At 32.3% G+C, this 72,089-nt stretch overlaps 1 protein-coding gene across 2 annotated transcripts; it reads left to right on the top strand.

Annotated features, from left to right (window-relative positions):
• The first annotated feature begins 19,183 nt into the window (after positions 1–19,183).
• LOC142318038 (uncharacterized) lies at positions 19,184–53,535 on the top strand. 2 transcript variants are annotated; one of them, XM_075354569.1, is made up of 2 exons: positions 19,184–19,428; positions 49,908–53,535. In XM_075354569.1, exons 1-2 carry the CDS (start codon positions 19,324–19,326, stop codon positions 52,158–52,160), a joined length of 2,358 nt encoding a protein of 785 aa, XP_075210684.1. In that variant the 5' UTR covers positions 19,184–19,323; the 3' UTR covers positions 52,161–53,535. The 2 variants fall into 2 exon arrangements, with proteins under 2 accessions (XP_075210684.1, XP_075210690.1); XM_075354575.1 differs by lacking the exon at positions 19,184–19,428 and adding an exon at positions 33,868–34,572.
• The last annotated feature ends 18,554 nt before the right edge of the window (positions 53,536–72,089 follow it).

Genomic DNA, 72,089 nt, shown 5'->3' with positions numbered 1-72,089 from the left:
AATTTAATTATGTGTGTTTTTATTTTAAAGATTTGTTAATCATTCTTAATCTGAAATTAAGCTTCTTTGTTTTAGTCTCTTTTGCCTGCAACTATTTTTAGTGAGAAACCATTAAATCTATGTGAAATAATGTTGGATGAAATAAAATTAAATCTTACCCAAAAAACTTCTGGTACAATTAATCAAAAGAAAAAGCTAACTAAGATCTGCACTCATTTACAGAAATTATTCCCTAATCATGATGACATTTATGGTAAAAATTTAAAAGGTAGAATATTATCGAAATCCAAACAATTATTGATGAAATATAAACAAAAAAAAGGAAAAGAACTTTATGAGAAATTAATGAATATGGATAACACTTATAATTATAAGTGTAGAGAAAGTTCAGATATAGGTGAAAAAGACTGGTCTTATAAAAGTAAATCATTTGACAAATCTGTAAGTAGTTCGAGTAGCAATTATGATTATGGCAGCAATAAAGTGTAAAAAGAGTTCATTTATAAAAGATATAAAATAAATATGGAATTGTATTTTTTGGTTTATTAGATAAGCAGCATCTTCTCCAGCTTAACATCTTTGAAGGGTACTATTTAAAAAGCTGGAGATTGATAGTTGATGTTTCTGTTCAGCTTTTAAGAAATCATATTAATTTTTGGTAATATTTTTCAGCCACACAGTATGTATCAGTATTATTTACTTCTACTTAATTTCAACTATTAATGCTATCTTATTTGTCCAATATAATTGACTTAATGATTACAGACTACTGAATTAATTATTAAGGATTATGAAAGAATCCATAACGAGGCATGCCATAGCAGATGCGTAATACATAGATAACCATAACTTACTTATTCATTATTTATAAATTAATGTCATTTTGTAAATCTTTATTGTTTAAAACTTCTTTATTATGGTATAACTGCTTGTACACAGATTGATGCACATCACTACTAACTTACTCTAAATGTGATTTTTCATTCAACTTTGATGCAATGTACAGAGTGTGGTTGTTAGTCTCCATTTTAAAGTGATTAGGTAGCCTCTTTTATATAATGTAAATTAAATATTTTATTGATGTTGAGTTTGAATAATTTTTTTTTTTAATTTAATGTATAAATTTCTTATTAAGTATATGAGTCATGACTTTTGTTAAATTGTCTGTATTAGTTATCATAAACCAGAGTATACAAATAACAAAACACAAACATAATTTGACATGTGTTTTGTCTTTATTACTTGAAGGAAAAAAAATTATTATTAAGAAGCAAACAGTTTTTTAACAAAAATCCTAAGAAAATTTTCAAGTTATATTTCTTTACATATCAACTTAAGCTCTGTAACAGACTAGAACTCTGCTGATAGTGTCAATACTTCCCATTTTGTTTCAAAAGGCATCTTTCAGTTCCTCTCAATTCTCTCTATCTGTAATTAGCACTATATTTTATCAAAAATATTAAAAAAAGCCAAGGTAGAAATAAATGTTATTCCTAGGTACATGTATGCCTGGACGTACTCTGTTTATTTCTGCCCATAAAACCAGTTCTAATTTTTTTAAAGTCTACCAACTTTACAGATTACAATAATGTTGAACTTCTCCATAATTATAGCAAGATTCCAATGATCACAATAATCTTAAAAATTATTTATCGTAACCTGCAACATTAACACACATTCAGCTTCAACTTAATTATCTAATACCCTATAAAAAATATATAAACAAAGAAAACAATTCTGAAGACATTAGATATATTTTTTTTTTTACTACTATTAATAGTGAATGAGACAACCTCCTTTTTTCTTTACACAGCTGAATGGTTATTCCTATGCCATTCACTAGATTAATTTTTTTTTAAGATCCCTAACTCATAAAAGTTAAAGAACAATGTCTCTCCATTTACATTATTAAATACAGCTTTATATGTTTTCGTAGTTCTGACAAGAATACATATTATTATGTTATCTGTATACGAATACGAATATTATCAACAACCAAATACCCTTTTAAAAAACAAGCTTGATTTTTATTAAATATATTATTATTATTATTATTGTGATACTCAGCTGTTAAACAAAAGCTAAGCTGTTAAACAAAATGGACAGAGAAATCCTTTCAAAGGAATCCATGAAAGATGTAGTTCTATAATTACTTACATCACCAAAACATATCCTTTCTTGTACAGGGAAAGATAATAGAAAAAGAAAAGTGGGTGGACCATTTCTTTTTCCATAATATTATTAAAAATTTCTAATAAGATTTTAGCACTCAGTTGATGCTTTTCTGTGAAATTTGACCGATTTTCAATTTTCCCCAGCTAGCTTAATTAGTTTGCTTTTCTTAGGGCATATTCAGTTTCTATCATGAGCACAGAATCACACAAAATTTAATTTTAATTAAAATAGCCTAGTCTTGTCAACGTTTCCTGCTGAACCATGAAAAAACACTTAAGTAATCAATCCAATCATCTTTCATTCTAATTAATCGCGTAATTATAAAATCTTTCTTTCTAAAATTTCTGACCATTTCCCAAAATTTAATCTGCTTAAACTACATCTAAGGCTATATTTTAGTGCTGAAATATATTCTTTTTTTTCAATGCAAAATTTCTACTCCTTCTTGTAATATGTAATCATTTTTAAAATATAATCAACCAGTTTTAACAAAATAAACAAATGCACTCTTAACTTACTACAGTTTCTGTCAAACCTCTCACCATGTTTAAAATTCTTCTTTCCCTCTATTAAATCAGTACTATTATAAGCTGATATGTATCCAGTCACGATCACTATCATCAGACAAATCCTCCAAATCTGAGCTTACCTTGGGATACATTCTACTTTCCTCCTACAGCCCCAGAATAACTGTGGCAGAAGTGGAAGTACATCAAACTCCTGTTAACCTGTTGTACGGAGTATAACTACTGATGACATATGCTATAAAAATTATTCTGTTTAGACATAAAAGAATTTAATAAACTTTAGATATTGAAATCTTGTGAAACTTTGAAATTCAATTCAATAAAAAACACTAACTAATGCTCCTTTCTCTCTAGTAAATGAAAATTCCTCAATTCATTATTCCTAAATTCACCATTCAAAATAAACAAATTTAATTTGTTTTATTACATAAATATTGATTTATTACATAAATCAATAACATTCTACTCTTTGCATTTGCCAGTTTATGCTTCAATTCATTATTTAATAAACCAGCTTCGCGGAATATTTTATTCATGATTTGTTCCTTTCCCACACATACATTTCAGTTACCTGGAATATAGTTTTCATTATTTTTAATTCCTTTAAATTTTTTTTTCTATTTTAATCAAAATTCCACTCTACATCAGCTGCTCCACTTATGGAATAATAAAAATATTGTGATCCCTAATCCAGTTATTCCTTAATTAAACACACCTTGTACTACTTCCTACAACCCATTAATTTATCTTTTATCACCATCTCACAGATTGAATTTCAAACCACAAAATTCCAATGTAAACAATATTCTTTGAAGGCTATTGCACAATTTCTCTCATCTCTTTTTTTTAATATTTTGTAGATAATATTAAGAATAATTATAAACAGTTTATCAAAAATAAATACATCAAACAGCTTTTCATAATTAAAAAATAAATTACTAACCACTCTCTGTTTAAAATTGTGTTTGACCCTGTAACATTACTAACTAATAATTTCAGTTCTCTAACCTCAACACGATGGCTAATAATTATAGTATTATCTACTGTATCCCCCTTTAAACCCCCAACTTTTATCTTTTCCAACCTTTGCCCCAATTTCTAGCAAAATTTCTCAATAAACTATAAAAAAATTGTTACTATCTTGATCCTGGTCTCAATCCAATTTCTTCTTCTTATTCATGTTGGCACCTCACACAGTTAGACATTCATTAATCGCATAAACCTTCTCACACAGTTTCACTCACAGAATTTCCTTCTTGACATTAAATAAAATTTAATATTGGAACAAGATATGTTTAAGATAAAAATTCCTCTGAACGACAAATTTTATCCCCTTCAAACTGTTTACTTTATAATATGAACTGTGTCATCATTAACTGGTATGTGGCAAATGATTGTAGTATCAATACCTAAGCAGAACTAACAGATGTGCTCTAATAACCCAACTGTCAGGCCAGATATTAATAAACAAAACTCTAATTATTTCTTAACAAATTTATTCAAGAAACAGTCTAATTTTCAAAAAATCTGATTTCTTCTTCTATTTCTGTTCTCAAATTCAATGTTTTGTTTCCTAATGGAAGCATTCACCATCTCTAAATATTGCATTCTATTTTTCAACTCTTTATTTTTTACTACTAAAGCATTAACTATATCTGTTAACCCTTTGATATCATCATTTGTAGCCAATTTCTCTAGCTTACTATCTATTTTCCCTTTTTTTTTTAAATCTTCCAATAATATTTTCAGTTCAGTATCCATGTCCCTTCATCCCTTCTGATTTCCTTTTTGCTGCTTGACCAAGTGACTGGTAAACTGAGAGGCCTTGCACATGTACTAATCATTGAAAAAAGGAAGACATTTTTGTGGTATTTTATGCATTTAATCATTAATCATTAGGATTTAGCAAAAAAAAATTAAACATCATATTTGTACTTGTGTTCCAACTACTCATATAAACTTCCTACACAAGTTACCATCAGGTGTATATAAATTTAGAAAATAAGAATAATTTCAATGATATGTTATTGAGCTTAAATAACTTAATATTTATAGGGCTATATAAATTGAGTATTACAGTAACAATTAACAATTATTATCCATTGCAACAACTTATCATGACTACTAGAATGATAAGGTTTAGAGTTAAGCTTAATCTCATTGATAATTAACTTCATAAATCTTGATCATAAATTCAGTAGATCTTCCTCTTACCAAGTTTGATAACTAATAAGCATTATAACAATTATAAAGAAATTCAATTAATTTTATTTAAATTATATTTTCTTTCCCTTCATTTGCTGAGGATACTTTAATTTCCAAACATAGATGGATATGTTGCTTATTTCCAATATAATCTCTACAAACATATCTGTCAGATGAATTATAACACCAATTTAAATTACAAAATTTACCAATGAAAACTTAAGAAAATTGAAAAATTGTTCCACATACTATATTTACTCATGTAATCAATACTCCCAATCTTCCTACCAAAAGAATAACATAGTTTAATTCCTGTGTTTGAGCTTATTCCATTAAGTCATAATATTCTCTTGAAGTGTTGCTATAGAAATGATAGAATCTTCTGAAAATCTAATTTATTCAACTAGTAAATTGTAAAATCAAATCAATTTATAAGGTGAATTGAAGAATAACATATAATATATGGTATTAAAATCTGTGATAAAATTTTTAATGTAATACAATAAATATTTTTTATTAGTAAAATTTCATGAACTTAAGTTCTTGATATAACAGAATATCAAACAATTTATATCTAATTGACAAAAAGTAGAACTACAGTAATACGAAAATAAAATAAAAATTTTTGTACGCTATAACAATTTTTTGTAAATAAAAAACTATTCAAGTATAATTATTATGAATTTTTTTTTTTTTTTTGTTACAACATTGCATATATGCTAAGAAAAATAAATAGATACAACACGGAGATTAATACTTATACGCTGAAAATATTCGTAGTATTACCGCAGAGAAGGAAATACAGTTGGCGAAAGGTAATGAATAGCTGTTTCTCTAGCTATCCATAGTATTTGACAATAACTCATGCCGGAATGTAGCGCTGCCCAGCAGAAATAGCAGTATGATTTGCAATGAGTAGGTACATAATGGTGGAGAAGAAACATCTCATTTATCGGCCGGTATCACTTGAACTAGGCACAGCTCACTCAATATGTATGAAACAATTATAAATATTTGAGCACGCAGAAATTGTATAATTTCATCAAATAGAAAACAACTATTACCGCATTATTCTCACTTCATTGATAAATTTCTTTGTTTCACAAAATAAAGAAAACTTGCTGTAATTCCAAACGTGTTCACTAGTTACGAAAATTAAAATAAATAAATTATTATTTAATTATATATATATATATATATATATATATATATGCATATCAATATCAAATAAACATTCTATAAATAAACATTTAATACTGATAAATTTGAATTTAAATGAAAATTTATACTGATAAATAATACATTTATACAAATAAACATTTAATTCTGTAAATAAACATTTAATGCCTTCCTTGACATATTCCCAAATAAAGAACCCGACTAGGATTATAAGAAAATGATACATTTTATTAAATTTTAATTGCAACAATTGGAATTGCGAATTAATACTAAAATTAACAAGTAAAATATATAAAAAACAAAAAATTTCAAGAATCAGAACACTTTAACTTAGAACATCAAATTACGATTAATTAATCAGAAAATAAAAATATTTTCAGTAGAAAACATTTATAATAAATTGATATTATATAAAAAAAATAGCATTTTAAAAAATATTCCACAAAACATTTGATTGGTAATTATAAGATATTTCACGCAAGCTCTTTTCTGTCATAATCAATACTACGTTTATATATTTGTCAGCATTTCTTTATTAAACAATCAAACAATCTTCAAACAATTTCAAACAATCAAACAATCTTTGCTGAAATCTAGTATTTTATATTTGATATGTTAGGAAAAATCACCGACTGTTTCAAATATTTATAGGCTGAAGTTGATCTTAAGAATAATCAGATAGCAAATTCCATTGTTTATTGCCTTTTTTTTATATATAAAAAAAACTTGGCGACAATTTGGGTAATCAAAGATTTTTTTAAAAATAATTTAATCTATTAATATTCTTTCTATCGAGCAGTTGTCTTTTCAATCAAAGAAATTTCCATGCGTTTACGAGCTAGCTTCTTTGTCCGGTTCTGAACTTTCAGCAACGCTCTACCGCTTCTGGGAGATCAAAACCACAATCTATTTGCGATGAAGTTTATGACGAATTGGTATTGTTGAATTTTCGATCCAAAATATAAAGTGTCTGATTTTGATGAAGTTTCCTAATGAATGGGCTACAGTCCGTAAAATGAAAAATCTCCTGAATATCTTTTTGAAACCGATTAACTCTTGGAATGGGTGATGAGTTCTTGTTCTCTTGGAGGTTTAAATGTGTGATGTTCAGTGAATGAGACGTCTTACCTCATTATTTAGTAGTCTGTAACTAATAGGTATAGCACTAGAAACATCCGTTTGGGAGAGTGTCTTCTGAACGAAAATGATTTGTACAAATCATTTTGTTGGAGTGCATTTTTTTGGGGGACATCCCAGTTTAATCCTGCTCTTCCTGAAAAATGTAATCACATTTGGAAATTTTCTGATATATAGAAATGGGTCGTTTTTTTTTATAGCGCTGTCTCTTATCGATCACTTTAGACATTACGTTAAACTAATAATTTCACTTTAAATTACTTTAATTATTAATTCTATTAATTAATTGATTTCAATTTTACTTGAAGTATCAATCATGCAAATCGAAATCGCTTTCATTTAACTCGTAACTTATATATACATACAACCATTACCAATAAAATCAAGTATCTTAATAACTACGTTCGCTTACGTCAGTAAAAAATGTTGAAAGAAATATTCAAAATAATTTGATTTTATGTAACCATTTTTTTAGGCTATAAGAAAATATTCTTAAAAATGGGTAGTACAAATTGATATTCAGAGAAAAGGGAGATAGAAAAAGCGTGAAGAAAAGCAGAGAAAGAAAGGCAATGAACGAAGAATGATAACAGAAGATTTATTGTTTACAGACAGAAAACAACATCGAACGTTTTTGTAGGGACATAGGTTAATTCGAACGCGGTACCGCGATTAATACAAGAGTACAAGAACGAATCATCGAAATGATTGAAGAAGTTCTGAACAAAGAAAACGACGCTCATAGACTAGCTAAGAGGATATATACTCAGAACCTAAAATAAAAATATTGGGTTCTTGTAAACGATTTTTTATTTTATTTTATGTAGTAATAACTCCTAATTAACTCATTTGTAAGTTAATTTAATACTTAGAATTATATAGTAATTAATATGCAACTCCTTTGGCATCTCCCACTAATAGTCCCCAGTGCATCGCTCCGGGGACTGCATCGCTTTCCTCCCTCCTCATCCTAATTTCATTCCTGACTTCCGGGCATAAATTACAAAAACTTTTATGAGTTTTGAACAGAAAAGTATGTTGTTGCACTTTATAGTAAAAGTTTCCTAAAGATTATAAGAGCAATAGACTCATTGTTGAGGGTTGAGAAGTTTGATGAAGTGAAATTTTGTTAGCACAGTAAAATATTTGAACACAATAAGTTAACACATCGTATTAAGCATATTTTCTTCTCAATCCTATATTTTATAATAATTACTATTATGATAAAAAATCTAGTAGAAAATACTACATAAAAGCGACACTAAAATGATTCAACCACAATTAAAGCACGAAGTTTCATTATAGTCATCCAATTTAATAGAAATGCCATTACTTTTGAGAACGATCGATGGTTTAACAAAGGAAGGTTTTGATGTTCTTCGAGAATAGTGGATTCGATACGCTGGCGTAAAGAACGACTTCTTTTTTCGCATTATTCAATTGGATATCTGTAAGTCCTTCTCTGTGATAATTATTTTAGCAACATCTTGAAGGCACTGCCGTACGAACAAAGTAATATAGAAATAGCACCACCAGCATTCCTACCGTCGTGCAGTGAACAGCTGCAGCCGAATGAAGAAAAGATTCTTCTAATACAATGGATTTTACCATATAGGCTACTAGTGGATTGCTTCTGGCAAAATATATTGCTTTTCTGTACGATAAAATCTTGCAATCGGAATATGAGAAAATTCTGCTATCTTCCTTTATAGTTATTTGTTATCCGTTAAGTACAATTATCGAGGTTAATAATCGTATGCTAAATTAGTTTTAGAAATGACAGAATAACGAATCTGATAGCTTGTTATCGTGTAAAATGTTCGGTCATTGTTTGTGAATCATCAAAAAGGAACTGGTTCCAACTTCTTTTTCACTTCCATTATAGAAAAGTTAAAAAGAAATAAAATAAAACTAATTTTAGAAATGAAACGACTATATATATTATACGGTGTTTTCATTTACGGTGCAACTATTTCAATAAAAATTAGTGTGAGAATTCTCTTATCTGCAGTTTATAAATCTATATAAGTTATAATAATTGCTCATAATACTGAGATAAACAATTGAAATCAATCTTTGAATTAGAACTATTCTAATTTGTTATAGATAAATATATGTAATAAATGAGCCTTATGTTTTAAATAACATACAATAAAATAGTACTGTGTATATTATTTATCATATACTACTTTTTCTCAATCGTTCAATACTTTATTCTTTTCCTGCATCAATTTTTTTAGTAATTTTCATCCGAGCTTCAATTCTTATATATTTTTTTTATATTTTTCATTACTGGTGTCATACAGTTTGAGAATTTTTTATTTCTATGATTACGTGTCCAGTGCCCAACTCCATTTAGTTACAAAAATAAATAATAAAACTGATAAACATAATTTTTGTTTCCTAACATGCGATACGTGGTTTTAATCTGTTTTTTTTTTTTTTTTGGTGTTGAAAACGAATATGAACTCAAAATCTTTCTATCACCCACCATTTTTGAAAAATTATTAAATTTTAATTAAAGACTTTTTTTAATTTTTCTACGTATAGTTAGCATTTTAAGCTTCTACATTGTAGCTTGTTAGCTCGTTTTTTATTGTTTAACTTTATTAACATAATTTGTAAGCTATAAATAAACAATACTAGACAAAGAATTTAATCATATACTTACAATACAGCTGTAACACAGCTGTCTTGTTAGTATTAAGCAATGGAGTTAGGAATGAATTAATTTTTTTCAGTCTTATTGCTATCTTAAGTTTGATAAGTGCAGTGTCATAATGCCTCGAAATTATGTAAATGATGTGAATGCCTTTTGTTAAGTATGTGGTGAGTTTACCTTAAAATCAAATAGAAAAAACATTACACCTTTAATTAAAAAAGTATATCATTTGTACTTTCAGTGTAAAATTGGTGATCAGGATAAGGACTTGGGCTCCTCATATAGTATGCACTAATTGTGCTGTACATTTAAGAGGATGGCTGAAACGTACACGGAAGGCTTGGCCATTTGATGTACCTACGGTTTGGCGTGAACCAAAGAATCAAGTAACCGATTGTTACTTTTGTTTAACAAGTGTATCTTCTGGAATTTCTAAAAAATCTAAACATACTGTAAAATATCCTTCATTGCAATCTGCAATCAGGCCTGAACCTCACAGTGAAATTATCCCAGTTCCTGAGCCACCTATGAATGTGTTTTGAAAGCAGCGATGAAGAATCAGGCAGTATTGAAGAAGACAACAATGATTTTGATTTTGAATTGTCTTCCAGTAAGCCACATCTTATATCACAAGGTGAATTAAATGACTTGGTTAAGGATTTAAATTTATCAAAAAACCAAGCTGAACTGTTAGGACCAAGACTGCAAGGTTGGAATTTACTTCAAAAAAATGCAAAAATGTCGAGCTTTCGAAGCCGACAAAAAGAACTTTCTCAGTACTTTATTGATGAAAATAATTTGGTTTATTGCACAAATATTGATGGACTTATGTTGCACTTAGGACAAGTTCATAAACCTGAGGACTGCCTTTCCATAGATTCGTTCAAGTATAGTTTAAAAGGGGTTCTACTACACAAACGGTAACAAATATCCTTCGATACCAATCACTTATGGGGTATTAATTTGAAAGAGACATACGATGTGATGAAAGACGTTCATGAAAAAATAAATTATAAAAAACATACCTGGAACATATGTGGTGATTTGAAAGTTATAGCAATTTTGTTAGGCATGCGGTTAGGCTATACTAAGTACATGTGTTTTCTTTGCGACTGGGACAGCCGATTAGGGATAAACATTATGTTACCAAAGAGTGGAAGAAACAAGACAACTTAACTATTCTTTATCAACTTCTTACTTCATACAGGGCTATGGGATATAATATGTCATTGAAAATACATTTTCTCCACACACATCTGGATTTTTTCCCGGACAACCTCGGAGACGTAAGTAACGAACACTGTGAACGTTTCCACCAAGACATTTCGATGATGGAAAGCCGCTGTAAAGGGAAATTAAACACTAACTTGCTAGTCGATTACTGTTGGATATTAATTCGGGATGTACCTGCGGCTATTTATAGAAGAAAAGCATCGGCGAAATCATTCTAACACAGGAATAGCCATGCAAAATTATAAATTTTACAGATTTTAATTATATTTTCCTTTAATTTTTTTTTTAACCGTATTTATTTAATACGTGATAGAAAAATTGTGTTTACAGATCTGTAATGTACGCAAAAAAGCAATTCAAGAAATGGTATCACACTTAGAGAAACATTAAATTTTTTTTTTTGTCTATCAGTGTAATTGATTAACCGTATTACAACACTAAATACTCAATATTAATTAAAAATATTATTAATCATGATTTTAATTATTATTAAAATCATTTATTATTATTATTATTATTATTATTATTATTATTCATTTTTTATTCATCATTTTTTAATTATTTTTCTGATTTTAATTAAAACTAATCAAATTTTACCATAAAATTATGTCTTTTTTAAAAATCAGAATACGAATCCGTAGTGATCTATAATTCTAAAAGTGAGATAAGCAACTGTAATTCTATATATTGTGATAAGCCTTACTAACTCAAATACAACCCATAGTAAACAATGCTTAAGACCACAATAACAGATGTTTGAAATTAATGTAGATAGTACGAAAAAAGAAACGAAGCTGTTTCCAAAATGGAGAACTTCATTTTTAACAATATTAATTTGCATTTTTTGAGTGAATTTCACTTTTTTAAATTATTAATATTCAGGTATTTATATTAAAAAAAAAAAATGTAAACCAGTTTAATTAGTTGAAATTAATTTTTTAGTTTTTTCATTCGAATAAAAAAGAATCCTAGGTGTGTTTTCTCTCAACTATAGTACTGTACATATACTAAATCTGTTAGAACTTTAAATTGTTTCTATCAAACAATGCATACATGTATTATATTTACAAATATTTTTACTTCCTTGTACGAAGTAAAGGAAGTCTATTGTGATAGTGAAAAATTTTGGTTTTCAGATTTCAACGGAAATATCCATTTTGACTAGTTTCGGCGTGACGTCTGTACTTACGTATGTATATATGTACGTATCTCGCATTAACTCAAAAACGATTAGTCTGTAGTATGTTCAAATTTTGGATTTAGGACTGTTGTAACAACCAGTTGTGCACCTCCCTTTTTGATTGCAATCGACTGAACCAAAAGTGTCCAAAAAGCCCAAAATCCAAAAATTTGGATTTTAGACTTTTTCTTAACTGTAGTATTAAAAACCCCGTTGAGAGCTTTTCAACTATATATCATAAGTGGTACTTATTTTCATTGGTTTCAGAGTTATAGTCAAATAAAATTGTAATTAATGAGAAACATTTGCATCTTACACAGGGAAAGCACATCGGTTCGAATCCAACTTCATTTCCATTCTATTTTTTAACTTTTTTTTAATTTAAATATATTGATTTATTAATATTTATTAATCTGATTGTAAGTTTTACAATAAATAATAATTCAATAATAACAATAAAAAGAAAGAAGAAATATGAAAAAAAATTAAAAGTTATCAGTGAAATAAAATTTTATGAACTTTTCCTTTTTTTAAAAATGTGTATTAGTAATTTAATAGGCGTAAAAGGAAGTCATGTGGTGTCCACATCAGATTTTTTTTAAATTTTTATATAGAAATTTCAAGTTTTTTTTCATATCTCCATTTTTTTTTTTTTTATTCTAAAAGCATTATTATTAAATTATTCTGTATTTTATGACATCATTACACTGTTCAATGAAATCATGAAGGTTACCTTGGTTACCAAATAGAAAATCACAGCGTAAATAGGTACACAGTGTAGTGAAGCAGCTAGACTATCACTGTTAAAGAAAAATTCAATTTTCTCATATTTTATTAAAGGTTTTATATGGAAGGATTTTTTATTGACATCAAATTTACACTAGCATATTGAATTCTGTTGACGTAAAACAACAGCAATGTCACTGGATTTGTTATAAAATATATTGTTAATATAGTTTAGAGCTACATGATTTCAATCATATAATTTCATGATTACATATTTTATAAACATTAATTTGTTGTAAATGTTTTAATATCACTGAATAACTTTTTTGTCTTAATGTATTAAAATGCAAATAACGCACTATTTGTTAAAATGCTGTTGCTAAATTTAGAATAAACAAATAAATCAAGTAGAAGCAATATTAAAGTTTAAAATAAATATTACAGTATAAAAACATACTGTTGTTTGTAATATAATAATTATTCGTATTTTTGCTTAGGAATTTAGTCAGATTTATGCAATTGTTATTATAAATAACAATCTCATAACAATAACAATCATTCATGATAATTTAACAGAACTACTGTACATTGGCAAATGGTAATAAATAAACCGCCATCATTTTTAAATTATCAAATCAAATTTCTTACATCAATAAATTTTTCTTATTGGGATGATTAAGATGATGTATATATAACTCATGTATATTACCCATTTAAAATAAGAGTATCCCTCCATTTTTTAACAGTATAAAATATGTTCCCCATGAAGCATAATTATTCTGCTATGATGAAATCTTGAAAATCCACAACCATAAAACTTGAAGAAATTAGTAAAACTTTTTCCTTGTAAATAAAGCCGGTTTATAACTCTGCTTAGAAATAATTAAGAAACTCAACAACTGACATCTTGGTTTATTACTGAGCAATGCCCAACGAGAACCCACAGGGCAACTGACCTAACACCAAAAGAACAGAATACAACACATAATTCCAAAGCATACTGCACAGTGACTTTCAGAACATTTTGAGTGTTTATCTCTGACTATTTCAGGTGAACAGAGTTTGACCAGTTGCTTGAAAATGAACCTGTTTGAAGTGAATTTATTCTAGCTCTTTAATCATTACTATTATTATTTGCTCTTTATTATTTTGATAATAAAGAGCAAATTTACCAAGCTTTACCAATAGTCCCTAATTAATTAAGTCTCTAATTTGGCTTTTATCTGACCCCTTATTGGAAAAATGTCTCTAAATAATATCCCAGTCACTAGTCTTCTGAGTCTTCTAAGCCAAATAAAGAAATAGTAACCCTACTGCTTAGTAACAGGGTGTCGAAGCTAGAGTGGTTGATGTAGATTCCTATGATTTCTCTTAAGAAAAAGTGGATGAAGGACATTAAATAAGGAAGAATATATCATCCTAGGTCTTAGGTAGATTCTAAATGCTAGTAATTCCTAATTACTTACTTACATTTTGAAATCAAATTTTATATTACCATGATACATGATCTAGTAATGTGATTTTCATGCCAATATGATCAGTGATATTGTCAGATAATATGAAATAAAAGACAACTTTGATAAAAGTTTTATTTTCAATAAAATAAAAGGTAATATTTACTATCTGTGTGCCCAAACTCAAGCATAATAAAAAAAATAGTTCTTTTGATCAGCATACTTTTAAAAATCCTAGGTGGAATGTTTCAAAGTTTGTTTTTTGTGATTTTTAGTACCTAAAGATCTTGCAATTGATGGTGCATTTTATACAAAATGATAAATTAACATTTTTGAAATTTTTTTATATTTCTGCATATTTAAATTTTCCATTTAACAGTTAAGATGAAATTAAAAATTGTGTGTGTGTGTGTGTGTGTGTGTGTGTGTGTGTGTGTGTGTGTGTGTGTGTGTGTGTGTGTGTGTGTGTGTGTGTGTGTGTGTGTGCATGCGTGTTATGAAGTATTTTAAATAATTAAGTATTTATAAATTAAAACTTAATTATTTCTATAATTAAGTAAGTATTTCTATAATATTCGAATTTACTTTCATTTATTAAAACATTTTGAATTTTACAATGAAAAAATTCGGGCTTCTAAAAATTCTCCAAATAATTTATTTTTTTAAATTTGTGGAAAAATTCACCACAAAAAGTCAATGAAAACCAGTATCAAATTTGCTGAAAACTGCTTACAAACACCATTTTGATTGTCCCTTGAGAGACCAAAATAAATCCTGGGCTCCACATGTAGCATGCATAAAGTGCTACATTAAGCTAACCTAGTGATTAAAAAGAAAAAAGAGCATTTGCCTTTTGGCATACCTATGATTTGGTGAGAACCTACTATGATAGCAGTCATTATGATGACTGCTATTTTTGTTTAATAAATGTTACTGGTTTCACTTCAAAGAATAAAAACAGTATTGCATACCTAAATGTTCATTTAGCTATGAGAGCCTACTTCATGTTTTATGGTATTGATTTACCGATTCTGATTGCTCTAACTTCTTGAAAAGAAATTTTTAATTTCCCAGAAGGCTGAACCGATGAATCCTCAACTTTAATAGATATTAATTACATTCTGGAAGAATCAAATACTGAACCTCACCTCATCACACTAGCAGAACTGAGTGACCTAATTCATAACTTGTATTTGTCAAAACAACATGCAAAACTCCTAGGTTCATGTCTTAAAGAATGAAATTTATTAAACAAGGAAACTAAAATTTCAGTAAATTGAAATGAAAATTTACTGAAATACTTTAGAAGAGATAGTTTAATTTGCTCCTGCCATGATGTTAGGAGGTTAATGTCTGAATCGAACATTGAATGTTATTCATGATTGAAGTCTATTTTAGACTCATTCAAAACAAGGTTAAAAGCAGTATTGTTGCGTAACTTGAATAAGTTTTCTTCTTATACAGCATGTGCTACTGCACATGCTGTAGGAATGAAAGAAACATATGAAAGTATGTCAAAAATTTTAAAAGCTATTAAGTACAATGACCACTCATGGCAAATCATTGCTGACCTGAAAGTGATAGGGCTTCTTCTCGGTCTCCAGAGTGGCTTTACAAAAAATATGTGTTTCTTGTGTTTGTGGGTACAGATAAACACTAATCAGTTAAAGACTGGCCAAATAAAAATCAGTTTACCCCAAGAAGGGAAAATGTCAATATTCTCTTGTTGAAGCAGATTATTTTACCTCCTCTACACATAAAACTAGGCCTGATGAAGAATTTTGTAAAAGCATTAGATAAAGGTGGAGACAACTCTAAATATTTAGCTGAGGTTTTTTCACAATAAGTGAAGCCAAATTAAAAGATGGAAATATTTACTGGTCTGTAAATAAGAAAATTAATTTGTGAAAATATATTTGACAGCAAACTAAATTCTAAAGAACTAGCAGCAAGGAAGTCATTCAAAGATGTAGTTACTGGTTTTCTTGGAAACAAAAAACCTGAAAACCATGATCAGCTTATAAATGAATTTAGTGAACTACAAAAATTTAGGCTGCAGAATGTCCAACTTATGATCAGCTTATAAATGAATTTAGTGAACTACAAAAATGTAGGCTGCAGAATGTCATTGAAAATAATTTTTTACATTCTCATTTGGATTTTTTCCCTTTAAACTAAGTGATATCAGTGATGAACAAGGAGAAGGTTCCACAAAATAAAGATATATTACAATATATAATGCACTAAAAATATACTGCAGATGGAACAACGTTATCAAGACAGATGGGATGAATTGATGATGAGTGACTACTACTGGATGATAAAAAGAGAAGATTTCACTGAACACAAAAGGAAAGTAAGAAAAAGGAAAATAAGAAAAAAGAAATTAAGATAAACGTAAATGTGTACAAAATAAAGGTAGGAATTTTAATTGTAATTATTATTATTATTTTTGTATTTTATTATTTAAGAAATTTCTCAATATTTTAAAGGATCATAACTAAAAATCTGAGGGTGATGAAGAAAAACTGATTTTATTTTAAGATTTAGTATAAAAAATACATTCTAATTCACCTACTTTTATCTCAGTTAAGTTTTATTTTATTAATTGTTCTGCTTTTGTTTACTTTAAAATTAAATTTCTCAGAAGAAGATGAATCCATACTATCCATTTCTTCTTCTAAATAATTCTGCTTCAAATTTTTCGTTTAATTCATTTATTGTTATCATTCTGTACTCTACCTCATCTGTTTTTTACTCTTACAAAAGTTTTTCAAATGTTTTATAGATATTTTACTATAAATTCTCCTTTACATGTGAATTCTTTATACATATTATTTTATGCGGCATCCTACTCCATTTTAAATTAACTGATACATTTTAAGACGTATGTATGCTATGTAGGTGCTTTATTTTTCTTTAACCTTGTTTCTAAACTTAACCTACAAGGTTTGCCTGTTTTGTTCGCAACCTTTACTTGAAATTGAATAAGTATTACTTTAGTACCACTTTTACCTCTTGTTTTATTCTTCTATAAATTATTCAAGTAAATAAATTGAATCATGAAATTTATCTGATACTGCTTTCTTTTTTTAAATTTTACAGTGGATCTCATATCATACTAATGTGTATAACACATTCTCTTGTTCATACTAACATGTACAAATTAATAATTTACTTCTACAAACATATTGATTCCACACTAATTCAGTTGGTGATGTAAAATCAATTATTATAGCCTTATTCTTAATTATTTTAAAGCTCTGATAAAGTTATGTTAAATACTCCTCTGAAATCACTATCAACATATTCCTTCCATCTCCTGCTTTGCATCACTATATCTGCTATTTTCAGTCCATGTATACAATTATACATTAGCTCCACTACACATTAGCTACCTATTTCTATCTAATATGAGTTTTCAATCCAAACTTCTACATTATTATATTTGCCTTAATTTTTCCAGAAATTTTCTTATACTTCTGTGGATTATATGTGTTTTTCCCATAATTATTCTTTTCTTTTCTACATGCCTTCTACATCTCTCCTTGAACAAAACCAGTATTTTTTAATAACAAAAGAGGATAACAGTCCTTTTTTATTAGTTAAAGAAACCTATTTGTGGTTGGTTGCAGTTAGATAATAAGCTACTTCAATTGCACTAGATAATAACAAAAGCTTTAGTAAAAAGAATTCAGATGTACATTGGGCACAAGCAGATCTCTTGGAGGTATATATTTAAAAGTTGTCCAGTAGGAGAGAAACGTGCTTAATTGGATTTTTAAATTTAGTATTAAAAATAGCTTAGAAAAATTTAAAAGACCTTTTTAAATTATTTTATTAAATAAAACCTTAAAAATAAAATTATTATAAGATCTTATCTATTATTTATGTTTATTATCTTATGTATTTTAAACATGAGAAAAATGAATCAATATCTTAACCAACCTAATAGCACAGTCGTCATACTAGTTGGTCGTTGCAGTAATGAATGAATAAAGAACAACTGGATACTTTGTGATAGAAAGGGTGTAATTTAATCCCAAGTATATCAATCAAACAAACATGCACATTTATAGTATATATGAGAGGATGTGCAAGTCCACATTTGTGTGTAAAAAAATATTTTTTTCATATTTTTCCTACAAATATCCTAATTTTTTCCCCTGTGGTTTGCTGAGAGAGCTGTATTTCATGCTATTAAACATAAGTAATATTAATACAAAATAAATACAATAAATGTTCCTTTAATGTGAAATTTTTGTTAAGTAATTTTTGTAAAGTTTTTAGTAGATTAGAAAATTACAAATATGGGTTAGTGACTGTTCATATTGCTTCATAAAGAAGAGTGGGTGCTTTATTTTCCATAACACAATTATCTAACAGTATATTCATTATGAAGTCCTCTTGTATAGTAGTTTTAATTTCTTTCTTTTTATTTTATCATACTTAAGTTGATGGAGCTATAAATATTGTATGAAATTAATATTTTATGCAGATTATTTGTAATATTGCACACATGTATAACATATCTATAATATGATTTAATCTCACTATTTCTCTCATTTTCCTCAGTAAGTTCAGACTCATTAAGATTTGTTGATATTAAATAATTTTATCAATAATTATTAATATTACTGCATATTATGCAACAGCCAAACTAAAAGTAGAATAAATTTTATTGCATTAAACTGGCATTCTACAATAGTATATTGTAAAACATCTTTAGTTAGATGTTTACTTCGTTAAAAACAATAGAATGTTTTTTTATCTATTTATTTTATTAATTATATTTTATTTAAGTGTGACCAATATTTAGAAATGAAATAAACATTTTTTTGTTAAATGTTTCATTTGAAAATCATTAGTTTTGTCAGTTTTATTTGGATTCATGCTGTTTTAACTTTATTACCATGCAGAAAGACTTTTTGTACATCAAACAATGAACATGTGAGTATGTTTTAATGATATTTATTTTTACATTTTACACATTCATCTCTGAGAAGTGAGACCTGCAGTATGTAATTTAATATCTATAAAAAAATTTAACTTTATGTTTATTTACTAATATACTTTATTTCATCTACAACATTTTGAGTAAAAATCAGTTTTCACTGGCATGTAATATAATTGAAACTTATTTGCTTTTATTAATCAACAGCTGTTATTCAAAGATAATTCCAGTATTATATTACATCCAATATACCTACTCTAATTTTACCACTTTCAAATGATTTTTGTGTCATCATTAACTAAATTATATATTTGATGGAAGTTAATTTTTATTTTTTTGGGGAAAATGGTTATACTGTAAAACAGATTAATAAAAAAATAAGTTTGTGCGCCTACTATTTAAATACCTTGATAAATCCTTTGAGATATATTATGTTGAATATCTTTCACTAGTACATTCTATCTCATTCTTTTTTTTTCTTTGTAAATATGTTTGTCACATTTCCAAATATTAGTAACAAAACTAGAGGTTACAATATTAATTAGAGGCACTGTAAGAACTTTTTACTATTTTTATTCAAGTTACCAAATGTATATTTTTCTTTATTATCATAAACTGATTTTTTATTTTAATTTTTGAAGAATACTGGTCCTACAAAATTATTTAGATTCATTTCAGCTTAAAATGATCACATTTATTAAGTAGAGAGTTTAATGAATGAATGTTTTTATGAAAATATCTCTCATTTACTGGTTGTTTTTGCAGCCGCACAACTAATTGACATCAATTACATATTTTCTGTTCTCCCAGTTTTCATTCAAAAAGTTTTAAAGTATTGTTTGATTAGTAAGGTTATGATAATACTGATTTAAAAAAATATTGAAACAGTTTTTATTTTATTTAAAAATAGATCAATAATATGATTATAATTGTTTTTTGTACTTTTTTTAGTTTTAATAATTTTTTTTAATAATTATTTGTAGTATATATTTTTTAATCTTTGCAGGATATAAATTTTATTAATGAATTTATTATAACTTTTTTATGGCTTTTATTGGTCACTGAAATTTTAATAAATGAAATAAAATAAAGACGACATTATCTAAATCTTATCACAATATTATTATTATTTTTTTTTTGGTTATATGGGCATCAATTTCTATGGTCATTAGCCCTCATCCCATTCTTTAAAATAGAGGTTAAATCACCATCAAGTCTGTCAAATGTGTAAGGGTGTAAAGGGCCCTTACATTTTATTTAAAAACACAAAACTAGACAAGACAGAACATTTAAACAAAAACATTGAAAAAACTTGCAGGGTATAAAGGCCCCGATATTAAAAAAAAACAACCGGAACCGTCGTTAAGCAGCCCATCAGTTGCCCTAGGATGCCGTAGCAGTTGACTCCCCCTCTATAAATAGTCCCGTAGAACGTAACCAATTTGGGTCCCCGTCGCGTCATAAGAGCAATTCATCCACCTGTTCGGATCTACCAGCGCGACCGCAATGAGTACGTTCATGCCATCAAGGAAGCCAAAAATCAAGTTCTGGCAAGAGTCCATGTGCGAGTTGCAGCACAACCATTGGCAGCTCGCAAAGTCATGTTACCAGCCAAAGCCAATGCACGTGCACGTTTTCGATTTTGGTTTGGTGGTCGTGACCACACTTTAACATCTGTGGCAACTTACCAGGGGTTCCTGAATACTCTATTTCCAGATACTCAGAGGGTGAAACAGAAGTCAGCGTTAGGACGGGAGAGACACCATGGGTGAGACATCTGGCCGGGCTATGAAAACCGTAGATATAGACAGAGTGGTTTCTTGAATAGCACTGAGAAAGGCAACAGGGATTGACCAACTCGATCCGGATATTTTCTATCATCTGCTGCCTGTCATAAGAGAGCCGCTTGGCAGACTGTTATCAGGGTGCCTAAGCTGGGATTTCTTTCCAACTTCTTGGAAGGTGGCTTAGGTGTGGGTGCTCTTAAAATCTGGAAGGATCCGAGTAGATTCAGCAGTTGTCGACCCATCAGCCTCTTGCCGGTAATCGGCAAGAGGCCCGCAGGGCTCTGTTCTCGGTCGCTTGCTGTAGAACCTGATATTCGACGGATTTTTGGGGCTTACATTCCCAGAAGGGATCACGGCCCAGGCTTTTGCGGATGACTGTATCCTATTAGTTCGTGATAACTCACAACCGCAGCTAAAAGGCAGAGCGCAGGCGGCTTTGTTAACCCCCAGAGGGCTGAATAGACATTCAAAATTTAAAGATTTCTGTACCCAAAGACGAATTTTATGCTTCTCAAGGGTGCAGGCAAATTATCACACAGTCATAACCCCCGTATTAAGTATAAAGGCTGTGTAATCAGCCGAGTTCGAGTTCATAAGTGCCTAGGTGTTTTGTTTGATGAGAAGTTGCTGTTTAGCAACCACATTAGGCAAGTAGTGGCTGACGCCGTCTCAGTGATGCACAAACATAGGAGGATTTCTCGGAAAGACTATGGGTTGTCGAGTCGTCAAATGTACATGGTGTACCGAGGTGTCTTCAAAAGCTTGACCTCTTACGCGGCTTCTGTTTGTGCAAATAGATTGGATGTGAATAGAGCACTTCTTCAAAATTTAATAAGTGCCCAGCGCAGAGCCTTAATTACATACATTGGTGTTTTTAGAAAACCTTCTACGAGGCTACCACCGTATTGGGAAGGCTCTCCCAATCGCTTTAGTGGTGAAAGTTCGGGTAGCCATGAGGCCGAGAGGCCAAGGTATTTGGGATGAGGGCCAGTACCGGACAGGAACGGTGATCACAATGCACCGGATCTAAATTTCGTTCAGTTGCCCATTTCCCGCCGGCGGAAGAGGTTACAACCTCGCGATGGAAGCACGGCAGTTAGAATGGAACACTACGACTAAGGGAAGACCATTGTATAAGTTTATACAGGATCTTGAGAACAACTTTTTTTAAGAACACCTTGGAGGCCAGGTGCTCACCTACCACGTTAACTGAACTAGTATCTCTTTCAGTTCCACCTGGCAGCTGATCAACTCTGCGTCTGCGGGGAGGTCCAGTCAAATGAACACCTGATGTTTGACTGCCCTGTTGTTGGGGGGTGCCAGAGACCGGGCCATCCTGAAACTTAGAGGTCAAGAAGAAAATTGGCCACTCACAAGCGACGAGCCCAGAATCGAATTGTCGGACCGTGTGAAAGTTCCTAGATGCGGTTGCTTTGTTCAATCGGCATCCTTAGTTTGCTTAAGGGAAAGACTCTTACCGTATTGCCGTGGGAAGCTAACCCTGAGTATGGCTGACCAGTAGCCAGTTATTATGGCTCCAAGCGCTATAAAATGGTGTACAGGTACTTGCTGGCATTCAGCGACCTAGGCATGGCAGCGAATTGCTGCCTCGAAAAAACAAATTTTATTTATGGATGACATATTTATATTTTTAGTAGTTAACGGGGTGCGCGTACCCATTTTAGCAAATATGACAAGTGAGCAGTTGGGACAAGAAAGCCGGTGGTGTATGGCATCGCGCTTAGTCCGCTAACGCTGTTAGGTAAGCTCTAAGAGTTATGTTAGGATACTGGTCGCTAAACTGCTCGAGGCTCAGTTGCCATTTGTGGCACAGATATTCGGTCTTATGCTTTAGGGGTGGTGGTGGGAGAAATTCCAAGCAACCAAAAATATCTGTTCAGGACGGCCAAAGAATCCCTCGAAGGGGAAGGCTGTCCTTCCTGGTCCTGACGTACCTGGCTTCATGCACGCCTTGTTCATTCCCTTTGCCCCAGGCCCTTTGTCTACTGTCGAGGGTCCCCCATGCCATCATCGGATACACTCCGACTTCCGACACTCTTGTATGCAGGTAAGCCCGGGCGCTCTAAGCAAGAGCGCCCTTCCGGTCCTATACGTGCCATGCTTCAAGACTCCCTTTTTTCACACAGAATGAAACTACTTCGCTTAGAGATTCCTTACACAGTTTGAATTTCCTTATAGACTTGTTAGTAGTATTCCACTGTCGTGGAGATAAGCAACTAATTTTTTCTTATTTTCCACTTTTCAGATGAGCAGCAATGTTATTTATTACTCCGTACCTCTTTCTGAGGTCCTCATATATGGTACACTTTTCCATTAGATGCTTGACTGTATGTGCTTTATTACAAACACCGCACATTGGTCTTTCTTTGCTGGTTAACAAATATGAATTTGTTATTGGAGTTTCACCACCACCTATCCTAGTCAGCTTCACGTCGTTCTTCCATTTATATGGAGAAGTTTTAACTGATGGATATGTCCAAAAAGACGCCGAGTACGTACTTGCACTCACTGGAGCCATATCCGATACCCTAAGAACTTCGTCCTTTGTGCCATTGCCGGGGGCAAAACCATACTGGTCGTCCGTCAGCATATGGTTAGAAGTCAACCTACTATTAATGCGGTAGAACCTTCTCGAAAACCTTACCTAGGCAACAGCATCAGAGGACAATAAGAAGAACTTACAGTGGGATCCTTGTCACCACCTTTTAAAAGCTTTTTAAAAAACACCACGTTTCCAACATGCTGGGAAATATCCAGCAAAACACCTCCTATTAAAAATCCTAGTCAAAGGACCAAGAATCACTGGTAACGTGTGAACAAGGAGCAACACTTTGATACCATCATATCCGGGGACTTTATTCCTAGCCAGGTTGCAAATTACCTGGCGGACATCCGCCTCAGTAATCTCAGAAGACAAATTCTCAGAGCGAAAATCTACGACTTCTCTGCGAACACGTCGAAGATACGAAGTCTCACCAATCTCAGTATCATCTGGAAGCAGATCGTTCATCAGAAGAGTGAGGACACGATCTTTATCTATTACAACTCCATCCTAGGTCAAAAGAGCCGACAGAAGAATGTCTTCTTATGACCAAGAACTCTATAGACACCCCAAGGGTCTTTATTTCCCTGCTCTTTAACAAAAGAGCGCCTGGAATCACGCTTAGAAGACCTAACCTTATGAAAATACTCGGTCTTTTTCCGAAGATAGTCCATAAGCAAAACTGCACACCGATCAGGATCACCCTCACGCTGCGCGGCTCTCCTGAGCCGGCCCACAGCCCGCTTCATAGCGGTCAAGTCCCAAGTCCACCATTCAGCTACCCTTTCTCGACCAGTACTTCTGGGAATTGATTGTTCAGCGGCTTCAACTGCGGCATAAGAGAAATTCTCTGCCAGATCATCTAAAGGGAGATCTTCCAGACCATGAGCAAAAACCCGAAGCCTGGCCGTAAGAATATTAGAAAATCTAGGTCACTCCGCCTTCCTGTGCAGGAAGCGCCCCTGCTGAGCAGGGTCGTTCCCCCTATAGACATCGCGCAGCCCGCCAACTAACTCAAAAACTGTTAGTCAATGATCACTCCCACAATCATCGACCTCTGACCAGTGGCTAGTCTCCTTTATGTCTCTGATCTTCAGCTGCTTCCAACTGTCAAGAAGTGCAACATGGAAGTCCTGCTTTAAGTCCTGACTTGTGGTCTTCGATCCCTCCACCTTGTTCACGAAGATCGCCTCCAGCTTTTTAGAAGCAATCTTGCTGGCTTCTCACTTATTCTTGAGGACATCAGCATAGCTCCTGGGCTGCGCTGGGGCCTGAACCAACTTAAGAAGGATCTTAAGCCTTCTTGGGCTGGAAGGCTAGGGTCTCAAAGCCTTCTGCCACAACAGAAAAGGCCTCTTTTAACTTAGTCAGTCGAGCAAGAATGGTCTTCCTTGCTCCTGAACTGATGCTGCTGGGTAGGACCAAAAATTTTATGAAGTAGTCCAGGTCACTCTGAACTGCTTTAGCCAGCAGAGCAGAACTGCCAGGCGTGCCATTAACTTTTAAAGATTCAATCACAGGGATCGACTTGACCCAGGTGGGAGTCTGTGTCTCCATCTCAGATACCTTATCCTCACAGGAAGTCGAAGGCACAGGCTCTGGCTTCCTCTTCCGCCTGGGCTTGTTAGCCATACCAGGAAACCTTCCATGGCTGAAGATTCCCTAACCTGAATGGACATCTAATGTTTTACTTTGACCTCCTGTTTCATATGACAGAAAATTGGCAAAAGTAATTTTTGAAAATTTTGGAAGTTGTTTTTAATTGCATGGTTATACTGGAAAGATTCTACAGGGTTTCTTTTAATACTCTCATGTTCCACAAAACAAATAACAAATGGAGTTATCATTAAATACATTAATATTAAAACAGGGTAATCAAAGCATTATTTTGCAAAATGGTGTGTTTAACTGAGTTTTGGGATTGGGAAGTTGTATATGCAATCAATTTTTTTTGGTAAGTTTGATTTTTAACTGACTTCAAAAAAGGAGATTATGTATTTAATCCATATTTTCTTTTTATGTTTGTTTGTGCTCAATTTTTTTTCCTTTTAATCTGATTGAAATAAATCTTCTTGCAATCAATGCAGCAGCTTTTGACAATGGTACGATGATGTTGAAAAACATTTTTAGACAAAAAGAATCAATCTGAAAATTGACAAAAAAGTTTTTCGCCATTTGGCAGGTAGGTAGGGACAGTGAGAATCATGATATTCTGTATGCATCCCCCACATTAGACGACGTGGGAGTCTTCTATAGGAGTCTTTTCATCTTTTTCAGACCCAATATTCATTACATATACTAAACAGCATCAGTAGGGGCAGAGGGAATCTTATAATTCTACATATGTGCATCATGTTACATGACCTTGATATCAGTTCAGTTTTTAAAAAAATAAAATTTGTTATGTAGTTTTGCATTTTAATATGTAATAATAATACAATGTCTTTCTTTTTAAGAATGTGACAGCAATGTAAAAGATCTTTTTTACAGTTTATTGTTCACAGAGATTGCAGATATCAGTCTTCAAAACTGCATTGCTTAATAGAACATTTTCAAAAACTACATGAGAAGTTAGTCTTAAAATATGCATAATGTTTTGTAATTTAATTTTTGAGTTGATCCAATTTTTTCTTTAGAAAATCTTTATTGTTAGCGAAAATTATTCAAAAAACTAAGATTAGTTTTGGCTCTGCAATAATGGGTTTTTTTTGTTGTTTCTTTTAAGTGAAAATCTTCAGTCATTATTCCGATAAAAGGAATGTAGAAATATTCCTTGGTCATTTAAATCAATGCCTTTTTTTCTTGAAAGGTATCAATTTTAGTAACTTGTTTTTGAATGACATGAATATATTTTATTAAAATTTTCTAGCAAGTCAACAGAAACTTACTTGAGTTCTCGAACCATGCAAAATAATATAGCACAACCTTGTTTTATTAGTTTTCTGAATGACACCATGATTTTAATAGATTAATTGTATAAAATTTAATGTCTTTATTTTCTGTTCACACAGAGCCAGAAAGTCAAAATTTTTATTATTACCATTACAGAATGAAGAAAACAACCCAAGCTAGAAAGCAAATCAAATATTTTAAAAACATTTATTTTTATAACATCAAAAATACCTAACACTTACCACATACTACTTTCCCTTTAGAAGAAACATATTCTTCAATTTAATTACTTTTGACCTATTTGTTCATACTACTTTTTTTATAAATAATCATTTTGTTCTCAACCATGCTAATATTTTTTTAACTATATTTCCAACAATTTAAAACACTATAACGACTCAGTTTTCACTAAGAGACATCAAACACATAAGTAAAGGAATTAAAAAAAAAACTAAGCCATTATATAAGAAAGAATAAGTTGTAGCAGACATATACTTCATATCTAATTACAAATAAGTCAAATAACACCCAAAATTTCATATCAATTTGAAGTTTTTACCATATATACTAAAAATATGTAGAATCACATCAAGAAACAATATAGCTATATTATTTACCATAGTTTCCTAATTGTTTGCAATTAAATTTGACATAAAATATATATTATGCCAAATTTGATTTTATATACACATACACACACACACACACACAATATATCTTACAAAGACCAATTTGCTGTTAGGTAAAGAAATAAATGTTATACTACAAGGATAGTAGAATGAATTGAATTGTAGCTGTCGCTGCTGTATCACCAAGCATCAAGATTGGTTGCACTGCATATATTTAGTTTACATTAATTTCATAAGACATAATAAATAAAAATTTATATAAATAAGGATTTATTGATACCAGAAATATTTGAACAGCATTATTATTTCATAGTTATTTTCTCAAAATATTCATCTATATTACAGCATAGAATGCATATTTTTTTCTGGATGTCGCAAAATATTTCTTTAAATATTACTACTTAAAATTAATTCCATTAAGTAACATGCAAAACAAATTGAAGTGAATTATTGAATTTTTCTGTACATAAATATGTTTAATGTATTTTATTATTAACATATTTTAAATTAAAACATTAATATTTCAAATTTTTATTTAATTAATATGCCATATCTAAAAATTTATCTCTAAATAAATGTATCCTTGAAATGTTGATTTAATAACATAATTAAGACTCAGAGAAGATATTTGTTTTTTTGTTTTATGTCCTTAAATGTTCTTACTATACTTTGCTTGTAAATACACAGGAAGAATATTGTTAGAAAGGAAAAATTTTCCATATTATTGTTTTAAAAATAAAGCCTATGATTTACACATAAATATAAAGATTTCATTTATACAATCCAGTAGCTAAGGTAGAATCACGTAATGAATGTATCAAGAGCAACTACCCTTTTCTTATATATACTAATAATAATAATATATATATGTATGTATATATATATATATATATATATATATATAAGAAAACCAGGTGATTTATTATACATAGCTAATTCTTAGGATATAATGAGTTGGAATTTTTCTTGTACTTTATTGCTATTATGTAATAATTTTTCTTTGATCTGGTATCATATTTATGCAAATCCTTACTCAGTAATAAAATTATTGGTTAAGTATAATGACATTAGCTCAAAATTCATTTTACAAATAAAACCAAGAACATTAAATTAATAAGACATAAGACTTTATTATCAATGGGATCGATGCCATATTTTTTAAAACCTGAAATCAAGTTTTGAGAACCACTTCCCCTTTAACAGCTTGGGAAAGTTTTACAATTCCCAATTATATTTTTCTTTTTATTTCTTTTCTTTTTTGCAAGAATTTAAAATGCTTTTCACCACTTTTTCAGAGGTACAAAACAGGCCATAAAAAGTAAGTGGGTGAGGCATCTAATATTCAGAGGCCAAATGTTGTGTAATCATTTTTACACATATACAGAAGTTATATATGATTAGAAATTGTCTCAATAATTAGAATGATTAGAGATTATTGAAACAAAGAGTTTCTTATCATTTTTCACACAGTAAGAAAATGTGCTTCAAAGTAGTCCGCAAAAGGTGGCGGAATCAAATCAACATTCTGGAGAAATTGTAATATGTACTTAATTGGTCATTCACTGTCTAGGTAAACCAAATGTATTTAAATATATTATACACACAAGGTGGTAAAACCTTTACCCCTATACTGCTAAAATATGTAATAAATGATTAGTTATAGCTTGTATTTTATATATATCATTAAAATAAATCACTTTGTGAAAAACATTTTTGTAATTGTAACCAAGATTTTTTTCACAAAAATTGTATATTGGCAATGGGAAAATTTTTTTATTGTTTTAACATTGAAATTAATATGAGCTAATAAATGCATCCCTTCAGGTATACTTATGTTCGCTCTTAGCAAGGTAAATTATTTTTAGAATAATGAGATAATTATAAACTAACTTCTTATTTAAATAATTTTTAATAATTACACAGAAAACAATGATTTCAATAGTGAAGCACACACACACACACACACACACACACACACACACACACACACACAGAGAGAGAGAGAGAAAGAGAGAGAGAGAGCGAGAGAGACAACTTAATTCAGTGATTTTCAAAAGAAGTTTTTTCTTCAGTAAAAGTCCAAGTATATCAAACACTTGGATATCAATACTTTTCTATTGCACTCCTTTCAACTTAGTCTTAATCATAGGCAATGAAATTTTATACCTTTTAGCTGAAATTTGTTAACACTATTTTATGATATAGATTGCAAGCACTTCTCTAATTTTTCTTTGAATGATTAGGACATTTCTTGTGCCAAGTTCTTAACAGTGTTTTTTGCAGTTTTCCTGAAATAACGGCCCACAAACTTTGTTAATTAGGATATTTTAACATTATTTTTTGTTACCTTTATATTACTATTTTAGTACTTTTATGTTTTGTTTTGCCATATTACCAAGTCTTTTGTAGTTTATATTATTGTAGTTTTATAACATATTTATACTCAATTTAATATTTTTATGTTATCCTCTTGTATACATCCCCAATAGGACTAGTGCACATACAAAGATTTTATTTACTGTTTTCCGTACTTTCTTCTCATTAAACTAGGTCACTCAGCTTCCCTATTAGGACTTTTTTCAATGAGGTTGAGATGGCAGTAAGGGTAAATGTAAAGCTATCTAAAAAAAAAAAAAAATCATTATTTAACTCTGTTCTATTATTTTACTTTGTTTATTATCAGAGACAATTTATTATTTATCAAATTAAAATTGTTTTCTACATTTTCGTTTCTATTTAATTTTATTGTTATGTTTTAATTGCTGCTCCACAAGCGGACAATATTCTTTGTTAAAACATTTTATATATATTGTTAACAAGATCGGAATAACAAACCTGAGTAACGGATTCCTACTAAATAAGAAGAAAGTAGTAGAAAATATAATAATGGGAGGAATCCAGAAAGGGGCTAAAAGAAACCCTTTTGGTAAAGGTAACCCTTTTGGTCGTTTAACAATCATCTTTTATACTGCCCACTGACACACCTAAATAATGGTTTGTTCTGTGAGAAGAGTTACTGGATCCAAGTTAGGAATGCATGGGAACGAAAGGGCTCAGTCAGTCGTTCTCATGCTCATCTGGGGTCTGGTCTGGCAGGTAAAGAAGATAGGAATATAAGTACTCTGGGGAAGACCAGTTGAAACTAGTTCTACAAATCAGTCTAAGCGAGACATTATGATGTCAGTCTGTGAGATGAGAGTCTGCGGGATGTGAGTTCTGTGAGATGTCAGTCAGCAACCGTATTCTGCAAGGAGGTCAGTGAAGAAGCAAATTTCTAGTGAACTAAATTTGATGTGATTTTGGTGATGTTACAAGTAATTCCAGGTCATGAAAACAAGAACTGGTTCAGTAAGTTACTGTTAGACTTTAAGTAAAAGAGATAATGTACTAAATTTCATTCATAAACTGTTAGGGTAGTTTTGTTTGTGAACAGCAAAGGTATTTACAGTGGAAGTTTTATTATCTTATTGTGATATTGTTGTTAATACAAGACTAGTGGCTAAAAGTGTTAATACTAGCCTTCATGCTAATGTCTTTTGTCAATGGGACTGAATTCTGGTCTTCATTATTTACCTACCTATGAATAAATGCTGACGATTACTTTAAATCCTGTTTTGTATGTAATCACTGCTGTTATTATTATTTACATTTATTATTACTATTATTGTTGTTGTAGTTGTGATTACTATGATCATTATTTATTTATTATTGTCATTATTTTAATTATTATTGTGAGTTGTGTATTATTGTCATTACCATTGTCATTATCATTGATTTATCTTTTTTTACTTAGATTCTTCAACTAATAAATTGTAATTATAAAAACATTCCCGATTATCAATCTCTCAATATTCTGATCAAGCCGCGGACACATGACACTGGTTTCAGAAATAAGATATAAAGTTGAAACAGTTTTTATTTGTTATGATTTATGTTAGTTTAAGGTTTACATTGGTCAAATTTTATTTTATTTTGATTGGTTAGTTCTGATTGCTTATTGTTTGACTTTTTTTTGTTGTTTATTTTGATGTTTGATGTATTATTAAATTCTCAATAGCAGTAGTAGTTAGCATTGTTCGTTATTGATAAGTTTTTTCTATTTATTACAGTTTATTCTTGCATTTGTAATAGTAATTTACTAGTAATAAGATGAACACTACTAAGGAGGACATTACTGCCCTGATAATACAAACTGGAAAATAGTATAAATGAAAATATGAATAAACTAGCAGAGGAAATGTGTAATCATATGTCTAGTATTGTAGATGAATTCAGTAATCATAATACCCAATTTAGAAACGATGTAGAAAGTGCTAAGGCTGATGTAGATGTGTTTAAGGTAGACTCCAATAAGTTAGAGAATACGGTAGATAAAGTCAAACTTAGTTAATAGTAATTTAAATAACATTAATTATAGTTATGTAATAGTAATGTAAATTACTAACATTATACATGTTAGCATGGACCATGGAAGTAGCTCGTAGTGCTACTGTTGGTTTTATCAAACTACCCTCAGTAGACTATTGGTTAAAGCCACCCACCTTATTTACCAACAAATGGTTTGGAACCGTTTTTCACATTACTTCAGGCCAAGTCCTCCTATCCTAGCCTGAGAAGGCTGCTAACTACTTTTCACCTGGCTCAGGATTATTCAGTTCACCCTTCTTCATCTTGAGAATCTCCTCAATGAATCAGGCCCCTCACTCCTAGCTGCTCAGATCACTGAGAATCATCACAACCACACTGTGGAGGCTCAATGCTCCAAGATCAGCCTCTAGTGCCCCTCAATCTGCTGCCCACCAAGCACATTTGAAAAAGGTGTGCTAAGCGTCGTCCCGTACACCAGGGTAATAGAGGCAGTCGAAGGATGGTGCTTTTCCCTATGGCTGGAGATAAGCATGGAAGTACCACTGACCCACTAAAAAAAAGGACATGTAGTACTCCACCTCTCCATGCTGCCTCTCTGTCCATAATCTGACAGGGATAAGCCTTATAGTCCATCATCCTCTGTTCTCACAATCCCAGGTCTTTTGCCAGGTGGAGAACATGCAAGTCCATTCCTTCCCGGCAATGGTCTGCCAGTGTTTGCCTGCCCACTGCTTCCTGAAGGCCAATCTTGCAGAAAAAACTATCGATATAACGCCGGCGACCACCAGAATGGCAGGCACGGAAACCGTCCGATACGCGGAAAGAGACTCGGAGCGGTGTGTTGCACCTATTTGCAAAAAAATTGCAAAATTTTTTTGCAATTTTTTGTAATTGCAATAGGCTCATTCCTGACCCTAATGGGAGGAGGGTGTCAATACGGGTTTTTGTTAGAGTTATGATCTCCATCGTGAAGGGCTAGAGACAACCCATGGTCGTCCAGCCAGGAACTGATCCTGCGCATCGCTCAGCTAAGCTTCTGTTGGGTCTGTTTGGCTCCACGACGCGGTCTACTACAAGTAGCATAACGTCATCACAGTATTCAATCAAGGCCGACTATTCCGTCAAACTCAGCAAGCTGTCGCGTCGTATACAGTGTTCCAAAGTTCGGGCCGGGGGTTGACCCCTGCGCCGCTTTCGATGTCATTGCGGTCCTACACCAGCCTTCCGCGGTCTCATAGATGAGACCACAGTTCCTCGTCCACCATTCTGAGGTGGTATCGAAAGATACAAAACGAATGCTCCCGAGCCCAAAGAATATCGCTCTACCCTGCAGAGTTGAACGTATTTTTCACGTACAACGTAACGAGAAAGACCACAGGGCGCTAAAAATGATTTTGGTCCTCTGCTCGCCGCATTGCCTCAACAACTTCTTGAGCTACATCGGAAACCCTGCTGGTTGGGCGCCAGGCCGCCTACGTCATTCATCTCCGCCATGTCAAGGGAGTATTTCCCTCTGAAGTCTGTATGCGTCATACCTCACTACAGTGTCCTGAAGATGAAGTCCGCAGCTACCACAACCCTACTGACAGCAGCAACGAGTACATCTTCCAGTGCGTCAATCTTTAGTGAAAATCTGCTATCGAGTCATTCGGAGTGAGATAACAACTAAAAATCTTTCCCCACCGTAGCAGACCTAAACGAACCCCTCGCCTGCGCTGCCAGAAGCCCATACCAATAGCATTTAAAACACCGAGGGTTCTGGGTCATGATCTTAATCTGGCATTACATCCAGTCAATCCTTATCTTGGATTGATTGTGTAGTCATCTCGCCAATCTCTGCTACTGCTATCCTTTGCTACCAGACATTAGTATTGAAGGAGCAGTTACAAATAAAAATTACAAAACCAAACTTAGAGTATCAAATATAATAAAAGAAATGAAAATAACTCTACAGAATATAATACAGATTCGTAATAACTTTTTTTTTAATAATAAAGCTAAAATTTTATTAGATCTAACTCGGACTAGTCTTATCAAATATATATCTGTGCAGAAAATAATAATATAAAAAAATCCAAATAAATAGGTAATATAACAAATAATTTTTTTTAAATAATATATTTTTCAAATTTTATAGGTTGTTTTACCTGCAACCACATGAGATTCACTGTCACATTTACAAGGTTAATACTTTGATTTGCCATCTTAAAAAGTTTGTTTGTAAATAAAGAATTTAATGTTCAAAATCTTACTTGTTTTGTACATATCTGTTTTGATTAAATGTTTTTAAACTTTGTGATGTCGGTTATTAACTAATGTGAGGTGTATACTAACCGTTGGTATGCGTAAAAAATAAAATAAAAAAGCGACGATGTAGTGAGATCTATCATTGTTCAACAACAATATTTCCTAATTAATTCAGCCCAGCTGTGATGTTTAAAAACTGAATTTTCAATTTTAACTTAGATTGAGATAGGTGTTGTATGTATTTTAGTTCTCGTGGGAGTTCATTCAAAAGGATAGGTACACGATATACAAGCAATGCTTTACCAAATGAATTATTAAATCGTGAGGTTAAAAAGTTTTGTTTTCGTGTTCCGTACATACATCTTGAACTGTGTTGTAATTGCAAATAATGTTTCTGTATTGTACAATATTTTTCCAAGCCTTCAAAATACATTATCCCATGAAAGCCAACTTGAATTTCACAAAACAGAATTCCTAATTCTGGATATGATAGATTTTAGGAGAGCTAATATATAACCAGAAGCTGTTGAATAGGAAGTGATTCCATCCTTAGTAAATTTTCTATTATTGGAAAATATTGTACATGTTTAATTTCAATTGTTAAACATTCTGATAGTTTATTAAATTTATAGATATTTTAAACAAATTACAAAGGTGAGTAATGTGTGTGTTATATTTCATATTGCTAGCCAGAAGAACTCCCAAATGCTTTAGATTGTCAACTAAAACTAGATTTTCACATTTATAGGTATAATCTGTTCTAAAACAATTGTGATTTTTGCAATACATAGGCTTATTAGGAACACTTGTGTAATTATCTTTATTGATACTGATTTTTTAACCATAACTATCAGTTGTGTTTTGTTTGTGTTAAGAATGATATAATTATTGAAAAAACTTTACAGGGACATTCAAATCTTATTTGGTGTGTGTTATTGCTTCATGTACATCAATGTAGTCATATATTATTGTGTCACCAGCATATTATAAGGCTTTTTCTCTAAAGCTAAGATATGCTAAGTCATTTACATGTAGATTATAAAATAAAAGTGTTAAATGCTTCCCTGGATCAGACCACATCTCTGTTTTATGGAAGGACTTAAACTAGGTACCTAATTAGGCACTGTTTTACCTATAATTACTTGAACATATCTGTCAGCAAAATAGATTTTAAAATTTTGTTAATAATTTTCCTCCATCTTTTATCTGAATTATTTTCTCAATTACTACTCTACACTGTACCAAATCAAAGGCCTTTGACAGAGCCAAATACAGCAATTACAAATCTTATCATTAAGTGCAAAATCATTCGTTAGTTTTTCAATATTGTCTGCAGTGATTTATTTGAAACAATACCATATTTATTATTATTAATTATATTAAATCTTAGACAGAAAATATTGAGATAAAAAATACACTGTTCAAATATTTTCATTATCAGAGAAATAGAACTGATTGGCCTATAATTACAAAAGTCTGTATTAACACTTTTTCTGTATATAGAGCTAAGATAATTAATCATCAAAGCATGTGGGATGTGTTCAGTATCAAAATCTTAATCAAGTAAATCAAAATTAGTTTTAGAAACTCGATATTATTCTTTATATCTCGTACCAGGAGAGTAGGAAAGTAGGAATAATTGACTGGAGATGTTCATGTATATTATTAATATGTATAGAGGCATGGTTACCTGTATATAGTATACAGACTGTTCCCTCTTCCATGAGAAATTGTTCTGTTTTACAATTGTTCACTTTCAATTTTAAAATTATCCTTACAACATCCTTCATTGTTAACCTAACCTTTTTATTAAGGAATGTATTCACAATTGACCAGGATTTTGTGTTGTCTTTACTAAATTTATTAAATGTATTAAAATAATAGTTTCTTTTTGTTTTACGAATCATAGAAGTTAACTCATTCCTTATTTTCTTAGACCTATTTCGTAATTGAATATTCCCTCTACCTCTCTTTACCTTTCCCCATAGCCTATATTTTTCTTTAATCAGTGATTTTATTTTATTGTTAAACCAGGGATTCACAAAGTGTGTTTGAGCATTATTAATTTTAATTGTAATTTTAAGCTATTATATACATCAGAGAATTTTTTACTCCAACAGAAGCCAACAGCAAAGAAGTGGTGGAGAAGTCTAACAGCGGCCACCATTTAATTGCCTGATTTCCCAGATTCTTCAATTTATCATGTAATATCTCCTTATGAAAAATATCATTTGATTAGGTTTGAGATTTAATGAAACATCTGTAAAATTATGATCAGCAGGCTTAGATTCTCTGATTCACTCTTGTTGCTTTCATAATAGCATAAAGAATTCCGTAATTGTGTAGAATGTGGTTATATTCTGATCCCGTAGGTGTTTGAGAGAGAACATATGTTTATGTCAGCAATTAGTATAATATTCTTTTCATTTTTAACAATATTATTACATAATAAAGATTGCAATTCTGCATTAAAGAAATTAACATTAGAAGATAGAGGAGGCCTATAAAAAATTAAAATAAAAAAGTTTTACATTTTTCATCTGGAGATTTATTAATAGCAATTCTGCTAAATTGAATAAGGAGCTTGTATATTTTTAAATCATTTCTATAGGAGATAGTAACACCTACCTCTCTATCAGCTGACCTACCGTGAGAAAATGAATGAAAGCCTGGCCAGCAGTATGTGTTCGTTTCATTTTGATGTAAATTGATTTCAAGCAGATGCCATGCATAGATATGAGTTAGATTTTACCATTTATAAATCAGGAGTAAGTCCCAGTTTTATCTGATACTTCGATAATACAAATAATATTAAGAACACTCAGCAGTTAATAACTAACTGCAAGCTAGATTCAAAAGAATTAAATGAAATAAAATTTCTATCTATGTGAGTATCCAAGCCATCTAGATCCATGATATAGATATATTTAATGATTTATTATTAAAAAGTTAATATTAAATTTAAATATTCAAATTCTTTGTTTCCACTGAAATTCACATTTACAATTATTATACATTACTCTATAATAGTAGTAGTAGTATTCATGAATAAAAATATATAATATAATGCTAAAAATTTACAATTTAAATACAAAAAAACAACTTTTAGTTATGTACATTAGTGAAAAAAAGTGGCTAGGTACTTTTAAGAAAATTATGTTGAAGCACCTTCAGAACAGTTTAAAGAGAAGGTGAAAAAACTACTAAAAGAAATAATAATAATAAAGTGAGTATTACTTCATAATTTATTACAAAATTCAGTTCTTGACCACCACACAATGTACTTCCTGCATTCCTAAATTCAACTCTAGCCTGCCATAAGAAATCCTTATTATCAAATATAAAAAGTCAAACTTTAAGCTCCTTCACGAATTCCTTCAAATTAGAAAATGCTCTATGCAGCGTATGTAAAAAATCCTTTATAAGCCCCAAAATTTGCTTGTGAAAGCCATATTCCTTGTTTGGAACCTGCCGAATAAACAAGGGGATTTGTAGTTGTCTGCCTTCCCTAGCAAAGAAAGGACTCATAACAAGGAAAATAAAAAGATATCTAAGTGGAAGTATACCCAGGTCTTTAAACAGGGGAAAAGTATGTTCAGATCTCCTGACTCTACAGATATACTTAATTAATTATCCTTTTTTTGAGCTATAACAAGAACAATAGGTATCACCCCACACACACCTCTTATTGCAATTTACCATTTACCAAAGCGTAATATACTAATTTCAAATAAGAAATTGGGCAAATAAACTTTAAAAAAGACACTTTACGCTAAAACCTTGTAACATGCATCCCAACCTAATTGATATGCTCTTTCCAAATACAGTTCTCATCAACATAAACACACCTAGATATTTAATAATAAAAACCAATTTTATACTTGCACATTAAATACAAATTTATTCAATCTTTCTCTGAAGACAACTATTACACTTAAGATGAATATTGCAAGAAGGTTCTTGTTTGTTTCTGAAATTAAAATGAATTAATTTAGTTTTGTGTACTCATTGCCATCCTATTAACCACAAACCATAGTTTTAGATGATTTAAATCACTCTACAATCTAAATCTAAGTTCATCAATATTTCTAGCTGAATAACACATTGCTGTATCATCAGCAAAACATGACAAAAGTCCAAATAGATTTCCTGAACAAAGATCATTTATATATATCGTAAACATAATTGGACTGAGTGCTGAATCTGTGGTACACCACATGAAATGGTTGAATATGTACTCAAATCATTTTTTACCCTTTCACACTTGCACAGTCTGAGGTCAGCCACTCCTGAGATATCTGGTTAATTGAAATCCAACCACCAAAGAACACTGGTACCCATGACCTAGTATTCAAATCCGCATAAAAGTAACTGCCTTTACTAGGATTTGAACTTTTTACATATGAACATCTTTTACAGATTTGCCTTTAATACAGTAATATTGGTTTTGACTAAACAATTTAATTTTGTTTAAAAATTAAATTATACATTTCTTTACAATTTGTTCTATAATTTTTAAAAAGCATGAAATTGGCCTATAAATATTTATATTGCTTCACGTTATTTAATAGCTTCACGTTTCTTAAATAATAGAATCACAACTGCAGAAGGAATTACGAAACTATAGTTAATGATATTGTAGTAAGTTTATAGTGTTAGTTTTAATAGAATAGAATAATTTTAAGTAAAGTTGTTAAAATTTTAATATATTGTTTTGTTATAGTTAGTTCCTATTGTTTTATTATATAATTCAGTTATCAAGATTTATGATATTGATTATTTGTAGATAGGTTATGTTAGTTAAGTATTTATATTTAATTAATTGTGAAAATTTAATTATATTCGTATTATTAAAGGTGAACATAGGAGAGAGTAAATTATGGGATGAGATCTAAGTATGAAATTTTATTTATCTTAATAGGCATGCTTCTATCTTCTATTTAAATCATTATGTTTGATAAAAATAAAAATCGTTCATAAAAATTTATAATTTTTATCCCTCCCAAGCTTCCAAGTTTTTGCAAACAATACAGAAATGTAAGGGGTTTAAAGTTGATTAAAATAGATAGGCTTGTTTGAATTGGATTTATGCACCAAAGGTAGTGCAGATCTACATTTTCTTGATTTTTTACTACTTCATCATGTGTGTCTTTATTAAAAAATTATATAATTACTGGAGCTGCTACATTATTCTGCTTCTCAGTTGATGAGTTGTGAACTGTTCGTCTCCTATATCAATTTTCTGTGCATGAAGGAGATCGGAGATCTTCCTTTATTTTGATGTTCTCTCCTTTTCTTTAATATTTTCTAGAGTTAATCAATATCATGAGTCCAACAACTTTCATATTCTTGAACCATGCATACTGCTTTTCAGATTCAAGGCCTGTCTTTAAAGATGACTTCACTTTAACAACTCCAGACCTTTTGCTGTGTTCAGATATCTCTTGATGCATCTTCAAAACTATAAAATAATTGTTTCTATGTGGGAGATTCTTTTACTGAACATTTTTTCATATTTTTTTAAAATTTGACTTTCCAAGTGTTACAGCAACTCCAGAACAGTCGTAGTGAAGGTTGACATTTCAGGTCCTACATGCAATAAACTCACCATTATTAGGCAGTTCTTTATTACATATTCCACATATATTTTTTCAATTCAGATAGCTTCATAGGGCAGATTCAAGTAAGCTTATGATAATTTGGTGTTTTTGTAACAACAATCTACGAACCTCTATTTAGTTAATGGTAAGGTTAAGGTTAGAAAATATTGACATTTTATAACAGAAGAGAAAAAGCACAGTTCTTAACAAAATGATGTAAATTATTTAACTCTTTCAAAGTATTCACAAATACAAGAACATAAACTATAAAAAACGATATTAACACATTTGAATGAAACATTTCCAAATCGAAATGTTTAATTCAATAAATCATTCATGTATCTGAAAGATACATGAATGGGGCTTATTCCCCTTATATGGAGATTATTCCATGTCGCCAGGTCATATCGAAAGCCTTCTGAAGATCAAAGAAGACTCCAACACAATGTTTCCTTGTAATAAAGCTGTTATAAATAATGTTCTCTAAGTTGATCATTTGATCGGTGGTAGAATGGTATTGCTGAAAACCTGCTTGATATGGTGATATCAGGTTTTCTTTTTCTAAAACCCAAACGAGTCGATTATTAATCATTTTTTCATAGCGCACATCAAAGAAATAGGACGATAGCTATTGGGATCTGTTAAATTTTTATTTTTCTTCGGTATTGGAACAACATGTGCTTTTTTCCACTGCTGCGGGTACATTCCATCCCGCCATATTTGATTATACAGTTCTAATAATCTGTGTTTTGCAGTGGTATTCAGCTGCCTGATCATATTATAATGGATTTCATCCGGACCAGCAGCTGTGTTGCCTGCTTTCTCCAACGCTTTCACGAATTCTTCCATTATAAATAGTACATTATATGAGTAATTATACTCGGTTCTGAAATTTAGTAGACCTTCAAGTGCTTCTTTTTTCGTCCGAAAATCTTCTTCGTAGTTAGCCGTTTTGCTGGCCTTCTCGAAGTGATTGGATAATAACTCTGCAATTTCATTTGGAGTGTCCTTAATTTTATCTTCATCTTGAAGGGTAGTTATGGGAGTAAAGTTTTTACGCCCACAAATCGCCTTCACTTTCCTCCAAACGTCTGTTGCAGTAGTAGTTCTGTCAATGGATGACACGTATTGCTGCCAGGATCGTTTCTTCGAATCTATCATAAGACGTTTTGCATACGCCCTGTATTTTTTAAAGGCAATAAGATTTTGTAGGGTAGGACGTTTCTTGAAGGCGTTGTACGCCCTTTTCTTTCTTTTAATAGCTTCACTAATTTCATCGTTCCACCATGGAACGGGTTTCTTCGTAAGTTTCCCAGATGTTTTGGGAATATATCTCGATAACGAGTCAAGTATCGCATTTGTTATAGCGTCGACATCCCCGAATAACTCCAGTTGTTTCGGGGAGTATCGTTCTAGCTGTGAAGCTCGTCCAGTCTGCCTTTTCAAATAACCATATTTTAGGGATGGGATATATTGTTCTTGTAACATCAGTTACAATTTGCACCGGGAAATGATAGCTTCCATGCAAATCGTCTAAAACATGGAAGATGTACCTCGGTGCTATCGATCCGCTTATGAGAGCAAGATCTATACAGGATGTCGATCCATCTGTGGCATTGAAAAAGGTTCCTGACCCATCGTTTAAAAGAATAAGTTCTGAATTCATCAGGAACCTTTCCACTTCTCTTCCGCGGGGATCTACTCGATCCGATCCCCAAAGAGAATTATGAGCATTAAAGTCACCCACCAGTAAAACAGGTGGGGGTAGCTCAGAAATTAATCGCACTATGTCATCCTCCTTCCAATCAAAATTCGGCAAGTATATGCTGCAGACAGTAATTTGAAGCGGACGCTTCATTCTTATGGCGACCGCTTGTAGGTTTGTATTTAGATGAACTGCTTCGGCGGTAGTCAATGTTAATATGGCTACTCTACCTCTAGCTCTTACATTTGGTGGTTGATCTCACCGAAATATATCGTATCCTTATAATGAAAAAATTTTCATTTTGGCAGAAATGTGTTTCTTGCAGACATATACAAATCGGGTCTACATCATGTACCAACAGTTGGAGCTCATGGATGTTTGAAAAACATCCATTGATGTTCCATTGTACAATCGACTCGCTGATTTTAAATTAAATTATGGCCTTGGTTTACCTTTCGGCCAGCCTTTTTTCCTTTTCTTCTCCATATTGCGAACAGCTTCGTGTTCGCGGAGAACATCGTCGCCCGTATTGCTTCCGGTATCCGAATCGGAGATGACCGAAGCCGCCGACGACGACGGACATGGATCGGCGTCGATTCAGAGGTGGAAACCTGACCGACCCCTGACACAGGGATCGCACCAGTCACCGCCTCTGGGAGTGGGGTTACTTGCCCCCCCTGTGTGGTTTTTTGTGGCCTCTGTGGTTTAGATGCCACCTCAGTTGCAGGAGGCTTGGAAGCCTCCATAACGGACTGCGAACCAATCACTTTCTTCTGATCATCTAGAATCTCGCTAAGACGGACTTGGACTTCTGGTTTAGCGTCCGCTTTCTTCAGAACAGGAGCAACTTTCTGTTTCAAAGATGTATCTTTAGGAGGCTGTACAACTATCTTTGGCTTAACAGCTTCTTTACTGCTGTAAGGCTTCATTTTGTTTTCAATGATCCTTTCAATTAAGCCTGCCAAAGTGGGCGCAAGTTTGTTAATGATTACATTCTCATCAACAGCAACTGGAGCAGGAGCTGGAATAGCAGCCGCAGCCTGAGCATAAGTTGTTGTTGCTCTAGGTTTCCAGGCATTTACAATTCGTCGGCAATATTCTCAGGGCCAAATAGGATGACTTGGATAGACCTGAAAATTAGATATCACCTAATCAGGCTAGTATAAGAGGACTCGACCGGAAGTAATGTGTTAAAACGGTTCCGGGTCGAGTCCTGTTAGAAAGGGGGTGGTTTTAGTCGGTAGTCTGCTGACAGTGATTGGATAATACCATCAGCGGGAGCCTGACACTCCGTGCGTAAATGCATTTCCACCTCCCACCGCAAAAAAAAAAAATATATTATTATTAATTAATAAAATTTTACAAATATTTGTTTTAATTGAACATACAATTTTGAAGAATTTTATTTAAATAAAACAATTTAATTACATATTCATGCAATTTAGTTACTTTTCATGTGTAATAATTCTGTCTTTTATTTTTTTTAAATCCTATAATCTTGTGGATTAAAAATACTGCTTAATAAAATTATTTTAGTTAAAAATTGTTATTGCTTCTCACCTCATATTAAATGTTCAAATTGCCCCCCCCCCCCTTATTCATCCATACTGTAATGCAGGAACTGCTCAAAAGCTTCTCTCAAATGTAAAACGTTTTTGGTGAAATCTTTCTACATTATATCTCTCTGTTTTCTCTTTATTCTTTGAGAAAAGTTGATTGTAAGTTATAAATGGTTATTTTTAAATGCCCCTACAGGAAGAAATGAAAGGGATTCAATTGCTCTTGCCGATTGTTGATTATTAACAGAAATTTCTACTAATATTCATTCTTCAACATCATCTGTACTGGGTACTGGGTCAGCCAGACTTTTTAACATCTGAAATGTTACCAGTGCATTGAGATTTTTTTATTAAATTTGTGACTAATTTGAAAATTGTATGATTAGGATGCCATGTGCATTAAATGCATTAGCTATTCCTTTTTATGTTTTTATTTCTCCAAATAAAAGTATAATCTCTACTCTTTCTTGGATTGAAAAAGACATTATTTTTTTACCCAACAGTTTTTTCTGTAGATTATGGTTTTTTAATAAAGTTATAAAACAAAACCAGGTTTGTAAATCAGATTAAACTCTTTTAATCTAAATTTTTAGAGTTTATTTTTTTAAATTTTGATTTCTTTAATCTTTTTTACTTCTTTTTCTTGACTTTTGTAATTTAAACTTTTTTAAGTGTACTAATAAAAAAAAAGAAAACAACCAAAAATAACACTAATACAGTTATTCAATATCTGTTTGCTATTTTATTGCAAAATCAATAAGTATAAATTTTGAAAAATGTAACTAATTGTTGATCGGTTGTTAACATTGCCGACTTATGAAATAAAAATTACTTTTCTTAAAAGTTTCTTATGGAATAAATTTTTAATGTTAAAAAATTACTGAATTAGTTATTATTTAATTATTTTTAACTTCAAAACCGTAAATTTAATTAAAATAAGTATTTTAATAATGAATTTTTCCAATTCTTAATTAATGTAATGACATTTATGGTCGCCATTTTGGTTTAAATAATCGGAATTTACTCTTTTTCATATCGTTTGGCTTGTCTCACGAAGATCTAAAAAATAAGTTACAGGATCAAGTCACAAGATCATATATCCCTTTAAAGATTTTTGATTTAATGTTATTTACATAAACAACAGTGTGAGTCAAGTAATCTTAAAAAAAGATTATGTTTTTCCATAAATCTTGCAACAACAACATCTGTAAATGTTGTTATAATCCAAGGTTTAGGTATTTTTACACCATTGTTATCATTTCATATCTTACAACATCAATTCTCTGTTGTTATAATGGAAAACCTTTTTTGGACAAATTACTGAATACTTTTATAATTATAACATTTTTTTGTCTTAAAACTTTTAGAGTTACCAAACTGACTGAGTCATCATATTTATCTGAGTGAAGTGTTTGCATTTTCTTTGTATGTCGGAATAGTTATCTTAAAATAAAATGTTTTTATAAAGGAATTAGTATTAGAATATTGTAGACAGTAAACAAAAATTAATATATTAGAACAACTACGCAATGACAATAAACAATATATGGTTGCAGTGTAGTTGATATAGATCTTATTGTAGTGCCTAGTTTGTGTATTTATGGTTGAGAATTTTTTAATGTAAGATATAGTGGATGCCTTTTTTTGGGAAACATTTGTTTTATACTGCATAAATCTATATTGTTTATTTATTTTTTTCTGTTTAGCCTTTGGAACCACCATAATGTATTACTTTAGAGGATGATATGTATGAATGTAAATAAAGTCTAGTCTTTTACGGTCCTGTATGGTCGACCTGAGACTGTACAAGACTATACTTAATTTACATTCATATATATCATCCTCTGAAGTAATACCTTACGATGGTAATGGTAGCTAAACAAAATAAATTTATACAAATGTTCCCCAAAAACTGCATCCACTATATCTGACATTAAAAAATTCTCAACCCTAAATACACAAACTATAGGCACTACAATGCGATGTATATCAACTACATTGCAACCACTCACACAAACTACCTATACATGGACAAATTCATCAGGTAATATTTAACATTTGAAAATAACTCATAAGTTGAAAAACAAGTTACTGACAAAATTAAGGATGCACACTACTGTACACTTATACCTTTGATAAAACATTTTCTACCCTAACATATCTACACAAGACTCTATTAACATACTATTTGAGTTCTAAAAGTCAACAAATCACAACTAGAATACATAAGTAAATAATCATATAATCACTGTAAATAATCATAAAATCGTAACACAAAATATAACAGAACAAAATTACTTCAGGGTTGGTTAAATATTTAAAGATTTTTAACAATTAACAGTTCATACATTAAAAAAAAAAAAATATTGACAAAATTAAGAATTCACACAATAACATATATATGTAAATCTACTGAAGATAAATTGATGAAAATTTGTATAAATGTTTTTCTTAAAGTGTAAGTGCACATGAAAAAAGGGTTTTTTGAAATTCTGAGTTTAAAGGGTTAAAATGGAATAATACTGAAATTATTATTTCTATCCTATTTTAATTTTTCAGTAATAAATGAAAATATTAACTTGATTTTTGGTGAGAATAATCTTCATGTGAATATTTACAAACCAATTTCTCGTTTTACTGAAATTCGACCTTGAAAGGGGTGAAGAAAGATAGAAATAATTTGAAGAATGATTGCAAACTTTCCCCATTTACTAAATATATATATATATATCCCGTTTATACAATATATGGAAAATGCATGCAAATATATATGTATACATATGATTTTTCTTTTTATGATTGTTTATTATTTTTGATAAATTAACATTTAAATTTTATTTGTAAGGTCTGATGGTCCCGAAAGACTTCTGGAAAACTAAGTTCTATTAATTTGAAAATGAATCGTTCACCAATTTTTGGAATTTTTATGTATTATCATTCTTCATCATGAGTTTATGAACACTGTTCTTATTTCTTTCAGGAGTAATCAAATTACTCCTTTCCTGCCATTTTCCCCACATATATATAATTATCTAGTGTTTAATGATGGAATACTGATGGTATTTTATAAAAGTATTGAACTGAAAAAAAATTAAGGAAATAAAAGTAATTCAGTATATTTTATTTGCAGTAATGATGTAGAAAATTTAAGTTTATTTAATTATTAAAATAATTTCTTAATGATTTTTACACAAACTAATGTTATTTTTGTAGAAAAACTTGTTTAATGTAATGTTATATATTTGAAAGAAATATATCTTTTAAATATTTAGGTAATTGATTAAAAATGGCAACAGAAGCATAAATAAAACTCTTTTTAGTAAGCCTTAATATAATGCTTTATTATACAATAGTTGTACTGTTTTTTGTAATACACAATCCTATTTATATTCATGATGTTATTACATTTTTATTGATCTTACTTGATATAAATAGATATTATTCTTTAACAAAAACTAAGTTTTCTTTCAGCAAAGTTAACACATTCATAAATTTAAACAATGGAAGAGTCACAATTTTTATTTAATAAATATTAGTCTTAACGATTCATATTTTTTGCAACAAACAATGATCTGACCATTTTCATATGCTGAAATTTCATTCCAAATTTAGACAGGAGCCCCAAGATACTGTATTGTATTTCAGACAGAAATATACAGAGGCTTTATAAATATCTAATAATGATTTTAAGCATAATGTTTCAATAGTAAACTTAAAGGTAAAAAGTATGGTTTGATTTTGATTTAATTTGATGATTTAATTTCATAGTCAAATTAAATATGATAATCCTGTGAAAATGTATCTTTTAGCAGGACACCTAACAAAATTCTATACCTAGGCAACAAAAATACTGCTACTATCACTATTGGGAATACTATATATGGAATTAACAATGGTAAATCTACTTTTGAAGCAAATTGAAACTGTTATTTTATACTTAAAGTTAGATAGTTACAAGCTACCTATTAAATAATTTTTAAGCTGCCAAAATAGAATTTTCTAGCTCTGTTAGATTATCATCTTCAGCGTAATTTTTCCCCCTTTGTTGTGATACAGTATCACTGGCTTTAATCTGAGGTTTTGCATAAAATAACAAAATACTAAGGCACTGTAATACTGAGCCACTCTGCATTTTACATATTAGAGTCAGGTCACTCTAATATGTACATTTTATCTTAAATGGATGTTATTAAAAAATAGAATTTCACCTGTCTCCCGGTAAACGATGACTTGCCTAACTATCGACAGCTTTATTGTTTGCAGTAACTATTCTAACTGTTTTTAACTATTCTAACAAGTTCCAAGGTGCTTCAGTTACTTTGCCATCCATTTCATGAAGGAAAAATAAAAATTAAAAGATACTCATTCTTTAACAATTCAAAGCTCTTTTATTAAAATTTTTAATTTGATGGTATAATATATTTTTCTCACTTATATTTTGTCATGAATGAATTTAACTTCTTTTCATCGTATTTGTACCATAAGAACATCTATTTAGTAGATTTGAGTTGTATTAAACACTGTTGTGTAATTTACATACATTAAAAGCATTACTTTAAAAACTAAATAATGCAACCAAAAATTGAAATAGAAATTATCTGGTGAAGCTGAATTATTTAATAACTAGACCAGGTTTCATTGCTGAATCTTATTAAATATGAAAATATGGCCTGTTATATCTACTATAAATGTGAACCATTATTTTCTAAACACTTTGTAAACAGTGATACCCATATCAAAATCTTCTACACTTTAGCTGGGAAAACAATAGAGCATATTTTATAAAAGGAGTAATAAAACTTTGGTGAGTTCATCAAAAGTAAAAAAGGTAAAATTTTTTCAATGATACTTCCTTAGTCTACTGAGAAAATGATGGTCAGTGTCTTTCAGCTATTGGAGAGCATCAAATAATATATTTTTTTTGGTAAATGACTTTTGTACAATGAAAATTTCAAGATGTATCTATTCAAATAAAATATGTTGATGTACTGATTGAAGATTATGATCCATTATATTCATTCTGTTTTCAAGAAACTTCTTCAAAGAAAAATTAATGTATCATAAAAATTATCAGTTATATTATGATTCTGTAAAAATGGGTAGAAGACGAGATGGTATGGTACTATTTATTATATAAGCTATAAGGTATTATAAGCTATTTATTTTTAAGGAGTGATTGCTGCTAGCAAGTAAGAATTCCTACTTACATTTTTCTAATATTCTTGCCCTCTAGCTTTTTTCTGTTAATCTGTATTTTGCATTTACCATCATGTTCTGAATTTATAAAATTAGTCTTTTATAAGTAATTTTTTCTCCAAATATCATCTCTTAGTTAAATATTAGGGAATTTTTATAGCCATCATCTTTCCTATGGAAAGAATATTTAATCCCCCTTGGAGATACTGAGAAAGTTAGGCAGGACTTTTTTTTCACTTATGTTTCTATCATCCATTTGTAATGCTCTGATACTGACCTTTCCTATAATGATTACAATACAATAATAATTAATTAATGCCTGTGGCGCAACCAAGATGTTAAATTATGAAGAAGGTGGTCTTGGATAAGTATTGTAAAATTATGGGTGAGGATTATGATGAGGGTGCTGGAGATCTGGAAATTCATGCAATTAATTTTGATGAACAACTGCTGAAACCATAGGTAAACCTATCCCAATGTTATCTTGGAAATCTAATCATCTGTTAATAAGTGGCATAATTATTAAAAAAGCTGTTTAAAGATTGTCAGAAGTATCTACAAAACATAGACCAACATCTGAATGTCTCACAATTTAAATTAATGTGAAACCAATTAACAGTTATTGTGAGAATTGTAACATCTTTTGAAGTTACATTGAATCTCTCTATAGAACTACATCAAGCTTTGATTATGTGAAGGAAACTAAATCTACCAACAGGCAATTTTCAGACTATCCTGCTTGTTTTTTCTTTTTATTGCTAGACACAACAACATGTACACATTATCAAACAGGTTTGTAATATTTTCAAACATTTTGTTCAGTTTTCCTCTAACTCCTATAATCCAGAATTTCAGAGATACAAACTGAACAATAAATTAAGGAAACTTATCGAATGGAAAATGATTAATTGCTTTGAATATTTCATTTATGTTACAAAAATTGTAACATTTATAATTGAGCATTATAGTATGCTCTATAAAGTGCTTCCTTTGCAATTTGGAAAAGAAATATGATGTGGCTTGCCAGTCAGTAATAGGCTACAAGTTAAAACTAGTGCATTTGTGGACATCATCTGTGCAAGTTATTTGTCACAATGACATTTGTACTTTATTATTTCACTTGGGACACAATTTTCTCCTGTGAAAATGATAATGTAGTTGTTGTTAATTAAAATTTTTATAGTGCTTAGTAACAAATCTGGAAGTATTTTCAGTGATGTTTCCAAAACTATTTTTTTAAATTTAATAAATCTAAACATTTGTTAGAAAATTTCCTTAATTTTTTTCTGTCTTTTCCATTTTTAAATATTCTTATTTATACCAAAAATATTCATATTCCACATTTTCAACTAACAATACACTTATTCCATTAATCTTGCTTCCACTTTCCCAGAAGCACAACATTAAGCCACAAATTATTCTTTTTATTTCTGTCTTTTCTATCAGTATTCTTTAATTTTGTATAAATAACGTTAATGAAGATGTAGTAGTTTTTTCAATAATTTTTGTTTCTTAAAAAACCAAAGTATGGTCAGAACAAATTTATTATTACACTGTGTAAACTTGGCTTTTTGAAGAAAATGTTGTGCCCAAATTTTTCTCAGCTGTTTGTCTGTCAGAAAGCATTAGTAATAAAACCATTATGCATTTCTTTTTAAAATATAAATTAGTATATTTTGCAATTGGCAATATGTTAGTATAAACAAGTAAGTTAAGTATATGAAATCCACTGTTAATTTGTGTTGAATATATTTTAAAATCCTCCCTGACATTTTTATAAGTTGCCATTGTTCATAATGGTACCAAGTATACGGTATTGTGTTGTATTCAATTTACATATTTTAAAAAGGCAGAATATTTATTAATTCTGCATATAAGTATTTGTTGTATTAGTTTTTAGATTTTTTCATGAAATATTTTTCTTTACAGTGTTTGCTGGACATACAGTGCTGTGACTGCATGAAGTGTGTAAAAGTTGACATTATTTTAAACGATGAAGATGACAATGATTTTAAATATGAATTTTTATGTAGCAATATTACAAAAGATAATAACCTTTTTAATAATTTTGAAAAACAGAATCTGTCAATTCAGTATAATTACTTAACCAAGTTTAAAATTAAGTTACTGTATCATAAAACCAGTCAAAGAATTAAATTTTGGACATCATCATTTTTAAATAAATTTGGTTATACTCTTTATACTTTTAGAGATTCAATATTTAATTTTAATTTTACTAACAAAGAAGATAATTCAAAGATAGTAGATTTTTATAATACTAGTAGTTCCTCTGAACAGTTTTATGTATCATCAGCTAAAGCGGTTAAGGTCAGCAGCATTGGGTACTTAAGTACTACAGATAGCTCACCAGAATTAGAAATAAAAAAGAATTATGATGAAACAAATACATCACCTTTTGATGAATATTCCAATTTAAATAATATAAACCATAGTAGTAAGAATTTTTCAGTACCTACTTATTTTAGATTTGTTCATACCACACTTAAAACAATATCTACAACACTGATAACCAGTAATTTTTATTGCAGAGATCGTAAGAATAAAAATTTAACAGACATAAAGAGAATAAAAATTAACTGTATAATTAGTACAATTAATCAAATAATGAAAGAGTTAATTGAACATAGAGATGAAGTAATTTTAAGAAAGTTCATAGAACTTTGTACATTACAAAATGCTACAATACATGGTAAATCATCAAGTTCTACAAGAGTTACCCAGACACTTAAAGGAATAACTAACAATTTGTCCCAAAATATAGAACAAAGTGAAAAATCATTTTCAGGAATTTTTTCTTACAAAAATGATAGTCAAGAAATGCTGAACAATTCTTTTAATCAAAACTCCATTTCTAAAGTTTTTTCATCAGAAAAAATTGATCAACTAGATGTAAACAGTGATTTTGATCAAAACTTAAAGAAAATGAATGAATCTTTTCTTAAAACTGCTCACTCTAATGAAATAGAAAATAATAATAAACAAATTCAAGTGACTGTTGCTAGAGTTAACAAAAATCCATCAGTCATATCAACTGTTCTGTATAAAAAATCGATTGTTGATAATTATAATGATATCATCATATCATCAATAAGATCAAAATCTGTGAAAAAATTTAAGCCTTATCATACAACTTTAAGTGGGGCTAAATTACAAGATCAAGTTACTCAAAGAACAGCTTCTAATATAACCAGATCATTAGTTCAGTCATTAATTCCCCAGATTACATTATCAACAGATATTACCTCATCTACAGCTCACATTCGTACAACAACAGCATTCACTACTCATTTTTTAAATCGTACTATCAGTTCTAAAAATTTAACTGAAATAAATATCATTGATCATACTACAAGATTGAATAAAAATATGAGTACTTTTATAGCTAAATTTAATCACACATTAAGAATTCATATGAAGGTAACTCAGTTTAATTCTACAGTTATCAAAAAATCTAAAATGACACTGAATAATAATAGCACTCATGTTTCAGCATCACATTATGAAAATAATTTTAGACATTCTTACATTGACAATAATTACTGGAATAAATCAGAAGAGTCAAGAAAAAATCATTTAAATAACACACATAAAATAAATAGAATAAGAAAGTTGTTACTGACATCTTTTACTAGGTCAGAAAGAATATTAAAAAAGTTTAAAAAGCATAAAAATAAGGTACTCCATGTAAATTATACAGAAGATAATAAAAAATTTTTAACTAAAATGCTGTCAAAAAATAACTACCATTTAATAAATTTGAATTTTTTTAAAATTAATGCCACTAAGCTCAAAAATAAAAGTTATAAAATAAAAAACACTAAAAAGAAGTCATACCGCAGTTCTAAAATAGTATTTCCTTCCACTATTTTAAATTTTGTTGATACACAGAAGAAAAACAGTTCACTTAAAGTAAAAATGTTTAATATAACAAAACATATAAAATTAAATTTTACACGAAAAATTGTAGTTCATAATATATCAACTACGTTGTTAAAAAAAGCTAAGATGAGTAATAGACATGATGAAAAAATTGTTATGATGAGGCACAAGCTAAGAAATGTCTGCTGTAATGTTTCTGACTCCTTATTAATGAAGATAATCAATAACACTGATTCAAGAAATAGAGTGTACTGTGCTTTACATAATCTTACTAATACATGAGTTGAATTACATTTTATCAATTCAGTATAACAGTAGTGATTTTATCAATGAACAGTTATCAACAGTGTAAGATTCCAAAATATCTCATAAATTATAAATGATCATGATGAAAAGGTTATTTTTGATGTTAATTTTATTTTTTAAAGTTGAAAAATTTTTTTTGTATTACTGAATATGCTTATGGGCATCTCAGCCCAATTAAAAAACACAGATACTTAAAATTAGAACAATTGTTGTTAAATTTGGACATCCTTTACTCTTACACTATCAAAATTAATTTTAGGAAGAATAACAGAGATTATATAGATCACTCAACATTATACATTTAATTAAAAATTGCTGCATTTGATATTTTGACATATTTGCTACTATACAAGAGGATTTTCTACATTTTGATCACCTTGCTAATAACCATTTCATTCAAGAGTAGGTCAGTAGCGCTGTGCACCAGGAATAATTCTGGGTAGTTCTATGAGGTTATTGAGAAATAATTATGAGCTGTTGCACTTCATTCATAAATCTAACTTATTCAACCAATTTTTCATTTCATCTATGAAATTTCCTAGCATTATTTATTTGTGGACAGCAGTAACATTATTTGAACATTGAATTACTTGTTTTTCATTTGCTTAGGTTAGGTCATTTATAGAAATAAATAACGGACATCCAAAGATCAAACGGTTATATTTAGCATTTTTAACTTCCTAATTGGAGAAATATCTCTAATTCAAATTTATTTTTTATTTTTTTTCAGATAGATACAAGTAGAACTATGAAGGATTTTATTAGTAGGTTCTTTTATTCTTATTTTGAGTTGATTGCTTAAGACGGTCAAAAAAAGCATTTTTGGAAGGTTATAATATGTACCTTTTGACTCATCGTCAAAACTTATGCTTACATTGACTCTGAATGACCTCAAAGGAAATTCACTTCTATATGTTTTCATGATGTAGTTTTATTTAATAGGTGTTTTCCTGCCTACCAAAAAATTACCACTATTGTATTTAAATGCACATATTGTTGATTGAATTAAATAATTTATATGTAAAAATTGAATAGAACCATAATTTCTTTTAAAATAACCAATTTGGAACTGTATAATGTTTTGTGTCAAATACCTTCCTAACCCTATGTACTCAACTAGCAGCTTCATATATTATAGTCTTTGTCTTTTTTTTAGTGTTCTACTATATTTTCTTCTAGAACTCAAATTCATTATCTTCAGGTGGAACAAACCTTTCTTTCTTTAATTAATTCAATTTCATTCTCTCAAAATATTCAGCATTTCCATATACATTATTTTTTACTATCCAGTAGCATCTGTTCTTTATTTTTCTGGCTTTCTTGTAATCCATATTTCACAGACAAAAAACACTTCAATCCATTCCATTATTTTCATGTTTTTTCTAATTCCTAAATCTATTTTTGAAACTGACAGATGTATTTTTTTTTTATAAAACCATTCCTGATTTGTTGCAGTCTGTTTTAGAAGCTTTCTTTATTATTTTCATCTTTTGTCATATTACTATTTAAAAAACAAAATTCTGCTGCTGAAGGAAATGTTGAATTTCTTTTGTCATAACATTATATTATTCTACTTTCTGATGCACTTCATTATCTTTGCTTACTAACTTGACAGTAGAATTTAAATTAGTAAGAAATAATTCATTAATTTTTATTTAATTTTAAATTAAATATTTCCTTTAGCAATGAATCCAGAACATACAGGAGAAATGTAATCATTGATTCTTCACATCTCTATTTATCGTTACTTAATTTTGCATGAAATATTAAACAGATAATATGATAGTTTTTGCATTTACCTGCTCCTCATTTCTTTGATACAGTAAAAACATTATTTTAATAGTAATTTAAGGGCACTGGTTCTTGTGTCTCATAAATTTTGTGTACTATCAGTTGATTTGTAATAATCAAATATTACATACATGTATCCTATTAAATCCTACCAACTTTACTAATTTAGACTGTTCATAATTAGTTCCTAGTGACTAAATCTTCACAACTGAAAAAAAATGTTTGCAGCTGAAATGAGATCATAGTACAAGGTTCCTTTTTCCTTCATAGAATATTACTGAAAAATTATCCTACTCTACAAACCTGGTTCTCTGATGTTAATTTTGACTTCATTTCCTGCAAAATGATCTCTTATTTTTTATATGTTACTAAGTTTGAGTTTCTTGGAATTAATTTTTATACCTTTAACCATATTTATCATTACTGCTTTTCACTTTATATTAATTAATTTCTTTGGTGAAGATACTAAGATCTTCCTTCATCATCTTTTGAATTTCTATACTTTTTTGGACTAAATTGATTTTCATCAACAATTTTAGAAAAATTGTACTAACTGCTAAAATAGTAGAACACTGGAATTGCCATGTTCTAAAAACAATTTACTGTTAATAGTAACACAAACATGTTGGAAAATGATAATATTGGACTGTCTTACCACTAGTTTTGTGTTAACACTTTCTGATGTACTAATATTTCAACTGTGATGGTGGAAGAGAAAATTATCATATAATAATATTTGAAATAATAGTTTGAAAATATACAATAATTATTTTACGCTGCTTTCTTTTTATTAGAAGCATCCTCCTCCTTCTGGCTTTGCAAAGTAATCTAATTTATAATTTTATCAATTTAAGCTATTAAAAGGCATAAAAATGTAACATATAGTGGGCAAAGTATTTTTTATGTAAGCTTTTATAAGGATTCTGCGCTACAGAAAATTGTGAGAAAGATTATTGGCTGGATATGATAGAATTTGCAATGATGGATTTATTAATTTGAATCTGAAGATCAGTTCATTTCTTAATACAAAAGAGTATATGATATTTTTCATATATCTTTAATCTTTGTGTCTTCCGCAACACGAGAGCTGTTTACCATTGAGTGTTTAGGTGTGCTAAATGGGAATCATGGATGAATTATGTTGATACCATCTGTCAGACAACTCCAACATCGGTTGTGTAGAGAAAAGTTCAGACCATGTGTGGATCAGGACAGTCACCACAGCTGATTGAATTGAAAAACAATGGCATCCTCTTCACTGCACAAATTGATGTGGCAAACACGTTTGGAAAATCATTTAATTCAGTTTCACTTACATCATGCTACTGGTTATGTTTATGAGGTATAAGTTGCAGGTAGAAAATATCCCGTTTGTGATTGGAAACCTGCAATTGAATTGAACATTACTTTCTCCTTTGATGATCTATAAGGTATACATTGAATAATTCACGAGACACTTCCTCTGGAAATGATAATATAAAGTTCAGTATGCTATCACACCTCCTGGATAATGCGTTACAACATCTTTTGTGTATCTGTAATAGAATATTTTCTGATCAGGTGTTTCCAGATTCTTGGTCAGAAGTACTGGTAATTCCTGTAATAAAACCTGAAAAAGATAAATCACACTTCTCAAGTTATTGTCCTATCTACCTGACCAGTACCCTGTGCAAGTTGATGGAACGAATGGTAAACTGTCGTCTAGTGTGATACCTTCAGTAATCCCCCCCCCCAAACAATCCAGTTTCTGCCAAGGTGGATTGTCTATCAATCACGTAGTTGCTCTTGAATCTGTCATTCAAAACACCTTCCTATTTCCCCAACCCTCATTACTGCATTTTTTGATATGCAGAAGGCGTATGACACAGTTTGGTGGAAAGGAATTCTAAATAAACTGCATGAATGGGGTGTACAAGGGAATCTCCTTGCATTTATCAGGGGTTGCCTCAGAAGTCATTCTTTTCGAGTTCTAGTTGAAACGACGGTATCAGAAAAGTTTACACTAGAAAACGAAATACCACAGGGAAGTTTGCTACGTGTTATTTTGTTTGCCTAGCCATAAATACTATAACAAACTGCATGCGAAAACCTGTGTTCTTTCTTTGCAGATGATTTTTCAGTTTACATAGCATCTAGAACTTTAGCTACTGGCTAGAGGCTGTTCCAAAAACTAATAAACTGTTTAGAATCGTGGTGTAAAACGACTGGATTTATGTTTTCTCCAGAGAAAATGAAATGCATTTGTTTCTCACACTTGAGGGAACTTGTTGACTCTCAACTGTTTATAAATAGTAAACCTGTCACGTGGGTTATATATTTAGGATTGTGGTTTGACCATCGACTGACATAAGTAACACGTTTGAAGGAGCTGAAGATAAAATGTCTAAAAATGATATACATGCTGCTAGTTCTGTGTAATACTTGTCCGGGAGCTGATCGATGCATGTTGCGCTTCTACCGAGCTCTACTCCGTTTCCGCTTAGACTAAAGCTACATGGCTTATTAGTTCGCTCGGTCCTCTGCTCTTAAAATTCTCGATGCAGTTCATCATTCATTCATCCGTCGTTCATGCCCGTCGTGCGTTTCGTTCACGCCCTGCGGAAAGTATACTGGTGGACAGTGGTGAGCCATCCCTTTGTAACAGACGAAACCAAATGATCTACTCTTATGTACCTCGTATTAAAGCGGAACCAAATCATCCAACCTTCAATGCAGTGTTCTCTAACCTGCATCTTAATCGGTATCAAGAACAGCCGAGATCTACTTACTGCTCCGCTAGGAATCAGAATTCAGCGCCTTTACTTAGCTCTAAATATACAATTACAACCAGTTCTTACTGTTGCTCCATGTTATTACTTGGCGGCATTCTCTCGTAAATTACTGCTTTAGTCTTTGTCGGTATTATAAAAACAACATAAATCCGATTAGATTCCGAGAAAAATTTATATTATAAACAGCGTGAATCCTAGTTTATACGGATGGCTCTAAATACGTTAAATTTGTTGGTTATGCTTTTGTGGTTGGCAATAGAACAAATGTTTGGCCTTCCCAGCACGTCAGTGTTTTCGTTGTGAAGCTGTGTGCTATTAATAAGGCCTTAAATATAATTAGCCCAACATTTCGACACGTACTTGTCTGTTCAGAGTCCATGAGTGCCTTACAAGGGATTAGTGACGTGTACTCCAGACACCCTGTTGCCTGTGAAATTCAGTGTTTTATTTCCTAAATGACTCAACGTAACACAACTGTGAGCTTCTGCTGGAAAACAATAATCGGAAGACAATAATGCCGACGAGCCCGAACTTAATCGGAAGCAATGTTGGAATTTCAGGCATTGAGTGCGCTGACAGAAAAAAGAGGCTTGTTTCCAGCCTTCTTTCACTAATCGTGTTGTTTCTGATGATCTTGTCTGTTGACAAGAGGATGGTCCGTGATGAGTGGCAAAATGAATTGAAAAATACCATCAACAATAAACCTCTTCCTGTTAAGACCACTGTATCATCGTGAAGTTCCTCATGCAGGAATAACCGTCGAGGGGCGGTTATTATCTGCCGTTTGTGAATCGGGCACGTTAGGCTCACTCATGGACATCTTATGACTCACTGATGCACTTATGATTGATGCACCCGTTTTTGTTAACTACGACTGCTAACTAAACCGTACACCACATCCTTGTGGATTGTGTCTGTTATGCGGCATTGCGTCGGAAGTTTAAACTAGGGGCTAACTTCCGAAATATATTAGGAAAAAATGAAACGATGTTATCAAATGTTTTACGATTTCTTAGGGGGTGTCCGTTCATATTCAAATACTTAATTTTTACTATAATTTGTTTCACCTATTCATGCCATTTGTTGAACGACAGATGGTAATTTTATTGTAATTTAGATTATTAATGTAATATTGCATTGCGATTTTATTTCGCTTTTAGCATACGTCTTAGGCTTTTTCCATTTATGCTGTGTTTTTATATAAGTGAGTTTTAATTTTTAAGTCCATTATTAATATTTATTTGTTTTCTATTAAATATCGTGTACGGGAACTAATGACGACACTTCGTTGTACGCCAAGAAAAAAATTCTTGAAATCTAGAAATCTTTGAGACTACCGCCTTATGGTCAGTTTTGGTCTCTTTCAAAAATAAAAAATAAGATAAAATAAATCAAAAATGAATCTTTAAATAGTCTGCAGGCAGACTATTTGTCGATTTAGGGTCCTGCCGACTAAAAGAGTACGAGAATGTCCGAAGATGTTTCAAATGCTGCAGATATGGTGACAAGGCTAAATTTTTCAAGTTTGCCTTGGTGTGTGCCCATTGTGGCGAGGAGGGCCACAAACGTGACGATTGTTCGCATAGGACCGAAGCTCTGGCCTATGCTATCTGTAAGAGGTTGCACAAGAATCATGAGCACCCAGTTGTTAGTAAGGAGTGTTAATTCCTTAGATGGTTAGGTTCGGTCAACTAAATTCCTAGGGTGCTTATGTGGTCCAGGTTGAGGTAGATGAGGTTGTAAAGAAACGGAGCCTTGATGTTGTCCTTCTGCAGCACCCATGTGTAATTAGGGGTGATCTGCCAGGCTTTTACAGCTGGAAAACGTTTTGTGTAGGGCATACCTGTATGTCTGCTATTCTGTGCAGGAAGTCGCTTGATAGTGTCTTTATACGGCAGGTTTCTGACGCGCATCATGTTGTGGTCAGACTTGTCATTCGCAGACTAATTACAGTGATTAGTTCATATTTCCAATACAGGGATCCCACTGAGGAACAACTAGCAAGATGGGATAGGATCCTTCGTATTGTGGGCAATGGTCCAATCTTTATTGGTGCCGATGTTAATGCGAAGTCGCTTTTCTGGCACAGTGGGATCACTGATCATGGCGGTGGCTTAATTGACAGTTTCATCGCAAGCACAATTTCGAGGTCTTTAATGTTGCAGACCAGTTGGCCACTTACTTCGGTACGGTTAACGGACGAATATATATTGACATCAACAAATATATGACAAATATTCATATACAAATGTTGACATCACCATTGGTAGGGACATGCCTAGCAGGTCCTTGACTGGTCTGTGGTCGACGTCTGTTGTAGTGATCATCGGTTGATACTTTTGAAATAGCGGCTGAGCTGCGTGATAGCCATGAGGGACACTTTCCTGTTTACCGAGGGCGCTTCTTGCATAGGAAGGCGGACTGGCCGAAATTCTCCTCTTTGTTGGAGTCCAGACTGGAGATTATTTCTCATGGCCTTGCTTGACAGCCTGCCATAGATGTCCTGGCAGAAAATTTCACTTCTGCGCTGGTGGCGGCGACTGAATCTGCCAATCCTAGAAGCACTGGCCGGGAACGTATATCTGGTTGGTGCCATATCTGACAACAATGAAGCAGTCTGTGAATCGACTTAGAAATGCTGCACAACGAGAGGGTGTTTCTGATCGGCGTGCAGCCCCGCACGCAGAAGGAGGGCTATATACTTTCATAGCAGAAGGAGGGTTATGTACTTTCATAGCATTAGGTCCTCTAAGCGTAATTCCTGGTGCTCCTTCGTTCAGGAGCAAGGGAATATAAACCCTTGGGGCGTTGTGTATAGAGCCCTTGAACATAAGCGCAGGAAAGATGTCCTCTTGTCAGCTTTCTCAACCCGCGAGGGTGTGGTAATTAAGGACCGTATCCTTAATATTTTGCTGAATAATTTGCTCCCGGATGACACTATAGTGGGTGAGGTTTCATACCACTGGCGTGTTAGGTGGGAAGTCGCGATTTTCGAGACCAACTTACAATCCACTGAGATTACTGAGGCGGAGTTGCGCCAGGTGATCAATAACATGGTACGGCACAAGACCCCCGGATATAATTGTATCACAGTGGAGCTCCTCTTCTAAGCGCTTACAGTATTCCTTGGTCCGCTAACTAGAATATATAATAGGTTGCTCCTCGCCGGCCACTTTCCGGCGTGTTGGAAGCGTGGAGACTTGGTGTTGTTCAAAGCTGGCGAAAAAGATCCTACTGTTAGTACTTCTTACCGTCCACTAACGCTCTTGCCTGTGATTGGCAAGGTTTTTTGAGAAGGTCCTGTATTTGCGTATTAATGTTAGATTGGCTACTGATGATTTGCTAATGGACAACCAGTATGGTTTCCGACCGGGCAAGAGCACTGAGGATGCCATACTAATGGTGATGGATATAGCTTCCTCTAGTCCATGTAAATATGTATTAGGGATTTTTCTAGATATATCCGAGGCATTTAACAACTTATGGTGGCCCTCTGCCCTGTTTCAGATGCAGAAGCGTAAGTGTACACGAAATGAATTAGAAGTGCTCCCAAGTTATTTCAGCCGTCGGACCGTTTCCCAGGGTGATGGCGGCTCGGCGGTTCGTAAGACCTTAACTAAAGGATGCTCTCAAGGCAGTGTTCTGAGTCCCCTTCTTTGGATCATAGAATTCGATTTCATGTTGCGTTTAAGGTTTTTATGTAGTAATTGTCGTCGCTTATGCTGATGATGTGCTGCTGTGGATTGAGGGGATTCGCGTAACGAGGTATGAGTTGGATTGAGGTATTTATGAGTTCTGAGCTGCTCATGCTTGTGAGACACTTCGACTGTGGAGTCTCAAACATAAGATGATTTTCAGCCCAGAGAAAACCACAACGATGTTGCTTAAGGGCCGATTGGCTGTTTTCCGACGAATCCGGGTTTGGATGGCCGGTCTCCCCATTCGGTACGTTACGGCTCAAAGATACCTGGGTGTTATCCTTGATGAGAAATGTTGGTTCAAGGAACATCAATATGTAGCAAAAAAGGCCGCTGATGCTTTTATGGAATCCGTAGAGTCATTCATCCTGATTGGGGGTTGAATTGCCGTACAATGCGTATCGTTTACAAGGGTGTCAGCGAAGCTATTATGCTGTATGCTGCGCCTGTCTGGGCTCACCGCATGGCTTTTAGGAATTGCGCGGACAGTTTGCAGCGGGCTCAGCGACTCCTCTTGCTGGCTGTTATATAACAGTCTCACGGGAGGCAGTCTGTGTTATAGCCGGAGTCAAACCAATAGATATCTTGGCTAATGAACGTAAGGAACGCTACATTGCCAAGGTAAATAGCCTATTGACGTCAGAACGAAAGCAGGAGACTGAAGACCGGGGCCTTGCGTCTTGGCAGGTCAGGTTGGATGAATCCCCTACAGGTGGCTACACGCATGGTATATTTCCTATAGTGTCTAATTTAGGTGCGATTGAATGGATCTCCCGCAATCGGTATATCACACAGTTTCTCTCCGGGCATGTTGCTTTTCAAGAGAGTTTGGCTAGGTTTCGTTTGGGGGATTTGAGTCAATTCTCGGATTGCGGGACTGATGATGACGTGGAGCACGTCCTCTACATGATTCGAGGTCAAACGTTCACAAGCTGTTAGGGAACTTGAGAGAATACATTCCTCTCTGGATCTCCGTATTAACTGGATGATCCGCGAGGAGTGGTCTACGGTGGCTGGTTTTCTTCGCGCCCTTGCGGTGTGTAGCTCTGCAGAGGGAGTTTATTGAAGGTACTCGATCGCGGTAGGATCCCGGGTGGCCAGGGTTCCGGCTTAGGCATTGGATTGGTTGGAGGTAGGCGCATTCGCATCGTGCCAGGGTTATATTGGTGTTGTTTGTGATTCGATTTGGGGCTCCAGCTGGTGGGGCTGGCCGCGCCGCCGGGGTATGTTAACCCGTGCGACTGAGGGCGTGGCTTCCCTCGCCAGTGGCGGTCCTGATCGTGACTTGGTAATGCCATGATGGGACCACCTGGTCCCATCATGGTGCCTCGCGTGGTGGTGCGGGGTTTGTCCCCGGCTCCTGCGCGGACCGGAATGATATTGCGTTCCCCTTGTTAGGTGATCTCAGTTGGTCGACTTATTTGGGTATAGGTCTGAACTTCTACGTTGCGTAAAACATAATTTTGATTGGTATGAGTGTACCACTGATTTAACTTTAAAATCGTTCGTTTTCTGAGGCTTCACAGTCACGAACGGTGCTGTCAAATCTGGGCGGGGTTCGCGCTTCCGCATTTTCGGTCAGTTAGTTTGAGGAATCATGTTAGGTTGGATGTAAAGATGTCCCTTTGAGGCCTACGTGAAGGCGAAATATGATATGTATTTTACTGATGCAAATGTCTGCCGAGGCATTTACATCGGTGGTATCCCGACCGACGCCTGGCTGATGACTGTAAGATGTAATCAGTTACAGGGTCTTAAGACAACCTCCGGTAAAGCCCCTCAGGGCTTGGAACAGAGGGGGTGGTGCGGCGACCGGTAACGTCACAAGGTGAGTGTCTTCCCCTTACGGGGCTGGGCTGTCCCCAGTGGTGATCATCAACCTATATTTCTATAAACAGATAAATAAATTGTAATATTTTATTGTTTTATAAGAAAAACTTTTTTCTTAGCAGTTAAGACTATTGTTTATCATTGCATCATTCGGTTACTGTATTTTAGCTGAATACCTATTACTGTATAAGTATTGTGTATTAGATATATTATGAAGTTTTTAATATCTGTTTAATTTTTGTATTAAACAATTTTCACCGACAAAATTTCTTGATTGATAGAGAATATTTTAATAGTTCAGTAATGCCAATCGTATCTTGATACTTTTTGTTGATTCGAGTTGTATACCGAACTTATTATAAGTTGGTATCAGAGATTTCACTGTATTAAGAAATTAAGGAAAAATATTCTAATAAAAGAAATAATTTTATAGAGGTTGCTTAATGGTGAGAATAAATCAGAAGTCGGTGCACGACAGAGCAGTGACAGCCCTTCCTGTATGCCACAAAAATTTCAGAAATTCATAATCTTAGATAAGGCAATGGCAGAAGCCAACACGCGATGAAAAAATGGCTGAAAATCATTTTAAAAAGAAAGAATGAACTGCACGACACAGTAGGAAGACAAGTTAGCTTATCTCCATTTACAACCCTGAAGTGTTTACACTACCACAGTCCAGATAACTGTCCCCTAACACATAGTCTCTTAAGGGGTCCGAGTGTGTAGCTCGTAAATTTTAAAGACAGTAAAACGGCTTTTGTTTATTCAACCCGGAAACAATTTCTCCCTACGAATATATTCATATATATTTACATTATAAAAAATAAAAATCATAAATTTAATATTCCAAATAGAATTTTAACATGTGAACTACCCGGTCTTATGTCATTCAGTATAAGGTTTATATGAACAATACTTGTAGTTTTTTATTAATCAAATAAAAATTATTATTTTTTACTTTTCCTCTTTATTATAGTTAGTCATTAATTTATTTACATTTTTAACGGCTAACTTACCTGATTTGCTGACTTGGAACAGTAATTGCTCATCGATTCTCTTTTTAATGTATTTTTATTTGCTGCTCTTCCGATACGTCGGCATACATCGTTCCTTATGAAGATGAAAATAACTACGCAATGAATTTTGATTTGAAAATTGTAGATGGAAGTCAGTATTTTTTCCAGAACGGGCTAAAATTAATTCATTAAAAGTATTACTAGAAAATTAATTCTGTAAAATTATTATGTTTATTTTTACAGAGGTCTTTATATGGAGGATATCAACTTTTAACGAAGTAATTGTTTAAACATAATTTTTGTTTCGGTAGTCGTAATTTACAAACTGAAAAAGTGATCTAGTTGCGGTAGTAATAACTTAAATGTACTTTAATATATTTCTGATTTACTTAGAAGGTACTGTGAAAATTTATCTTAGAGTGACTAGTGACGAGGAAAATCTGCTTCCCAGATAATATACATTTTCAAGAATAAACAAGGGGATATATGACATGTTGTATTACATAAATCACCATGTACCAATGCTGTTTGAGGTCAGCGAACAATAGAAAGATTGCCTGAGGTATGTGCGCGCGTGTTTTATACAGAGTGATAAAGTGAAACTGGAATTATGGGTTGGTTTTTTATACCTGGCTAGCTTCATAGATACAATTTTGATTGTAATATAAAACGTTGAAACATTTAACTATTGAAATATTCACGAACTTGAATGTTTTACTAATGTTAATTTTTAATTGAACTTTTAACATAAACCTTAATTTTTTGATGCACTTTTTATAAATAAATTATAAATACCGTGTTGTTGACTTGGTTTGACCTTATCGAAACCCATGGATGAGTGCTGTAGAGCGGCTAAGTCCGTGTCGTTAATACAGCGATCCGGTAGATACGGTGACTTGACCATCTGGTTCTTGAATGTGAAGAGTCCATAAAGAGATGTGGTAGATCCGTCGACTTAACTATCCGGCCTTATCCGGCTATCCGCTTGATTTATCCGGCCCGAAGGATCATGAAACGTTTGTAGATTTTACAGCGAGGTTGGATTGTATTTCTTAGGTGATGAATGAAGACAACGCCTTGTTGATTGTTGAATAATGGTTTAATGAATTGTCGTCTTGACATTTAATGAAATGAATTGTAACATAACGTATAACTTACATATAAAAATAAAAATATAAAATTAAATAAAACATAAAAGCTAACGTTCATCCGAACAAAGAATGGAGTACATCAGGACTAAGAGTATGACGTGACCGCCTTGGATCAGATTCGAGCGCCGAATACTAGTACGAGCTTAACTCTCCGGTGAGTGCTAGCACCCATTAGATCGCAGCACCGGACGGCTTGACGTGGAACGGAACAACTACGTTTTGGTATATAGTTAACTTAAACAAAAAATTTTTTCCAGAAGCATTTTTTTTTGTCAATAATTCAGCAACTGATGCTTTCAATGAAGAATATTAAATATAATAACTATATTTTGTTGAGAATTCTTTTTCACATTAAAAATATTTGGTCGATTAAATTCTTTTAAGAATTATTCATTTATCTTAACCATCACATGTTCAACCGAATTTTGTATTAGATTAACCAGCATTTGGGTCCCACGTTTTGGAGTACTTGAAGTAGGATCTTTATTTCTTTTTAACAATAACTGACGTTTTATTTTTAAAATAAATCATGGTTAGAGAATTGAGGATAAACCATTAACTTTAGAATTATCTGCAAGACGTTTTTTCTTAATATTATTACATGAAACAGATTAATTTACTTATAAATTTTAAACATGAAATAAATCTTTATTCTGATCAGCACGTAACAATTTGTTACATAGATCACGTCAATATAAATAATTTATAAATTATAAATGTAAAAGTAGATTATAAAATAAAAAATAGATATGTTTAAGTCAACGTCAATTAGTCAGTATATAAACACATAAAATAATGTTAATGTAAATAAATAAAGATATTAAATATACAAAAATTACTATAAAATTATACACAATTAAAAGGCATTACTGAAAATTATTTGATGTACACGTTGAATAGGGTGCAGAAAATTTAGAGTTTTTTAAAAATATTTAATTAGCATTATTTAAAAAAATTATTGACCGAGTAATACTGTATCTGTAAAAGAAATATTTGTAACTGTATTTTAAATAAAGAGGTAGAAAAATATTTAAAAAGATTTGGTAATTTATTAAAAATGGCAACAAAAGCATAAGGCCGTTTCTCGTAAGCTGAAGTAATGTGTTGAGTTACATGAAAACAGTTTCATTGTTTGATTTGGTAAAGGTGGGTACTGTTATTTTTTTTTAATTTATTGTTTTTTTAAATAAGTGACCATTCTTTTTGGCAGGCAGCACACTTACAAATATAAACTCAAGAATAACTTAACATATGAGTGTTTAATTTTCTAAATATAGTTTACACGCTTCGTACTTGTGGGTGCCAGATAATAATCCGGCAGCCCGTTTTTGTGTCTAAAATACTCGTTCAGATTTTTTGAGGGAACCCCAAGAAATGGCATTATATAAAAGAATGTATGTAGATATAATAAATAATGATGATAAGCTGAGCGTTTTATTAAAGCACTTCAGATCAAAACAGTGCGGCTTGATTATGTTACAAAAAAAATTATTTTAATCGTCCCACGAGAACTTATTATCTAATAAAAAAAAACACCCAGAAATTTCGCTTTGTGGGTAACAAAATCATTATCGTTGAAATTAATGGGAATTCTATGCACACGATTGGCAATTTTTCATTCACTTAAGAAGCACAATCCAACGATTTTATTCTTATTTAAAGTTAGGGGTTACAATCAATCCGGTGAAATTTTTTGAGCTGCTTATGTACAATTTTCCATTCCTTTAAATATTTATCTTCAAACATAGATACAGTTGAGTATGCACACCTAAGACCACGACTAAAGGAAGATCCCTGTACAAGTTTACACGGAATGTGGCGGATGGTATACCTCGAGTTCGTTTTTAAGGGCAACGGGTGCACAGATGCTCACCAACCATGTTAATTTAAACCAATATGGGTTTCGGTTCCGCCTGGCAGCTGATGAGCTGTGTGTCTACGGGGACGTCCAGTCAAATGAACCCCTGATGTTTGACTGTCCTGCTCTTGGGGGGATCAGAGACCGGAGCACCCTGGAACTTACAGGTCAAGGGGAAAATTGGCCACTCACAAGCGGCGTGTCAATGTGGCGAGAGCCGCATTGTCGGACCGTGTGGGACTTCCTTGATGCGGTTGCTATGTTCAACCGACATCAGTAGTTTACTTAAGGGAAAGACTCCTACCGCCCTTCTGTGGGAAGCTAACCTAGAGATATATGGCTGATCACCAGCCAATTAAGACTCCAAACGCATTAGTATGGTGGACAGATACTTGTTGGCATTCAACGACCTAGGCGTGGCAGCGAATTGCTGTCTAGAAGAAGTAAATTTTAATTTATGGATGTCATATATATTTTTCGTAGTTGACGGGGTACGCCTACCCATTTTAGTAAATATATGACAAGTGAACGGTTTGGACACGTAACCCGGTGGTGCATGGCACCGCACTTAGTCCGCTCATGATGTTAGGTAAGCTCTAGGAGCTATTTAGGACACTGATCGCTAAACTGTTTTGAGGCTCAGTAGCCGTTTGTGGCACAGACATTTGGTCGTATGCTTTAGGGCGACCGAATGGGGTGGTGGCGGGTAAAATCCACGCAAATCATGTTAAAATTGAGTTGTCTGCCAAGACGGTTAAAATGAATTTTTCAAGATTTTGAGTCAGGTAATTAATAAACAAACAAAAAAAAACTCAAGGGATCTTGAGAACACGTCCTCAGGCACTCCAAATTTAACATCTTGAAATAAGGACCTAAATATTACGTCTATTCTTGTCAAAATATGAAGTTGGTAAGAACTTTAACCAGTTCTAAGCAACTCTTCTGACACATAGCTACTACGTTTTTCTATCAATAAAAAAAGTGAAACTAAATCGAATGCGTTATTTAGGTCACAAAAAATTGAAAATGAGATCGTTTTTATCTAACCAATATAAAATAGTTTCAAAAATTTTGGAAATAGCTATGTCCGTAGATATTTTTCTCTTAAAACCACGTTGAAAGTTTGTTAATACAGAATGCTTTCCAAGAAAAGGTAAAAGTCGATTTTTCATAATTCTTTCTTTCAAATATTATAGAAAATACCTTCGATAACCAACCTGGCCTATAAGTTTTTAAATTATATACGGATCCTTTCTTAAACAGGGGAATAACAACAAAAGTCTTAAGGCAGCTAAGGAATATTCCGTTGCTGAACGATAATTATTTAAATTTTTAAGGGGGATGAAAGTAGCATCTACAACATATTTTTTAAACACTACAGGAATATCATCAGTACCCAAGGAATAAATAAATATATATTTTATTTGCTTGAATTAATTCACTACAAAAGCTTATATGTAATAATATGGAAATGAGATTTTTTAATACTGAAAAATGACATACATGACCGGGATTCGAATCTGGATCCTAGATTAAAGGCCGATTCGCTACCACTCCGCCACGGAAATCGGAAATTTACTTTTATTTTTCAAATAATTCTGGAGGTTGTCGGACAAATTATGAATCTGACTGTTGGCCAATTTAATGAGGGCCAATGATTTCCTGAATTATGTCACGAATATCACAATAGTTTTATAAATTAGAGTAGTTTATATCCCAATATCACTGCAATTATTTTGTAATATTTTGAAAATATTTTGAAATAAATAATTTAAATATAAAATAAAAGACAATTGTGTTCATTGCTCGGCCTGGAGTTTCAAGTGAATCTATATTTATAAAACAAACTTGTATGTACTTTTTCCGTTAAAAAATTCTCGAAATCAAGTTCGTTGATGAACTTTCTTTTACTGTAATGTAAAAAGGTTCTCTAAGAAGCTTCATACATTTCAAAGCATAATCTGTTTGAAACAATAATTTTAAAAGGAAAACTATCATTTAATAAATTGGCAGCACTTGTGTGTTCCTATTCTTTTTTCTTTCCAATTTTTTGTTTGAAATTTTCGCAGTTGAAAATGCCTGTCATTGAACAGCCTACCCGAGTCAAATTTTGCGTTTTCCTTAAACAATTACTTCATAGATATTAATGATGCTTAAAAAAGCAAATGACAATCGGCAATGAAAACAACAAGTTTGTAAATGGCTCAGCGTTTTCTTGATGGTGTGTTATGATTGATGTTAATGACCCTAGTGGGTTCACTTTTACTGACAAAAATGGGGAAATCATTGGACGCATTCAAAACGATATAAGGAAATCACTTGGAGAGACTGCTTCAAAAACTTGCATTTCAGGATGATTGTTATATTATTCTCTGTACTGAATTAGGAATCCAATGTACCAAAAATGTTGCTAAAATATAGGTCGGTGCTGGTTAAGTAGTATTATGTAACGTCTTTGGAATATTTACCATACTTTCCTACTTGTTTCCTTGCTTGAAAGGAAGGAAAGAACTACTAGAACGTAGATAAGTCTTTCTGTCGCCCAAAGCAGCTGAAAGAATTTTTAAGATTGAGTTGTAGGAATGTTAACAAGTACTTAATGAATACTGTATAAGTACTTTATGAAGGGCAAAAGCTTGTAGCTGTACCCCAAAATACTACTTCGAAAGGGATACTGCGAATTCAAAGATTCCCTTCAACCCCTTAACCTTTTAATGGTTGAAGATTGTAACTTCTGTTACACTTACTGCAGCATAATAACTATCTTTTTACTAAATATTCATACTCTCCAGCCTTGTACAGAGTCGATGGAGCTCAAATGTTTTAAATATAAAATATAAAAAATTAAATTATCAAATTAAAGATATCAAATAAAAAACAAAAGTATCAAACGTTTTAAATATAAAAAGAAAAAATGTAAATATTGGTAAATTACCTAAGATTTCAAGCATTGTTTCGGATGATTGAAAAAAAATCCCTTTCGGCACGCTGGAAGATGGAGGTAGATTTCACCGGTGCTATGTATGAGATAAAAAAGATTTCCACCTTAAAGTTAAGAAAAACTTCAAATGTACTCAATACGACAATGATTGCATGTGAAAAAATTTTCACATATTTACCATACGACAAGCCCCATCTTCTTACAATTCCAGCAATATTTTGGTCATTTCTGGCCGTAAGGATTAGTCATATAAAAAATTGTTTCAGACAGAAGTTTTGGATAATGTTTAGAGGACTAACGACCACATTAAACCGATTCGATACTGAGCCTATTAAGGGAAGTATGATTTTTTTTGTCTTCAAAACCCCATTTTCTCCACCCCCTGGGCTAATGGTTGATGGAATAAAAAAACTTTAGGCCATTATCCAAAGAGTAGTAAGAACTTTAAACGAATTTGATATTTTACTTAATAGGAAAGTTATAACGATATTTTAGTTTTTCAAAAAAGCCGTCCCATTTCCACCCCTATAGTCAGATTTTGCCCATTAACGAACTCAACCGAGATTTTGAGTCGTTATACTTTATGTATCAATTTGAAAGTGACTGGCGCAAAATTACGGCAGTTATCGTTTCCACAAGAAAGTGAAATTTTTTTTTTTTAAATATATATATATATATATATATAAACTTTAGATCTGACGGTGGTTTTGGGGTCTGGAGGATGTGAAACGTGAAGATATGAGTAGATTTCATAAGAAAGCTATCTACACATCGGTACGATGTGAGGATATATATTACGAGGATATATTATGAGGATATATTACGACAAAGAATTGGCATTTTTTGACGTATCATTTCATCTTCCTTTTCAAAATATGAGCCAAAGCAAGGTCTAATGACAAAACGTTCAGTGAAAAATAAAATTGTTGCATTGTAGAAGTACCATGTAAATATGATACACTTCGCTGAATTAGTTCAACGATTCACCGTTAGATCACAGGCTGTAACAGTGAGCGCTCCCGCAAAAGGAATCAGCTCTCCAGCCACAGAACATTCCCGCTTTTATTAACAGTTCTTAAGTTATAATATTTTGCTTTTCGTTTGATTAGTATTGACAGCAATGTTTAAGATTATTTTTAAAATCTATTTAACATACAGATTATGTCGAATAATAACTAAACAAAATGCAGATACAAAACTAGCATACAGTAAAAGGCTTATTCTTTTGACACATTAAAGAATGAGAACACTTCCAAAGGATTAAAAATAAATGCAGAGAAGAAAGAAAGTAGGGTTTTTTGCAGAGGGATAAGTACACATTTGGAAAGATGGGATAGAATTATCAGGCTGGTAGCGGGTCGTCCTATTCTTATAGGTGTTGATGCGAATGCCAAATCGCTTCTTTGGCACAGTGGGATCACAGACGACGGCGGAGAGTTGCTGGAAGGCTTCATCGCGCAGCATCGATTAGAGGTTTTTAACATCGCCGGCGAGTCGGCAACGTTCGCCGGCGCTGTGGGATTGCGGAGGGCCTTCCTTGGTACCAACATTGATGTTACCATAGGCAAGGATATCCCAGGCAGGATTCAGAACTGGTCTGTAGTCGATGATTGCGAAAGCGATCATCGGCTCATTGTCTTTGAGTGGATAGGTGGGCTGCGCGATGTCTATAGGGCGGACGTCCCTGTTCAGCAGGGGCGCTTCCTGCACAGGCGGGCGGATTGGCCCCAGTTTTCTAACATTCTTGCGGCCAGGATGCGGGTATTCACTCGTACCCTGGACGAGGTCCCATTAGATAACCTGGCAGAGGATTTCTCTTCTGCGGTGGTCGAGGCCGCAGAACTCTCAATCCCCCGAAGTACGGGTCGAGAGAGAATAGCTGGTTGGTGGTCTCGGGACTTGACTGCGGTAAAACGGACCGTGGGCCGACTCAGGAGAGCCGCACAGCGTGCGCGTGATCCTGACCGGCGCGAGGCCTTGTTTGCGGAGTACCGTCAGAAAAGGAACGAGTATTTTCATAGAATTAGGACTTCTAAAAGAGATTCCTGGCGCTCTTTTGTCCAAGAGCAGGGGAATAAAGACCCTTGGGGTGTTGTTTATCGAGTACTTGGTCACAAGCGGAAAAAGGACAGTCTTCTGTCGGCTCTCTCGACCCAGGACGGCGTTGTTGTTGAGAAGGATCGGGTTCTATCTCTTCTGATGGACGATCTGCTCCCCGATGATACTGAGGTTGGTGAGACCTCGTATCACCGGAGAGTTCGAGCGGCGGTTGTTAGTTTCGCTACAGATTCTGTGTCTACGGAGATTACCGAGGCGGAAGTCCGCCAGGTAATCTGCAGCCTTGCTAGGAACAAAGCCCCCGGATATGATGGTATCACGGTGGAGCTTCTTGTTCGCACCCTGCCCGTAATTCTTGGCCCATTGACTAGGGTATTCAATAGGTGTTTGTTCGCCGGACATTTCCCGGCTTGTTGGAAGCGAGGTGTTTTAAAGTTGTTATTCAAGGGTGGCGACAAGGATCCCACCGTTACTTCTTCTTACCGTCCTCTGACGCTCTTACCAGTTGTTGGAAAAGTTTTCGAGAAGGTTCTTTACCTCCGCATCAATAGTAGGCTCACTTCGAATCGCATGCTGATGGACGACCAGTATGGCTTTAGACCCGGTAAAAGCACAGAGGATGCGATTATTAGGGTCCTGAATCTGGCTTCGGACAGCGAGTGCAAGTATGTACTCGGTGTCTTTTTGGACATATCCGGGGCATTTAATAACTTGTGGTGGCCCTCTGCCTTGTTTCAATTGCAGAAGCGTGGTTGCACGCAGGAAGAAATTAGTACTCTCTCGAGCTATTT

This window comes from Lycorma delicatula, chromosome 1 (assembly GCF_047948215.1).
Source record: "Lycorma delicatula isolate Av1 chromosome 1, ASM4794821v1, whole genome shotgun sequence".
NCBI lineage: Eukaryota > Metazoa > Arthropoda > Insecta > Hemiptera > Fulgoridae > Lycorma > Lycorma delicatula.
This window is presented reverse-complemented; position numbering and strand designations above follow the sequence as displayed.

What these genes read in the sequence shown, in the direction of transcription:
- LOC142318038 (XM_075354569.1), top strand. Translation starts at nt 19,324, where the DNA reads ATGTTTCATTTGAAAATCATTAGTTTTGTCAGTTTTATTTGGATTCAT. An exon ending in GTACATCAAACAATGAACAT is followed by an intron (nt 19,429 to 49,907) that starts GTGAGTATGTTT and finishes TTTTCTTTACAG; the next exon opens with TGTTTGCTGGACATACAGTG.